This window comes from Topomyia yanbarensis, chromosome 3, assembly GCF_030247195.1.
Source record: "Topomyia yanbarensis strain Yona2022 chromosome 3, ASM3024719v1, whole genome shotgun sequence".
NCBI classification, from domain to species: Eukaryota; Metazoa; Arthropoda; class Insecta; order Diptera; family Culicidae; genus Topomyia; species Topomyia yanbarensis.
In genome coordinates this window covers 374,214,686-374,276,063 of record NC_080672.1, presented here as the reverse complement: position 1 = coordinate 374,276,063, position 61,378 = coordinate 374,214,686, and the positions used below count along the sequence as shown (strand labels likewise).

The following is a 61,378-nucleotide window of genomic DNA, read 5'->3' as shown; positions in this document are numbered from 1 at the left end:
AGTGGTAAGCGTGACCGCCACTCATTCCAGTTGGCCTGGGTTCAATTCCAGCCGAGGTCGTTGATTCTGTGGTCACGTCTTCCTTCGGAAGGGAAGTAAAGCCGTTGGTCCCCGGTCTATGAGTTTGCTGGATCGATATCTAGTCCAGATAGTGAAGTCACCTCTCTGGCACTAGCACTACCGAAATAACTGAAACGCCTGGCTTTGTATATCGAATATGCAACCGATGACGCAAATCTTTACACTAATTACTAGAACAAGATTGGAGAAAATAAAAACGAAAAGAAAGTAACCTGTCGCCTTTTACGTGAGCTAGAATATTTTTATACTCATGAAGAAATATAGGTAACAAGTTGAAAGTATTCGATACAATGAGAACAATTAATGAATTTGATGTCATTAAATTAATAAATATGAGACTAAAAGTAAGTCAATGAATATGACAATAAAACATATGGTCGGTGTCAAGTCAGACCGGACTATGTGACATTGTATTGATTTCGAGAAAAAACGAGTTTAAAGTTTGAATCGCAGCATCCTTTACATTATTATTTGAAATTAGTTTTTGCTATAATTCTTGCTTATTGTAACATATTTCAAATCAGCTAAACGTCGAATGTTGCTGAAGAAATTCTTTATCCAGTGCTATGATTATCTAATTTTTTAAGGTTTGGCGACTTTGTCCGGACTGACCCAATATCGACCATATGTTCTTCGTGCTGATATAACTGCTGCAAATTGGTAAATAACTTCTGATTCTTCTCACGAACTGCCAATTCTCAACCCCTAATATATGAATCAACACTCCTCATTTCACTCAGACAAGACCATGCGTATTCCCCACGCACATTAAATGCCCCGTGGATTAGTTTCCTAGTTGGTCAAATAAACACTAAACAAACTAAGAAATTATAAGATAATGGAAATTAGTTGCATAACCTCAGGGAAATTAGTTGCATAACCAAGATAGTTCATTTTCAAAGATAACACTGTTGATGAATCACCTTATAAAATAGGTGATAAGGGACGCGGACGAAAATAGCTGACCACCGTCTCAGTACTAAGGAAACGTTCTCAACAGTAAAATTCACAAGCGCGTAACGGTTTAATGTTTTATTTAAAATTGTGTGTTTTATTCATATATGATCTGTTGCATGGGTATAGGTGCATAATATGCTCTTTACTAATTTTCTTATATGCAAAAATTACGCAACAGATACTGGTGTATATATGTATCATTTCTTTATTTGTATGCATAGAAACAATAGCAAACAATCCTTTGATTTCTGCTTAGTTGTTCCACTATCTATATCACTGCAAAAATCTATGCTAATCACAATCAAAACATTGTTCCTTGATATTTATTTAATTAAGTCTGAATAGGTGATTCTGATAAATGTTCGGATTATTTTCCGTAACGAATACTTCATTTCAATTAGTATAGTTTATTCGATGATAGTTAATTTGAGTCCGAGATATGTAAGTGCATACAGCATACGAAAAAGAGACATCCTTGCTGTGTCCAATTTTGGATCAAAATTCAAACCGCTGATATGGTGTATTTCTCTTATGGTACACTTAGCAGTATAATATATATTTTATCCGTTGTTATTAATTTTAAGTAGTGTATTTTCATAGGAAATATAACTGTTTCGGGCTTTAACCCTTGTAATCTGCAACAAGTAAAACATGGTTCAACGAATAAAATGCAGTGTAAAACGCGGTATGACCTGGCCCTACTATATGATTGATTATATAAAGCTATGTATATAAAATATTTGGTCTCTATGAATGCCGTTGCCGTTTACGATCCGCTTTGGTTCCTGATGATGTAACCGTAAATGATGGCACTTTTACCGTTAAACGGTAGAACTTTTTGGAACCCAGTAAAATTTCTACGCTTAGGTCTCAGTGCGAAAACAACAACAAACGACAGCAGTGAGTGTATAACGATTGTGAGCATCACGTGTTAGGCAGTTTCCCAGTCCCACGTGGGCTGCGTCCAGATGTAGCCGGTGTTGGTCATGGAGCAGAAGGCGTTGTAATAGCGACCGGGTGATCTGTGTATGGTGTGGGAGAATTGAAAGTTAGATCAGTTGGATCAATGGATGGATCGCTTCGGTCAGAAGCGCCGTTACCTGCAGTAGGACCACTGGGGGCATTTACATCGAAAGAGCTGTTGAAATTCCTCTTTGCAGACCTCATTCCACCAGCACGTTCTCTGAAAGAAATATGTAAATAGTGAAGAGTGAAAAGGGACATTGGCAGTATGTGAGGATGAGGAATACATTAGCTATTTTAGTTTATAATTGTTGCGATACGTTGAATTGATTGATAAATCGGCTACAGTTTTCAAAAAGAAACCAAGGTTTCAGCTTAAATAGGTCGGTTAAATTTTAGGATTAATTTGAGCGAAATACTCGACATTACCGATTGAACCCCCTCTATCAGAGCCTGTACAGTCGTTTCCGATGAGGTATCCACAGTTTTTTACACTTCCTCATCATCTCTAGTTTTTTACATAGTCTGTAGTCCAACACACAATTTTGGTACAGTTTCATATAGATTTTGCTGAAAATGTGTCTCAAAACTGAGTTTGAAATCGAGGTCACAGTTTGGTGGGTTCATGTTTTTCGGCACAAAATCCACAGAATTAACCGCACTTCATTCCTGCTCTGTTTTTGAGTAGTGGTATGAAAAATCGGCTCCAAAACAACGGTTTTTTGATGGTGCTGTCTCGAAAACGACAAAAACTGTTTTTTGAAAGCAGTTTTGTTAATGTCACTCTTTGCCTTGAGCACGAATGATTCACGAAGTTGAGCACAAGTGCAGACGGCCTGCCAAATCAGGTATTTCGAAGCGAATTTCAACAGCTTCATTCGTTTGAAACGGTCGCCAACGACAAATCCGGGAAATATTCCTGTCTTTGCAACAGCTTCAAATCCGCTTTGATATAACGGGTTTTCAATAAAAAATGAGAATGATTTCAATGCCTTTCTGTAATTAAAGTAAAGAGCGTAAATTTTTTTCTCTCCAAGAGAATTGTTCTCTGGACTTCATAGAAAAGGGTGGAACCACTTTCGAGACGAAAACGTGCCAGTAAGTACAGTTCACCAGATCCTGGCAAAAATCCCTGAGTGTGAAGTGGAAGGCCGGTAGCGGCCGTCCGCCGAAGATAATGACGAAGAAGAGGAAGAAGGAAGCGTTCAAAAAGCTGATTACTACTTTTATTTACACTGATAATATATATTCGTAAATGTAATAAAATCGATCATGCAATGCACGAATTCATTCGTCGTTTTCTGCAACGAAGTATTTTCGTGCATTCTAAATAGTAGGTTTCGTTCATTTCATAAACAAGAATTGTCGCTTGGTGAACGAATGCTTTCGTAAATTTTACACATTTAATGTACACTGCACGAATGTTATCGTTGACATTATTTTTTGTGAATGAAACGAAATGTTTTATTTTAATAAACGTGTCTGTATATTACGAACGATTTCGTTGGTCGCACGAATTCATTTCGTTTATCTTAGAAAAGTTTTCGTATTTGTTATCCTCTTATTGTTTTCAGTCGATCTTTTGGGATCGATGTTTGACAACATCGATTTTTTTTTAATTTAAAAAAATCGATGTGGCCAAATCGATTTTATTGTGGTTCGAAGAAATGGCCGCTTGATGAACGAAAGTTTTCGTAAATTTTACTTATTTAGTTTAAATTGCACAATGTTATCGTTGATAACGACATTATTTTTCGTGTATGAAACGAAATGTTTCGTTTATTCTAATAAACGTTTATGTATATCGAATGATTTCATTGCTCTCACAAATTTATTTCGTTCATCTTAGGAAAGATTTCGTATTCATTAGCATATTATTTTTTCAATCGATATTTTTGGATCGATGTTTGACAACAACGAATTTTTTAACTAATTAAAAGGATCGATCTGGCAAAATCGATTTTATTTTAGCATACTCACCTCCATTGAGGACTAGAAAGATTGTGGTTTGAAGTAATGGCCGCTTGATGAATGAAAGTTTTCGTAAATTTTACATATTTAGTGTACATTGCAGGACGACGTTGATAACGACTTTATTTTTTGTGAATGAAACAAAATGATTCGTTTATTTCAATAAATGTTTATGTATATGATGAACGATTTCGTTGGTGGCGCGAATTCATTTAGTTTATCTTAGAAAAGTTTTCGTATTTATTAGCCTTTCAGTCTTTCAGTCGATCATTTGGGATCGATGTTTGACAAAAACGATTTTTTTATTTAAAAAAATCGATGTGGCCATATCGATTCTACTGTGGTATGAAGAAATGGCCGCTTGATGAACGAAAGTTTTAGTAAATTTTATTTATTCAGTGTACATTGCACGAATGTAATCGTTGATAGCGACATTATTTTTCGTAAATGAAACGAAATGTTTCGTTTATTTTAATAAACGTTTATGTATATTACAAACGATTTCGTTGGTCGTTTTAGGATCAATGTTTGACAGCACCGATTTTTTCATTAATTAAAGGGATCGATCTGGTAAATTCGATTCTATTTTAACCTGTTTGTCATTATTGAGGACTAGAAAGGTTTTGGTGTGAAGAAATGGACGCTTGATGAACAAAAGTTTTAGTAAATTTTACTTATCTAGTGTACATGGCACGAATGTTATCGTTGATAACGACATTATTTTTCGTGAATCAAACGAAATGAATCGTTTATTTCAATAAATGTTTGTGTTTATTACGAATGACTTCGTTGGTCACACCAATTCATTTCGTTCATATTAGAAAAGTTTTCGTATTTATGTTCCTCTTATTTTTGCATTCGATCTTTTAGGATCGATGTTTGACAACACTGATTTTTTTTAATTAAAAAACAGATCTGGCAAAATCGATTTTATTGTGGTATGAAGAAATGGCCACTTGATAAACAAAAGTTTTCATAAATTTTACTTATTTAGTGTACATTGCACGAATGTTGTCGTTGAAAACGACATTATTTTTCGTGAATGAAACGAAATGTTTTGTTTATTTTAATAAACGTTTGTGTATATTACGAACAATCTCGTTGGTCGCACGAATTCATTTCGTTCATCTAAAAGAAGTTTTCGTATTAAGTAGCATATTATTTTGGCTTTGCTCCGACAGGGAAAGCTCAAACTAGTTCATACAAAACCAACGAGCAGTTCGCGATGGCTCAACTGAATCCGTACTGCTCCGGATTCTGGAACAACTGGAAGCGAAAGAGGTTCAGGAAATCTTCCTGAAACCGACGAACACGGATACGGCTACTAAATAGTCAGACCGAGACCGTCGCTATGATCAACAATTATCTGACGCATAACAACAATAACTCCATATTGAAGCTTTTTGACGTTGACGGTTTGACGAATAATGCTCGTAAATATTATAAAGATATTCGTATATAACAGCGAACAATTCGTTTGCCGAGCTGTTTCGTAATAAGCCAACGAAAGTCGTTTCGTGGTTTTCACGAAAAATTAGTAACAAAAAATAAATGAACTACGAAAGATTCATGATATGTACGAAAAATTCGTACATTTCATGAAAATTTTCTGTACGAAACTAATGCCTAGCAATTTACGAATATATTCTATCAGTGTAGCCGCATTCAACTTCATTGGTTCTCCGAGTCCCATCTTCATCAACATGTGCTTTTAGACGTCGTAATTTTGCAGTTGCCATACACTGAAAAACATTCGATTCAAAAAATACAAAACCAATTCTTGTTATCCTAATTAGATGATTTCAACAGAAAAAATTAAAAATGCAAATGAATTTTCCTTTAATTTTACGAGATTCTCAAATAATAGTTAACCCATTATTGCCCAACCTACTATATATAGTAGGTGCTAATAATAACTCCTATTACTTAAGGAATAACGCAGAACAGGCATTATCAATGAGTTAATATTGTTCATATACTCTTACAGAATACGTTTAGAGAAGTTAGAGTGGTTAAACCGGTGTTTATGTTTTGTTTTTATTCAATTTTCCCTTAAGGGGTTGCACATTTCTGTCATGATGAAAAAATCGAATTTTTGTAAATTAGATATTCTCAAACTACATACACTGAGGAAAATTTTCTCAAAATTTCATTAAGATCGTAATACTAAAACTTGAGTTACAGCGATTCATAGACCGCTACCCATTGACCACTCGTAGGCGGTGCGTAGTGTTTGATATGCTAGACCGTTGACTCGCTGCAGCGACAGTAAAACTTGATTATCTCGGAATTGTATTTTGTTGAAAAGTTCATTCGCGGCGACCACGATATCTCAGGAATTAATTAATCGATCAATCTGAAATTTTCACTGGTTGTTTCTTATTATATCAGCTACTCTTAGTAGGAAATTAATTTCACTGGAATGACCACATCACTTTTTCCAATCGGAAAACTCATTTTGTGCTGCGTGTGAAAAATAAGTTGGGCAATAATGGGTTAATAGTTGAAAATTATTATTCATTTTGATTCAAGACGCGCATCATACGAAATGATATTAGCCTTACTGAAATACATCAAAGTAGCGACAGAAACTATGTTGTTGCTGGGCATAACGTTTATACTGGTAGGTAGTTGTCTTAGCTTGTAAATTTGATTGACATTCTGTTTCAATACATATATAAAGTATTGTCGAAAATTGTCAAAATCTTTCTATTTCGGATTGAGTTGATTATATCGTAAAATTTCAAATATTAACAAATTTTGTAATGTGCAATATGATTATGTTTTTCATCTTTTGAGATTCCAAACTAGATGTGGAATAAGTATGAAGTTTTTTTGGAGTGCTGACCGAATAGAAAAGAAATAAAAATTATACCTTTCATTCGAAATTGAAATCATCAATCTTTACCAACAATCCTTAAATACCTTTGGCCATTTCGTCTCTTTAAAGACTGCAGTTTAAAAAAAAAGATAACATTTTGAGAAATTACTTGCACCAGGAGTATTTAAACAATTTAATTCCACACCTTCATCCGTCAGTCGGTGAAACAGAACGTTTGAAATGTCCTATGTTGCATTTTACGATGAACTAGTTTCATTCAACAATGAGATCAGTTAAATTCTAGTCGTTTGTGTACTGGATTAAACGGTAGTGTACCGGTATATGCGATTGTGTCCGGATTCAAGCAAAAGTTACAAGCTGAGACAAACGGTTCAAGCTTAAACTCAAGCAATCTTTTCAAGTTTTATACCAGGTTGATACGTTCGTGTCGAGACTAAGACGGACAGTATCAAAACAGCAGCGCTGGATTATTGTTTTTAGCAAAAACTTAGTTCGCCCAAATATCAGCTAGACGAAATCAAAAAATCAACTAATTGTTTGATTGAAATTGTGAGGAATCGGTTTTCCGTGCAGGGAAAAAGTTTCTTCAATTGTCGCTCGTAATGATTCTACTTCTCCATATTTCGAGCCAAATCTTTTAATTTAGCCTGCATAGAGCTTAGTTGGTGGTGCTAGCTCGTGTAGATGAACTTCTATTGAATCACAATTGATTTTGGTTTAAAAGCTGTAATATTCGACGCCATGCTTTATGCGGCTCTTCACAGTGAAGTTTTCTGCATCAGCCAACTTTTTAATGTTACCAGTACACAATTACGCACATGATGTAGCTGTGAGGTTGAGCTATATTTTCAACTTTAGTAACTGTTTCACATTGTGCACTGTAGTTCTAATACAAGTTTTTAGAAAAGCCATTCGAAATTGGTCTGCACAGCCAGATGCAAAGATTAAACTGTTGTTCAGTGGATAGGTGGATTTTACTGAGAGCTATTGAAGAGTTTTTGCTGCGTACAAGATAAGACGGAACACTAATTTCATTCAATTTATTCATTATTTTAAGTTTAAATTTGAATTACTCTATACACTCTATTCATTTTACTCATTCATTTAAATTTCATTTGAATTAGTTTTATCATTTTGATTAATTTTATGTTCACTTCAATTTTGTTCATTTCATTCAATTATTTTTTTATTACTTTTATTACATTTAATTCGAAGTTTTTTTTTCGAGCATGATTCGAGTTGGCCTTCTCCAGTTGAGTGCGTTCGTCTTATAAATTTTGTTAGACAATGAATGAGCAATGATATAAGAAGTGTATCATTTCACGGCTAGGTGCGTTAAAATGGTCTTTTTTTTAATTTTCACTAGAAAAACAACGTTTGAATATTAGTATTAATTAGTGGAAATATCCTAAAGCAAATCAGCTTCCAAATATAATCAACCGCGTGAGAATAAATTGTTGAATCACTTCCTATCTGTTTTCAGTTGTATCTGATTAAAAGCCAATTTGGAGGTGGGGAAACCGATAGCATCTAGGGTTGCCAACCTTTCGAGGTGGACTCGGAGACTCCGCTTTTTGTGGCTGATGTCCGGGCCTCCGGAATTTGTGTCATTTTCTCCAGGCCTACTGAGACAACGGATAATTTTACCTCTTTTAATACTGAATTTAATTTAGGTTTTGCAATATTTTTACACACTGTGTACACACTTTGTTTTTTTCTGGCGAATCTCAGTTTTTTCGCATCTTTTGCTGAAATCTCAACAGCTGTGATCTCGATAAACGATTTCAGTAAAAGTGACGTAATGCTCGGAAAATATTTCACCGAAAATTAGCAAACAAATCTTACTTTACTGAGATATCAGTTTCAAAATTTGCTGACTACACGGCTGTTGGTAAATTGCCGAGCCGAATTGAGTGTGTAAGCAGGGTTTTTACCACTACTTTGGTTTAGCTATATTGTGTTCCATGCAAAGATTCCTGTGAAATAACGCAGGGTACTTCCTAGACGATGTTGTTCCTTTTAGTGTTAGACGATCATGTTTCACAGCAAGAGTGGTGGCTCTTGTGGCATTTTTGTATGCCGGTGTAGTCGCTACACTCATTCAAACTTGGGTGTAATCAGTCTATCTCTTTTTTTTGTACTACACCGGTGTCGTACCAACGAAAACGATATTAGTGATGCGAAATTATACAACTAACAATACCGTTTACAATTCATAGCTGTACGTTAACGGAACAGTGGTGAGCGCTTTGCTTTGCCATTACCCTAACAGGTTACAGTGAAAGAGAGCACACTTATATCGTGCGTAATAAAAAGCAATGAAAGTGTTACAAAATGCCATTGAGCTATTACTTCGATTCGAAATTCAGTCTTGTTGTTCATATTTCATATTTATTGTGAAGTCTATTTCCAGCCCAGTAAGAAACTCTGGGTCAAAGTCTCACCAGAGGTGGCAACCCTAATAGCATCAGAACAAGAGACGATGTGGAACGTCTCGTGCAAAGCATTTAATTTCCTTGGGGGTTCTCCTAACGCGGGGGGATCATGGTTGGTAAGTACGACACAAAGTAGCTAGGATTTATGCGATAGGCGTGTGAATGTTTTGATAAATTAAATATACGGTTCAGCACTTCAAAAACCCTTCGAGTGTGGGCTGTTTCTGCTTAGAATTGGTTCGCAGTACAATGGTTTGTCAAGGTTGTACCGCTTTTTATTACTAAGTGTATTAGAAAACCATTTTGCGATCTGCAAGAAGGAATTCCGAATCTTTTAGACAGTGAACAGAAGGTGGATTGCTTTTCTTGTTTATTTACTATCATCAACTGTACATTGTTAGAAATGCTTTGTTGGGATTTTCCATTCGAAGTGTGGCTTTGTGTGATGGTTGGTTCTACCTCTTTTCCCACTTTCATGCCATTTTTTTTAATTTGATGATCTAAGTAATAATATTGACCCAACTCGAGTTATTAAAAAACAAGTTGTGAAATGAAAAACAAATGAAAATGCAATGACAATTTTAGGGTACGTCTTTAGATATCATAATAGGTAAGCTAACTGCTAGACGGCAAATGAAAAACTGATGAAAACCAGTTCTGTATGCATTATAAAAACATCTATTTGGTCCTTGCTATGACACCAGGAAATGTGCTGTAATTTAGTCTATGGTATTTGATATATTTTCCTGTGTGAAGAGTTTCCTGTCTTACTTACCTCCGTTAGGTACCCACGGACGCTCTGGTCTGAATAGCTTCGTTTCACAATTCGGCCGTTAGCAGGCAAAATTGATATTGCACCGAACACTGCGAAGGCAACCCATATCTGGAAAGCGTGTCCGTATTGTCGTTGTAAGCATTGTCGTTGGCGTTGTATAGCAGCATAACGAGGGAGAGGAAGTCCATGACGATGCAAGCACGGGATATGCAAAAGAATGCGGAAACAATACAGAGGAAGGTTTATTTTAATTACCGTACAGCGGGGTATCTTTGATAATGCAGATAACTATGGAAATGGTATTAATAAATTTATTTATCGCACTAGTTTGAAATTGAAAACGCCGATTCAATTTCGTTGCTTAAACGTTATACTCCTACAGTTTTCTATTTTAATTGGTATATTCAATGTAGGTTTCGAACATGTGGAAAAACAAATGGATTGTTTTTGTCTGTTTGAAAAGGATTTGAAACAAAATTTTCTACTTATAAAATGGGTTTTTGAAGTCATTAAAAAAATGAACATATGTCAACTCGGTTGTCAGAAAATTCCTATTGAAAAAAACGTTAAGAAAGAGTTTTCAAAAGTGGGCCCTCCTTTGTTTGGTCAAATTGATTTGCTTCGATTTTGGTGATATTTAAAAGCAATCAGTGGTATTGTTTATATCTCTGAATCTTCTCTGAAAGGGCTTTGAAAGGGAGCGTCTGCAAGTTTTACAAAATTCTTTCAAAATTCAAGAAATTTATACTAAAATCAAATAAATGAGATTCCAGGAAACTCAGCGTAGACTAAGCATTTCAACGAAGTATTTTGGGAAAAAAATTTCAACATGGTTCAGGTGAGTCTTACTAACTTCAAGAAAATCTGACACGAATCTCTGAATAACATGGGGAGCGTGCAATTTGAATCAATTTGTTCTAATGCCTGATTCTGAATCGATCTTCAAAAATTATGTGCATGGACATTTGAGTGCTTAACTTCATAGATTTTGTGAGATACAATGTTTTGAACTGAATTGAGCCTCGTAATACTCATAGATAAACGCAGCTTAGCAAATTTGTTTCTTCATTTTTTGTGGTCAAAAACTATGGTCAACCTCTTGAATAAATTACAAAACGACAATCATTTGCAATGCTAGGCTAACACTTCGCATCGATTGCAGTTAATCGAGCCAAAGATCCTCACAATGTTGTAGTCATTCTAAGTAACCAATAAGAATTTCAACGTAGTCTAATGACTGCTTTAAACTTGCATATAGGGCAGTCTTAAAAAGTCGTTAAGCCCTTTATTCTGATATAATGCTGATATTATGTCAGAAAAGGCGAAATATTGTGCTATGGCTGTGCATAAATTGACAGCCCGTTTTTTGCACTACTTATGCTATTATATAACATCAATAAATAAGTGTCACATTTGAAAGCCTGATATCAGCACTATCCATGCTGTTGGAAAGCTTCAATTGGCTGTTACCGCTTTCCTATGTTTCGATATGACGCACAAAAAGAATTATTAGAACCACAATTGACACGTACCCTTCCTTCCCCTGACCTTTCGGTTGTGCCTGTATTCATTTGTGATACTAATATAGAGCTTGATTGCATTGTAAATGCTACAATGAAGTTTCTATACAAAATTAGTGCAATTTTTTTGCCAATATTGTGTAATGGCTTAATGCATATGGTTACTTGGTTTGTAAAATCGGTTCATCTGTTGCTTTACATACGTTTTCCTTCAACATAACTTTAAAAGGATTTCAACCAGAGGGTTGCACGCGCCTATGCTGGTTGTTATAGCAACGTACGGTGACTTTTGGCTGCCACGAGATTTGTTTACAAAAACAAGTAAGCTTGATTACTGGGGCTGTCACCATTCATTAAAGCACTCTCAATTTTTAGTATTATCAGTAGAACTGAAGTTATTGGAGGGGAAGTGTGTTTTAAACTATTTTTTTCTTATCTAAGAGAAAAAACAAAAAATAATCCATAACAAATATCAAGTAACATCGATGAGAGAGCAGTGGGATTAAGGCCAAGTTCCTTCTGGGCCGTGCAAAACTAAGAAACAACATCAACTCAGGCACAGACCGTCCGTCTCAAGCGTAATAGTTGAGAAAAAATGTACGACTCATCCAAAGGTATTAGGTAGGTGGTTCTGTCGTTATTCCGTTTAGTGCGTGAGTTTTACTGTGAACCGTAGAGTTCTAGCGGATATTAGTTCAAATGGCAAAACAAGTATTTAAAACTTATTTGTTTGAACTTGGATGTCTGCTCTATGTGATTTAGTTGTAACATATTGAAAGTTGAATAAGCAGGAAGCCAAGGAAAGAGACATTTAACAAGGTTAAGATAAATAGGGAAGAGGGTGTCAGTTGTTAACAATTTCCACTATACTCAACAAGCAAAGTGGTGTTACAACATGATTATTCAGTCTGGAGCAACAATCATCCATTCACACAAGAACAGGAATAATGATTGGCAGAATTGTTGCATGGAAATTGGTATTCGAGGGCATTACGATTACCAGCGCGCTCTGATTTACTTAATAGACGATGAATCCGCTTCAGAGCTAGGAGACCCAAAAGGAGATCAGGAAGAAAACAGAAAAGGGATCAATTTTACTGTATCACTGGCGACTTGGCACGCGTTTGTTAGGAGCATGATACATCATGACATCAGCCCGCTAAAAAAAATAACAACAAAAGACTTATCCAATGTAAACGCTTAACCCATTCATGCCCATGTTGTTTGTGGACAACAACGTTTTTAAACAGCTCTAACTTTTGATTGATTTGATCGCACAAACAAGTAAGGTTAATAAATGTGACTATTGCCTATCATTTGAGTAATATCAGTTACAAGAATCAGCTCTAGAACTGAAGTTGTTGCAATTAGAATTGGATTCCAATGGAGCAGTGCTACCAGGGATAGTTTACGTTGACGACCGAAAATGATTTTTTCATATATCCATATCAACATTTGAATAGGGCTAATAAGATTTGTAAACAAACTTTTGTTTTGCTGATTTCTCCTAATTTGTTATCATTTCAACACAGAAAACATTTGAAATTGATTCTAACAAGGATAAAGATGTTGATTCATGTGTATTTTTCATGAAATTCAACTCGGTAGCGGAATAATGAGCGAAATAAGTTTGTTTACAAAAGTCTCATTAGCCCTTTTGAAGAATTACTATTGATATCTTCGTTATGCTGCAATATTTTTGAGAACTAATAAAACTAATCAATTTAGACTACCTTTGGCTACGTTTTCTATGGAATTGGACTATTGTAAATATTTTAGGAGAATTGTATTGAGCAGTGGAAGGTAAAAATTGAGAATCTCCTAGCACTGCAAGGTAAGCACCTATCTTTATGAAAAAAGACTTTTCATGTTTCTTGATCTCACCGTTTTCTAGGAAAAATAGTTTTGAAACCCTACATGCACTAGAAAAAAGTTGGACATGAAAGGGTTAAACGCGTATATCCAACTCCGTAATACCTATGGAAGCGTTGCGGAGTCGGTGGTCTTGCTTAAGTAGGTATTACATCAACATTTCCTACCCTATCCTAAGATGTCGTGGCCGGCAATGACGATTCTCATTCTATTGGTTTACTGAACTCATTCCCGATCATTTATCACACGAGCAAGGTGAGTTATGGTGAGGAAATATGATAATCGTAAGTATGCAATATTCGAATTACATCGTACTTCGCAACGCAACGCAACGAATTCAATTATATTAAGTAGTGTAATGTAAAAATTGAGCAGCTTGCTGCACTGCGGAAAAAGCACATATCAAAACAGGTTTTTAGTGATTCATGGCCCCAACAGTTCTAAGGAAAAATCGTGTTTTGGAACCCTATAGACGGTAGAATAAGGTCGTGTAAGGGTTAAAAGCAATATTGCGGCTGATTCATTACACACGATGCAGAACTATATTGCGGATGTGTAGAAATAGAACAGCGCCAATAGTCAGTGCTGCGATGCGCAAGAGCACGAGTTCGAATCTAATGTGAATTTGCATTTTATTCGATGTGATGTGTGTTTGTATGTGACTTTTATCCACTCAAAACATTCTGATGAAATGGTTGGGTAGATAGAATGATGATTAGTAAGTTCGTTTTTAAATGCGCATTTGTTACCAATACATACATATATATCTACAACATGGGAAAAATTATTTTTTTCTGTTTTTTGCAGTTGGCCAGCGTGACATATACAAATAAAGTAAATTAATGGTCAAACCGGATTACAAATACTTTTTGGACTCACTGTATGTTGAACTCACACCACAGCCAGTAGAAGAGAACTTGCGCGCAGAGCTTAAAAAATTGATATCCCTACGTGAACTTGAAAGAAAACAAAATTCAATTCATGCCCGCTGCGATGAATGAAATTTTTGGTTCGTTTCGTCATTCGTTCTCCCGACGCAGCGCATTCAAGTTCGGACACGTTCTGTTTCAGAAGCAAAATGAATTTTGTTTCTATGGTAGCTCTGAGAGGGATTATTGAGCAAAAGTGCACCAGATATAGATTACGCAGTTCACTTATGCTCAAAAATATAGAAGATGCTAACTTATGCCTTCAAACTGTCCACATAATAACAAATGAATGCTTTGGTTGGTGAATGAATTCATATTTTCTCTGCACTCAAGCATTCGATTCTGCATGAAATTTCAGTCAGTTGGAAGGTGAATGAATGAGGGAGGCGTTGAATCTGAATGTCGGTTTCGGTAAATGCAAGCAGAAATAGGTAACTGATTTTGAAATTTGCGAAATTCGCAAACAATATAAGTAAAATGAACATTGAATCATTTAACAGAACATAAAATAAATCGGTCTTAACCCTTTTATGCCCACGTTTTTTGCTAGCGTATATAGCGTTCCAAAACTTTTTTTTCTTAAAACTGTTTTGGAACACAAAACAACAAAAAACATTCCCTAATCAAAATAGGTACTTTTCTTGCAGTGCTAGAAGCTGTTCTATTTTTACCTTTCGATGCTCAATACCTATCTCCTAGAATTTTCACAATATTCTAATTGTTTGAAAAATGTAATCGAAGGCAGTCGAAATTGATAGGTTTTACCGCGTGTATATCAAACTTTCATTTTCACCGTTAACTTAAACTGCGCCTGGCAGCACTGCTCTACAGGAATCCAATCACAATAATTGCAATAGCTTCAATTTTACGGAAAATACTTACAACTGTTGGTACTCAAATGATAAATAATAGTCAGAGTTATTAGTCTTCCTTGGTCTTGTGAGCATATCTTGCCTACATCAAAAGCTATATAAGTTTAAAACCGTTGTTGTTTATAAACAACATGGGCATGAAGGGGTTAATGCGAATGTATAAAACCCATCATCCCTGTGATACAATTAATCTGGCTCTACGGATCGTTATAAAGCTGTGCTTATAGCAGCATATACGATAATATGTCAAACGTTTTCCAAGTTTGCCCCGTGAGCGTTTTCAGGGGTAGTTTACAAAACAAATCGTATCATATCATCAGCAGAAACTTGTTGAGTTCTACAAGATGACGACACGAATGAACTCATGATGAATGAAGTTCATGTTTGACAATTGTCGGTGGTTTGTTTACTTTGTCAGTTGCGTGAGTGCCAGTGCAACGGGTGCTCATCTGTTACATTCGAGTAACTCAACGTAACGTAAACAAACTACAGAGAATAGTCAAACGAAGATCATCCGGCTCATTTTGTGGGGTTATGTCGGTTGATGTAAAACCTTATAATTTTAGCATTCAATAAACCAGCATCATTTGTTTATTTGTTTATTTGTTGTACCGTCACCAACAGACCCCTTGGCCCCAATGGTGGTTACTTAAACTAATTACATTTCAGAATACGAATAATTTTAGTTTTTATCGAATTCCTTGTCAGGTTGAAGTCAAACGCCGTCGCCACACTGTTAAACACACGCTGGAGTCCGGTAACAGCGCCCTGGCGCCCATAGTTAGTTCTCCTGAATGGGACTCGCAGAAGAGAGTTATTGCGCAGAGCTCGAACGCGAGCTTGAAGATCGAGGCGTCCGAGGATTGTAGGGCAATCCACCCTGGCAGACAGTAAGTCCGAGACGAACAGGGCTCGAGAGCAGTCCCTCCGGATGCTTAGAGTATCGAGCTGTATTAACTGACAACGGTTTTCGTAGCTCGGCAGCTGAAATCTGTTTTGCCAAGGAAGATGTCGGAGTGCAAAGCGTATGAACCGGCGTTGGACGGCCTCGATTCTGTCGACACCGTTCTGGTAGTAAGGGTTCCAAACAGCAGAACAATATTCCAGTGTTGAGCGAACCAGCGCACAATAGAGAGATTTTAAACAGTATACGTCCTTAAAGTTTTTCGCTATTCGGAAGATGAACCCAAGCTGTCTTGAAGCCTTATCCACAATGGATGATGTATGTGGTTTGAACGTTAGTGCCGAATCCATGATGACTCCGAGATCCTTGACGTTAGAGTGTCTTGGAATACTCGAGTCGAAGAGATGGTAGTTAAACTGAATCGGATGGCGTTTCCGCGTGAACGTAACGATTGAGCATTTGCTCGGGTTTAAAACCATTCTGTTTAGATCACACCACGTACTAAAGCTGTCCAATTCCCTCTGAAGAAGCTCGGCATCGGTTTTATCCCGTATTTGTTGAAAAATTTTCATGTCGTCGGCAAAAGAAAGGCGGGGTCCTTGTAATTTGATGTTGACATCATTAAAGTAGAGGAGGAATATCACTGGACCGAGATGGCTTCCTTGTGGGATGCCGGATGTAGCGAAGAATGGTGTAGATAGACAGTCCTTAATGCTGATTTGGAGCTGCCTTCCATCGAGGTAGGAACGAAACCAGCGCAGAAGTTGTCCATGAATACCGAGTTTGTCCAGCTTCGCTATTGCGATATCATGATTGATTTTGTCGAAGGCCGCAGATAGATCCATGTAAATAGCATCGGTTTGCAATCCGTCAGCGAATCCATCCATTGCATATGTTGTGAACGAGAGCAGGTTAGTCGTTGTCGATCGTTTAGGCATAAATCCGTGTTGATCGTCTGCAATGTAGTGTTTGCAGTGAAAGAAAAGAGGGTCTAAGACAACCAGCTCGAATAGTTTTGATACTGCACTTAAACACGAGATTCCTCGATAATTGTCAATGTTCGATTTGTTTCCTTTTTTGTGAACTGGAAACATGTGCGCTGCTTTCCAGCAGGAAGGGAATGTTCCAGTATTGAGTGATAGCACAAAGACTCGCCGAAGTGGTTCAAGAAGCCCGCTGATGCACTTTTTGACAAAAATCGAAGGAACGCCATCTGGACCCGGGGAACTAGATGCTTTCAGCTTGGAATTTGCTGCAAGAATGGCAGCATTATCGACACAAATTCGGTTGATGGTTCGTCCTAGAGAAGGAGTTAGATTTGAAGCGGCAGCGACTTGTTGTGGGGAAAGGTTCTCGTCGGAAAAAACGCTTGAAAATTTGTCGGAGAACAATTGGCAAATTTCCTTAGTGTCGGTGCCTAAAACTCCATTTAATGACATACAAGATGGTAACCCGGATTCTTTTCGCTGCTCGTTCACATATTTCCAAAACGACTTGGGCTTGGATTTCAGTTGACGTTCGACGTTTCGCTGATATCTAAAAAAGGCACGTCTGCTTTGCTGTTTGTATTCGTGGTTGAGTTGAAAGTAGTGGTTTCGTAATGCAAGTGTCTTATGCTTCGAGAACTTTTTAAATGCGGCTCGTTTGGCAGTTTTTAATCGTCTAAGCACTATTGATTGCCAGGGAGGGTGTTGATTTGTGCTGACTGTTCGTTTTGGCACATGACGGTCGATTAGGTAGTTAAGAATATTAGAAAACGTCATCGCTGCTTCGTTCGCGTCATCATTGTTAAGATTTTCGTCCCAATTTATATCCAACAGCGTGCTAACGATGCTGTCGTAGTCAGCGTTTTTAAAATCGTAGACGATAGAGCTTGAGACGTCTTCAAAACTCACTCCTAGGTTACCAGCGAGTACAAGATGTAGTGGGGGATGATGGCGCACATGCTGGACTAAAGGTGTCGGAGCGGCGCAGCAGTACGGAGCGTAGTCCCGGGCACTTACAAAGCAGAGGTCCAATGTACGTCCGTTCTCGTTGATGATATTATTAATTTGCCGAAGAGTTGCGCTACTGTAGTTGTCCAAGATACAACTGGCATTGTTGATAAGCACAGATTTTTCGATATCCAATCGTAGAAATCCGTTACTTGCTGGGCACCAGGTCAAGCCAGGTAAGTTAAAGTCGCCCAGTATAACAATATCATCAGATGGGGCAGCGATCGAGGTGATGAAAGAAACGGAGGAAAGATGTACATCGATCAGGCTGTAATCACGAATTCGGTCAGGTGGAAAATACACGACACACAGGAAGAGATTGCGATCGGCAAGTTTCACTGATATCCACACTTGCTCGGAGCTCTCCCACCGCTCATCGTTGATCACTCGGGCTTTTATACCATGGCGAACGGCGATGAGTACACCACCACCTGATGTCTTGCGGCTGTTGAGGGCATTGCGATCACAGCGGAAGACATCAAATGTTGAACCAAACACCTGGTGAGACAGAGTACGGTTGTTGAGCCACGTCTCGGTTAAGGCGATGACGTCATAACAGCAGCCCGTGGTCGCGAGCAAATAGCTGTCCGTTGATGAATTTAAGCCACCAACATTCTGGTAGTAAATCTCGATGTTATTGGATGACGGATCAGGTTCTGCAGAGGGCGAATCAACTGCATCGCGCTCCAGAATGCAGCGATCATCATCGGCGACAGAAATAGTTGACATCTCGTCACAAGATGTTAGAGCAAAAGGCAAATTACTGGAAGCGAAGAATACATCAGCGCTTGAAGTGTTCGGATCAGATGTATACTTGCCATTTGTGGCGGGTTGGAAGACCCTTTCACCCATCCCACACACAGGACCGGGACGACTGATGATCGCTGGCTGCAATTGCTCGACTGTGGCGGGGGGCTCGAGGGCTTCCATAGTGCCAACTGCGGTGCGTCCCAGTATGCTTTGAACCCCGATGGAGCGATGCGGAGAGCAGGAACGGGACGGTAGTAGCTTACGGCGAGTGTTGGACGATGAACTAGAAGCGTGAATCGGTTTAACCGTTGTATCGTTACAATTTGTATAATACTTGCCGAGAAAGGCGGCTTGGAAGACCCCTTCTCCACCCACACATACAGGACCGGGACGACTGCTGAACGCTGGCTGCAAGGGCTCGACTGTAGCGGGGGGATCGAGGGCTTCCATTGTACCAACTGCATTGCGTCCCAGTATGCGATCAGCGTCGACAATCCTTCACAATGGCGGTGTAGCTTGGTATAGTGGCATTGCCAATCGTTGCGGAGTCCTCTGTAGGGTTGATGGGCCGGGTTGACTTAGCGGAATACATGCGACTTCCGAAGGCGTAGGAAAATCAGTCGGTGGGCACCAAATGTTCTGGGTACGGCTATCCTCAAATTCCCTGAACAATATGCCTTGCGGCCATGTGTCAGGGTTAAGAGCTGCTTCACGGTACTTTGGGTGAACTCCAACTTTGAAAGATATGAAGTTCAGAGTACTGACGTCTATGCCTTTTTTAACAAGCGGAATGACCTTTATTTCCTCGTTGCAGTTTAGCCCTTCTTTGGACATTTTTTCGACTGTCTCCTTGCTAACGCTGGGATGAAAGCGGGAAAGATACATCCAGAGCAACGGAGTGGGAGGAGGAACCGTGAGAATGTTGCTATTATCGACTAGCTTTCGACCGCCGACAAGAATACTGCTCGGATCAGGACCATCCTCGCGACGACGTTTCTGAGGTGGTCGAGATGTACCGGAATTTGGCCGGACTGGAGTGGCTGTTGAAACCTTTCTGGCGAGGTGCGAAATTTGCTGGTTATTTTTTGATAACTCTGCCTTTAGTTCAGCACAGACGTCATCCGTTTTCCCAGCGATAGCAGCGATAACACATCCAAGCGAGGAAACGGTGTCGCGAAAGCGAGCAAACTTCATCAACTTGACACATTCATTGCACATCCAAAATAAATTTGGATTTTCGGCAAGTTTTTTCAAGAACGGCTTGTTGAGTTGTTTACCGCACTGCATATGCACCACATTTTTGCAAAATCCCATGCACTCGATAAAGCCATCGTCCGATTTGACGGTTTTCGCGCAGTGATCGCATGCACTTGTCATAATGCCGATTTTCTACCCGCCCTAGATCCGACTTTTCGTTTTCGTCTCACTGTGCGCCAAGTTATGGTGGGAAATACTTTCCTCTACTCGCGTGCAGATGGCGAAATGAGCGCGTGAATTTTTTGTGGGTAATTACACACAGGTCCGGTGATGTAAACAATCTCGATTTTCACTGGACTTTTTCACGACACAAAACAAAATTTGTAGAAAACACTTTAAAACTTCACAATACCAAGGGCGCAAACAAAATTTAAGATCGACTGATACGATAAACGACGATTAAACGGCACAAATCACGTCAAATATTAAAAAAATAACTGGAGCGATCAACACAAACAACTAATCGGTGAAAATACACTGAACCAAAAAATACTCATCTCCTTAACACCACGCAAAACCCAGTGCTAATCGAATCGTCATGCCTGCTTATATTTCTTGAAATCTGTGCGCAGCCTATGTATAAATCTGTGCAAATCTGTGTTATGGGGTTATATACAAAGTTGGAGCTCAAAAAATCGAAAAAAAAAACTATTGAATATTCTGAAAGAACATACATTCGAAAATATCTGTGCGAAATTTCAGCCAGATCGGAGCACTAGATTTTAAATTACAGCCATTTGCAGCGCGGTTCTTCTACGAATGAAGTGGGCACAAAACTTTAAGCGCAATTATCTCAGAATGAAGTTTTTTGAAATGTACCGTTGTGGTCAACGTGATATCTAAAAAACTATTCAGCTTGAGCTTGAGCTTGTGCAACCACCCCTGGCTGCCACTCCATTATCGATCTGGACTAGCTGAAGTTGCACAGGGAATCAGTAAGATAATTATGCTTGGGACTATCGAAACATCTTTCAATGTGCAACTCCTGGTAATCCTAGTGTTTATTGATCAATACCGCCGCCGACCAGGCCAGAACGTAGATCGCGGAATGAAAGGGAAGGAATGTTAGTTCGATACTTGCTTTTGCTAGAGGCCGTATATACTACTGTGCAATCCACAAGTACAACTATCGATCCATCAACTCACGGACCAGGAACCGACGACTGTACTTCCCTTCCTAAGAAAGACGTGACCACAGATTTTTTCACCTCAGAAAAATCTCCGCTGGAATTGAACCCAGGTCAACTGGAATGAGTGGCGGTCACGCTTACCACTTAACCACCGGCGCCGTCAAGTGATATCTCAAAAACTATTCATCCGATTTTCATTTTCTTTTTTAATTGTTTGTATTTACATTCTCGGTTCCTCTTTCATCAAAATTTTTTCGATTTTTCGCAAAGAATTTTTTTTTCAAATTTTGAACACTCAATTTTTTGGTCAACTTGTTATATTTTGCAAGATTTTTTTTATTGGGAAACCGATCCATTCAAGTGAATCACAATACATTTTTCTTCAATAATATTTCTAGTTTTTTGATCTCAATTTTTTTTAATTCAATTTAATATTTTTTTAATTCAACTTGTTTTTTCTATCTTCGATAGTGCTACCAGCGAACTGCCTTTCGCTTTTTCAAATAAAATTTGCATAGGACGCTTAAAAAAATCACGAACTTAGCTCTCTTTTTCGCCACAACTTTGTATATAACCCCTTACATTTTTTTCCTACGTACAAAGAGGCAGTCCTAGCAACGCCTGCTGCTTGGTTGAATTCTATGGACCAATCATGGTGCAGATAATTACTGCTTTCACAAAACCCATTATTTCCGTTAAGTTTAGTAATTGTACATTCCACGAAATCAGTTATCAAAATGTTGTGCACATTACCACATTCTGTGCAATGACAGATATTCACGTGCCACGTGACCGCATTCTAAAACCCGTACCTCCGAAATCAATAGTCTTTCTATAGGAAAAAAATATAGTAATTAATCTATATGCCATTAACTACAAACTATACAGCGTAGCACAAATCGTAAATTTGAACACATTAATCCGTATATTCTGTATATACAGGGTGTTTGGTTCATGATTAAGAATCTCTCGAGGGGTGATTGACTGTCATATTTGGAGAAAAAAATCGTTCTGTACATACCATCAAATCTCAACCGTTACAGAGTTATTGAGCTTTTTGTGAAAAAACTTATTTATCTTAAAATACCTCTAACTCGAAAAGTATACCTCGTATTTTAAATCTTTTGGTTCCATTGGAAAGGTGAATTAAATTGAAATTCGATTGAATGGTGTTCTCATATATCTCAGTTAATTAGTTTTAATTGCCTTTTGATTGTAAAGTAGTTCAAAGTTGGTGTTTTTGATGAGGTTTTTGTTAATTTTCTCAAAATAATGAATTATGATTATAACAATATCTATTATTACTTTTTTTTCGATTATAGAGGTTTTAACCTTAAGGTCATTCGCCTCTTCGGGTTAGGAAAATCTCTTATGAAAAATTTCTAACCCTATGTGCGGGGTCGGGACTCGAACACAGGTGCACTGCGTACAAGGCAATCGATTTACCAACTACGCTACGCCCACCCCCTATCTATTATTATCTTCAACATGATATTCCTATCTCTTCTCATTTCCTTGTAATTTCACTTCTAGTTTTTTCCTGTAATCGACCTGCAAGTGCTTAAAAGGTTTTAAGCTAAAAAATATGCTTTATATCGTTATTACCAGGGCTTCATTGGAAAGTTGAGAAAATTTCCTTTCGATGTATGTACTTTAGTTAAGTGTACTAAATGACTTTTTACTAGTAAAATAACTCAAAATTAGCGTTTGTAATTATTCTAATTATCAATCAACTAAATTTATCATCACTATTGTTCATTTGGTGCCCCTTAATATTCTCTACAACTTGTTATTTGACACTTTATCCTTATCACTTTTCATTTCGCTGCAATTTAATAGTTGACACAGCATGGCCTGATCGCAAATGTAGTGGATTCGAAATCGTTGTTTTTGCATATGAAACGAGGTGATAAAAATGATTTTCCTTCGAAACTAAATGAGATAATTGAATGGAGCCAAAGGAAAAATTGTAGAACTTGCTGAGATGCATTAATTCCATGATAATAATGGTGCTGTTTCTTATTTACTATTTTAAGAAAATAACGAAAATGCTAATAATAACACTAATATTAAACTAATTAACTTCTAAAAGAATACTAAATTCACTTAACTGAAAGGTATTTATACCTTATTCTATGCTAAATCTTCCTGGCTTTCGAATAAAAATAAGAACAGGTACAATCAGTGCCATACTTTTTCAATAAGAGCTAGTATAAGTGAATATGAGATAAAAATATCCAAGTTCAATAACCCAAACGCATAAAAACAAGAAAAGATAAGTGTATCATGTCAAGGAACAAATTATGCAACTCTTCAAGACTAAGAATATGAATTATTTAAATGGTGATGTTAACAATTAAGATTTTCGCAAAATGAACGAAAAATCGATCAAAATTGTTAAATTTTAAATAAATTACTGTAAAAAGGTTACTTAACCTCATTAGCTGAAAAATTTGAGGACATTTTTCAATGGAAAATTTTCTCACATATCCAATGGATCCAAAAGATTTGAAATACTAAGTATATTTTTTGAGTGAGAGCTATTTTAAGACAACTAAGTTTTTAACACAAAAAATTCAATAACTTAGTAACGGTTGAGATTTGAAGGTATGTGTAGAACGGTTTTTTTCTCCAAATATGACAATCAATCATCCCTCGAGAGGTTCTTAACCATAAACCAAACACCCTGTAGAACGATTCTCGCCGACTTTCCATACAGATCACGCTGTAAAATTCTTATATGAAAAAGCTAATATTTTGTATGGAACAATATTTGAGCCGGTCTAATGCACCGTCGATGTGTTTATCATTGACGTCACAACCCTTCGAATTAATTTGACTGACAATGTGACAATGGTAACACTAATTAAAGATAAAAATCAAAAGTTTTTGTTTCCAGAAGTAAATAATTTTCGTTTCCGGAAGTAAATAAACAAATTACTTTTAGTGCACAGTGAGCAACAGAACCGCCCAACGATGACAACTTTTAATGAACTGCAGCAAAACTTTTTGCCTACAGACTACAGCTATAGCCTACACATTCCAGCAGCCGCAGCATTTTGATCGATACACACTCACGATACGAAGGAGCTGGAGATGGTGTTTCTTCTGTACTGAAGATGTGTCGAATTTCAGATTGCCTTTGGGGTTTACCTTATTCATTTTCTCACATTCACACGGCGGGGTCGATTTTCAGGTGGCGTATTATTATTTCACAAGATCCTTCAATTGGCGAATAGCTTTCCCGCAGCGGAAGCCGGAGATTGGATACTCGGGAAAGGAAAACGCAAAGTATGCTATAGACTGAAAACTCGAGATAACTGGCGATGACTATCTAGAAGGAGCGAACAGCGAATTAAGGACAACTAACAATCCGTTACCGCACACGCACGCCGTTCCGGGGATCAGCGATAGAGTTTCTCCAATAGCCCAGAGCAACTTGTTGATAACAGTGTGTGGAAGTGGAGACGAGGACAGATGAATTGTAATATTTTAGTGGAAATAAAAAAGAGCACACGCGAGTCGGAAACGTCAAACACTTTGCGAGACGGCGATGTTGAAACTAGGAACCGGGAGGCAATGTTTTGTGTATATATCCTTGGTCAGTGGAGTAATTTTCCGAGAGAAATGCCAAACGGCAAGGATGCTTGATTTCAGAGAGTAAAATGGAAGCTTTCGGTGCTATAAAGTTTACTACTATGGATGAGCAATGTGCTATATAACATTATAGGTTATTCGAGCTTTCGTCGTATTTTAGAAGGGGGAAGATCACGCGTCTCCATTGAAACACATTTTCTACGAATGGTTCGATTAGCAATGACAAGATATTGAAAAAAATATTGTTTAAAAAGTGCTGTTCACGAGTTGAGCTATAAAAGAATCGACGAAAAAGTAATTAAATGTCACAGGTATTACAAATATGCTTTTACGATATTATTCACACAACAAGCTATGACGATGAACGGGTTAAAAAAGTTTTATGTAACAATACGCTCTACAACTTTATCGAAGGGATCTTCGCATTATATTTGCTTAAAGGAGAATAAAAAAAAGCTTTCGATAATTTTTGGTCCAAGCCCACGGTGCATCAGCATCGCTTAGAATTCAATGCTTTTTGCTGCATAATATAAATTTCTGCGCATTTCTATGATTTTTGAGAATTTTTAATGTATTATAAAAAGCTTTTTTTCAGAAATTGTAGCCTAGATCACAGATTTTTTTTTCTATGAAATTCATTTTAAGATATAGAAAATGTTTACAGTTGATAAATCCGTGACACCTAACGAATTAATTAACAACAAAAGAGAAAATACATGTAGGACGTATGCAACACAAGCACTTATAATGTCTCATCGGTGTCCATTTTCACCTATGCCGGAGTTTCATTTTTTTCGATCAATTTTAGATCAATTTGTAGTCCCTTTTTCTAATCAACAACAAGCAGAGTTTTGTTAAAAAATGCATAAGTTACTATATTGAGTATAATCTCAAATTATGATTCGAGTGAAATTAGCGAAAAGTGCAATAATGAATGATTAGATGAGTTTGATTAAATCTTTTATAAGAAGCTATGCTTTTGTTTCTATCGTGTGGACCTCTATAGTGAATTTCGTTGGAGTATACAATATAAAAATTCATTTATAGCCGTATTATAGTCATACAAGTAGTACCCTCACGGACATTGAACTTTGTCAAACCATATTCTTCCACCGTTTAAACACCAAATGCCGACTGCTAATACGTGTCATGGTCACGCATGCCCAACCGTTAACCAGCTGATCGGAATAAAAAGCTATAAAGTGTGTACCTCTTAAGCATACCCGAATCGAAAAACTATTTCCAACGTCGAACAGTACCTAGTTACACATGGATCATATATACCTGCCTGTTTACGTTTGTTTACTTATTACAATCGACTGACGCCCCTTGCATTTTTATGAAGATTTGAAGGATTCTCTCGATCCACTCGCTTCATATCCGATGGAGGTGGTTAATCGAATGCCATTAGAAGTGGGTGGTTCTACATCTTTGGTGGTTTCAATTTCGGTATAAATAATGATTGTTGTAGGTAACGCTGTTATCAGTTCCACCAATCAACTCAATCGTTTTACAATCAGTCAGCTAAAAACACGAAACCGTTCACCATGTTTGCCAAAATCGTAAGATCTAAAATAATTTTCCATATGTTTTTATTCTATCGGAATTCTTCTTCGTTCTCGTTTATTTAGATCTTCTTCGCCGTTCTCGCCGTGGCGTGCGTAAGTGCCAAGCCAGGATTGGTCGCCCCCCTAGCCTACTCGGCACCGGTGGTAGCTGCTGCTCCAGCCGTCGTAACGGCCCAAAGCTCTCAGTTCTTCACCCGTAACTACAACGGAATCGCACCTCTGGCCTATACCGCCGCTTACACTGCCGCTGCTCCGGTTGCATATGCCGCCGCCCCTGCCTTCGCTGCTTACGCTGCTGCTCCGGTGCTGCTCTAGATAATTGTTTGCAATACGACATTTCGCTGTGATACTTGATTAGGAAAACGGGAATAGGAATGTGTTTTTAAAGTAGCTTTTGATAAATAGTACAATTCTATAGCAGAATCGGAACGTTTAAATTTAAATAAAAACGATGACAACTCACTTACTCCAAACTCTTTGGAATAATACTTTATCGAAAGTCGTCACAAAGAGAAGTTTCTACATTTTGGGTATGACCTGCTTTGAATATCTTTTTGCTTCAATTAAGCGGTTATACCACTGTAGAACACGAAAAAATAAGCTTTAAACTATAGTTTTTGCGGTTCCTTATAACAATATCAAGCGACGTACGTAGAAATTTTTTTCGATATTTTTATTTTTAGCGAAATCCGATCTTTTTAGTAAAAAGAAACGCTTCAAATGTCATAAAAATCGACACAAAATTGTCTTTTTAAAAAAAATTTCAAAGCGTTGAAGTATCATTTGTTTTAGTTTCGTTTCCGGCCAGCTCAAAACATGTGGTTTCGAGAAAAACGCTGCTAAAGTTTTCCGTGCGATCGGGATATACATAAGAGGCGTTGCAGCTGAATTAAAAATTAGAACATTTAGCAATTATTGTCGCCTGCGGTATTTTATTATATTATTTTCAAGACCCTAAAGCACATTTTGGACCAAGAAAAAAAAATCCGGTTTTTTTAAAATGCTACAGTGCTGTAATTCATTAAAAAAGTTTATTTGCGTCTCACTTGTTGTAACGAGATCTTTATAGGGTAGAAAAATGCTCAACTTCCATCCCCAGGGCCCCTGAATTATATGAAAAGTAAAAATGACTGATAACCGAATCATTTCATGAAATCAACGTACTAAGTTAGTTTGGTATTTTTAATATGCTGCAAAACAACAATATACACAAAAGTTTCAAAAGTGCCATTTCGATGAAAGTTCGCACTATTTTTCTGTAAGCATTTCATCTACTTAGAAAGAGTTGGATTTGGTGGAACTATTTCGAGTAGCTTAATAGAATATTGGAGTTCCTATCTTAGGCTTGAAACGAGCTTGAAACTATGTGTGCGTGTAAAATTGTCCATTTCTTCACAGAAGCTCATCACCGGACAAAACGACCCACTAAGTTCTGGATGGGTTGCCCCATTATTAGCACAACTGCAAAATAACTATTTATGAAATTTTGTATTTTAAATAACAGTAATACTAATTTTTTCAAAGTAAATCGTGGTTTCATATAATGTGTGACCGACTTTCAGCATGATAAAAATTTCAATATTGACGAATTTCGCGCTAACTCGAACAAACGTTGGCAGCACCCTCTCCGATTTTAATGAAACTTTCTGTACATAAGAAGTTTGTCAAAAAGCCACTTTGCATACTTTGTTTTTATCAAAAATGATCTAGACTGTCTTTTGAAGAGTCAAACTTTTTTCCCATTTTTTTTTCATATGGATATAGTCTAAAAATTACAAGTATTATAGGAGTGATTTTCACATAATTAGCCAAATGTTTTAATAAAAATATTGAAAAAATTCTTCATCGACTTCTACACTGAAAAAAATCGGTTTTAAAAATTTAAAGTGGATTTACAAAAAAAACCACTTTTGATTTAGATGAAATTTTGTTCCAAGATAGGTTCCGTCAAAAATTCAAGTTGGCCACTTTTAAAGAAAAAAAGTTATTTGAAAAAAACAACTTTTCCTTCTTCAAACTGAATTTTTTTCAGTGTATTTTATCGAAAACTGAACCAATGAAAATCATAATCATCTCAGAATCCAATTTCCCAACTGCTAGTTGCCTGATACATGCAAAAACGAATTTGGTATATCATCTCGGACTGGACTGAAACGAAGCCGAAGGGATTCGTTTAACGAAGATCTGGAACTAGAATACTTAGCGCACGACCAGACAACATGTTTAATATCGCGATAACCGCCACCAAGACTTCAATACGCCGGAGATGGGCCTTCTACGTCTAATAATTGTACATAACCCGAGATATCACCCGAATAAAGTCATGACCCTCGTCCATTCTCTTGGACCAAGCTTTGTTGATACCTTTGGGATTCCTAAACTTCCATCGCTCCACGAAATTTGCTAATTTTCGAGCGTCCTCTGAGAAGAAATATTTAAAAACTTCTAATGCCAAAATGTCCACCTTCTCATTATCATTCTACATTCCCGGCATGGAGCACTGCGAAAAAATTCAAACTAAGATAATCTGCTATGATTTCTCAGATAAAGTACTCAAAAACTCCCATGTTTTCCCCAGGAAAGACAAAGAGTGCTTTCCATGCTCCATCAAACGGAGAGCCTCCTGTAACTGTAACGATGTGGGCATGGTCGTTGATGGGTTAATATAAAACCATCAATTTTGTAGGGAGAATGTTGGCAGCACAGTCTCTTTTATGATTGCGCTCACCACTACTGTCATAATAATTAGCATAAAAACGATGTATAGCTGTCATCATATGGCGAACGTTCCGTGTATCGCAATCACAGGATGAATCGAATACACAACGTAGGCCCTGGCCACCAGACGAAACATTGTTTCTCTGATGATCTGTCCGTTAATCCGTCGACGGATCGGTGCCAATAATCGAGTTTTTCAGCGTTCATCAGGTTTTGTCGTGACTAACGACTTACCTTTCAATATAGGGGCCCCTTTTCAAAATTTCGGAAGAAAAATGATGTAAGATTTTGAACGCTTATATCTTTTGTTGTACTGAATGGATTTAATCAATTTCTTCGGCATTTTGTCGAAAATATTTGTACCAATGTTGTATTAAATTTTGGAATATGTAGGATATTCATTATCAACGGAAAAATAGTGTTTTGAAAAATCTTTCGAAAACGACTCGGAAAAGTGAAAATTTTCAGCCCATCCCGCACAGAGCCGTCAAAATGGTGCAGCAAATGAACAATAAAATAATGAAAAGTTTATATAAAGGTCCACTACATGTTTGTTCCTATGATTATTCGTATTGGGTTGCTTGACGAGAGCAGTTGGTGGGGGAAAGCCGGGATATTATTTTGGTTAAGCCATTAGAAGCCGGGCGGAAAAGAAAGGCTCATGCACGGCACGAGAACGAGTGAGAAAGCGATAGTAGTGCATATTAGCGAAAGCGTTACGTACATTTTGAACCTTATTAACTTTTCTTCTACAAAACGGATTGCCAATCTTGTTTCATAAATCGGAAGGCAAACGTTCAATGCTTGCTACCGATACGTTCTTTGCTATATAAAATTTGTTTAAATAGTTCAAAAACTACTTTAAATTGAAATCAACATTAATGATAAAACCTATAAATAGGGGTGTCGCAGCTTTTCTCAAAGCCAGACGTGTGTAAGACGCAGTGCATAACAGACGTGCGTGGTCGTGAGAAGCTGCATCGGACGACCAATCAAATCAGCTACCATCGGAGAGAAGAAGAAAAACGTTGGTGGAGGTGGTGGCGGTGAGAAGTCCAAAAAGCCAAAGGCTAAGAAACGCAGTCACTGAAAAGGCGGTAGTAACTGCCACTAAAAATGCCACCAAAACATCGAAGGCTGCAAAGCGTACTCATTCGGCGTGAGCTGCGAAAGGGGAAAGATCGTATGGATGTACGCAGTAAAAACAATCGTCTGCAAGGTTTGAATTGTTTTAAAAGATTCCCGTCTTGTATCAACATAGTTATCCACAAACCGTCCTTATTAGGACGAAGGCAAAATGGAAAAAGAATTTAATTAGAAAGTTTCTTTTATTAACTAGTATTAAGTTTGCGCTTGGTAATTCTGTACTTTTACCAGTGAATCAGAAAATGTTTTTCTAATCTACAAACCCGAAGGTTTTTGCAAATCCTTCCAAGAAAATCAGTGAATGTGGCAACTCTACCACTAAGCGAAAGCTACACCAAAACGAATGATGAAAATATTTTCATTTATCGAACAAAAGGACGTCCTTCCATCTGCATTGTAAAGTCAATAAATAGGAACACCATGATGAAAACCGTGCTCATTCGGTGTGAGCTGCGAAAGGGGAAAGATCGTATGTTTGTTTTAAAAGATTCCCGTCTTGTATCAACATAGACAAACCGTCCTTATCAGGACGAAGGCAAAATGGAAAAAGAATTTAATTAGAAAGTTTCTTTTATTAACTAGTATTAAGTTTGCGCTTGGTAATTCTGTACTTTTACCAGTGAATCATAAGAAAATGTTTTTCCAATCTACAAACCCGAAGGTTTTTGCAAATTCTTCCAAGAAAATCAGTGAATGTGGCAACTCTGCCACTAAGCGAAAACTAGACCAAAACGAATGATGAAAATATTTTCATTTATCGAACAAAAGGACGGCCTTCCATCTGCATTGTAAAGTCAATAAATAGGAACAGCTTGATGAAAAGTGTGCTCATTCGGTGTGAGCTGCGAAAGGGGAAAGATCGTACGGATGTACGCAGTTAAAACAATCGTCGGCAAGGTTTGAATTGTTTTAAAAGATTCCCGTCTTGAATCAACATAGTTATCCACAAACCGTCCTTATTAGGACGAATGCAAAATGGAAAAAGAATTTAATTAGAAAGTTTCTTTTATTAACTAGTATTAAGTTTGCGCTTGGTAATTCTGTACTTTTACCAGTGAATCAGAAAATGTTTTTCTAATCTACAAACCCGAAGGTTTTTGCAAATCCTTCCAAAAAAATCAGTGAATGTGGCAACTCTACCACTAAGCGAAAGCTACACCAAAACGAATGATGAAAATATTTTCATTTATCGAACAAAAGGACGTCCTTCCATCTGCATTGTAAAGTCAATAAATAGGAACACCATGATGAAAACCGTGCTCATTCGGTGTGAGCTGCGAAAGGGGAAAGATCGTACGGATGTACGCAGTAAAAACAATCGTCGGCAAGGTTTGAATTGTTTTAAAAGATTCCCGTCTTGAATCAACATAGTTATCCACAAACCGTCCTTATTAGGACAAAGGCAAAATGGAAAAAGATGGGTTGGTAATGTATATGACATAACAGGGGTGTCGTGACCACACTTCGAAGTTATTTCAAATCTTGCAAAGCATAAATTGACATAATTTCAATGATTGTTCCTTTATGAATGAAATGACAAATTTTCAGGTCAACGCGGCAATAACTTTGCAATTTATAGAACAATTTTATATTTTTAGTTATCATATATTAACTGTCATCTCTTCCAAACAACTTAACCCTCTGCTGCCAACCACGTGGTTTTGCAGGGTTAAGGAGAATCATTGTAAAATGTCCAATACATGATTTTATGTTGTTACCTCCACTAAAACCACTTCAGAACACTCCCACCTGTCATACATGTACATTGTCTGCATGTTGAAATCATTATATGAAATTATTGACCTGTATTCAACGCGGAGAACTCGGTAATAAAATTGTTTTGCTGAATATACTAACGAACGGGATCCCCAGGAAAATTTCGCTGAGCCCGGTGAATCGAACTTAATGCGCAAAATTTAGCCTTTTTGAAGGAGATACAAGCAGAATTTTAAGAATATGAGCATCGCGGTTATGTCCCGGACATTACCCGCCCCTAGTTTTTCGCTAAGCGTGTTCATTTCTGTACGGAAAAGATTCCGATGGTTGTTTCGAGAGATTTTAACATTGATATTTCAAAGCAAGAAAATTGTTCATTTCATGAATGAATGTCTCAACGAGCTTAGAATCCAGCGCATCCCCTATCAACGCAGACGCCAACAACAAAGGTTCTTTTCAGAACCACCATAATTATTATAAAGAATAACTTGAAACATTCCCACATATTTCATTGAGTATCATTCGATTTGAATTACAAGTCAAACGAGTAGTCACGACACTCCGGTTATGTCCTAGACATTACCCACCCATCTTTTTTATTTGCATTTGTAGTGTCGCGTATATTGGGAAAAAAGCGGGGCGATCCGACGTTCAGAAGTGCCTTTCGCGTATAATTCGTAGTGCAAATGCATAGTGTAAAACATGGGGGAAAATGTAGGGACTACCGAGACCAGGAACCACTTACTTCGGTTTTGTAACAGCACCCTTCAAGGGACACTCTCAGGCCTTTACGAGGAAGCTTAGGAGAGAAAACTGATTTTCCTCTTTCGGAAATTTATGGGCACATTAGAAGATGTTTTCACAATGGGATGGTCAGACTCTCGCTCTTTAGTGTATAAGGAAACGTAGAAATTAGTCGTTGTCGATAGCGTATCGGAGCATTCCCTACACGAATGTTTTATTTTGTCCCACAGCATTTTCCACTGCGTGCCTTGTTTCTACAATAAGTCGCTATAGGCAACAATTGTTTGCAACAATGGAAGTTCATGTCTCGCGGCATAAAACGGCGAACAGGTAGACCAGCCCTGCCCAAAAGATCAAAGTTTGGAAGAGCAGATTCGGCGAAAGTTTCAAAATAAGACTGATGGAAAATAAGTTGTATTCTAATATTCCTTGATTTTTTTCCTGAACGCAATTGCTTGCGAACTAGAATTTTCTGGAATGATTATGACTTTCATTGGTTTAGTTTTCGATAAAAATAAACTAAAAAAATAAATTCAGTTTGGGCAAAGATAAGTTTTTTTTCAAATAATTTTTTTTCCTTAAAAGTTCCCAACTTGAATTTTTGACGGTAGGTAGGGAACATAATTACCTATCTTGGAACAAAATTTCATCAAAATCAAAGATGGGTTTTTTTGTAAAGTGACTTTAAATGTTTAAAATCGATTTTTTCCAGTGTAGGAGTCGATAAAGAATTTTTCGAATATTTTTTTTTCAAAAATGTATCAAATTTTGTAAGAATCACTCCTACAACATTTTTTTGTAGGATTTGTCATTTTCGGACTATAGCCATTTGAAAAAAATTGGTTAAAAAAGTTTGACCCTTTCAAAAGACAGTCTAGATCATTCTTGAAAAAAAAACAAAGTATGCAAAGTGGCTTTTTGTGATAAAGTTCGCACGTACAGAAAGTTTTATTAAAATCTGAGAGGATGCTGCCAACTCTGAATACGATTTAGCGCGAGATTCGTCTAATTCGTTCGGGCCATATAACCACATTGTTGTGGGGCATTCTCATCGATTGCTGTTGGGCATTATATACTTTTGTTGTAGGGCATATTACACTGTAAACAGGAGCATTTTGCTCTGGGTGAAAGAAGAAACCAGAATTTGAGCATTCTTGAAAATTGTGTAATAGTACTTGTATTAGGATATTCTTAATAGAAAATAAAGCAGGAACAGGAACTAATTTCTTACTAATGTAGCAAAAATTTAGAGTAGTTGATGCGGAGATCATAGTGTCCATCATTGAAATATAATTAATATACATCGTTTTTTAAAACACGAATAGTAAGATATAAGTGCCTCTCTTGTTTATGAGCTAAATCCATGCGTATGCAGACCCGTAGCCAGGACTTTGTTTCACGTTTACAAGGTGTAGAAGACCCTAAATCGAAATGAGTAGAGAAATATTCATAGAATGAAGAGAATGTCGGCGTCGGCGGTAAAACATGATGATGAGTTATGTTCTATCAATGACCATGCGGTAGACTTGGGTGCAACGCCCAACTCCTACTTAGCAGAAAGCAAAAGTCTCTTCACATTTCCTTTCGATCATGTCCATATGAGCCTGCCTAGTCCAAGTTTTCCGCTCTAAGTTTATAACTGATTCGCTCTAGAATACCTATCCGTCTTTCAATTTCATTGCTTTCGTTTCTTTTAGTCTCAAATTTGCCGAAAATAGCCAACAAATTTGCAAAAACGGAGATTTTGAACCCACTGCGTTTGTGCCTTGTTGTGTTTACTATTAAATTGCAGCGAATGAAAAAGATAGGCATAAAGTGTCAGAGAAAAATAATTAGAAAAATTGCACTAATTTTGAACTACACTGCAAGTGAAATCTCAGCTTTCCGTTGGCGCCTTCAGAATAGGGATAAAAACCATATGTTTAAGCGGAAAACTGTGTAACAAATGAACCATTTTTCAAAAATTAATATGTAAGTTCACTTTAAAGACAAAACAATGTGTAAGCTCACTTCAAAGTGAAAATTTGTGCTGATTTGATGTATTTACCCGTTGGATTAAGCATTGCGTTCAGTCGTGAGGTATATGAATATACAGATCATCAAGTGATCCACCTAGTAGTAATAAAATAGATGTCTGATATAATTCATAACTCGTAGCATTAGCGAGAGCATCTGTATTTATGTATCCCAAAATTCTACTGAAAATTTGACTTCTTTTGCAAGATTTATGTTGTACTGATTATTGCGTAAAAACTTCAAGTTGAATTATTTACAATGAGGATGTAAGGAATAAAAAATATCACCCAAAATAATATCACATCACTACACACAAAATAATGTTGCGGTTCAAATTACTATTTGAGAGGGTTAAATTAATTACAATGTGCCCACAATTTTCAGCTGATAATATTATGCTTTTACTGCAACGATGTAAATAGCCATTTTTACCATATCAAAATATATGCGTGTTCTGAATTTTTTACCATGTGTGTAATACTTTTTTTTCCTGTATGGTATTCCTTTTTAGTATAAAAGTAGTTAAATTGATAGCTGCAGTATTCCCGTCACAACGTCCATTCATAGTAAATTTGACCCCGCTTGCTATGATATTTACTAAAAGTTTGTGGATCTAATGTTCTAAGCTCAAAATTCCTAAACGAAAAATGTAGTAATTCGTCATTTGAACACTTGGTTCCTATTCTGGCTGTACTATTATTGTCAGAATAGCAACCAAGTGTTAAATGATAAATTTCTACATTTTTCGTTTAGAAATTAGCTTAGAACACTAGAACACTAGATCCTAATTTTAACAACTAGAGTATCTATTCTACATGATAAAAACACTGATTTGTGCTCAATGATTTCAAATTTATACCTCTTATGCTTTTCAATTTTAATAAACTTGCTTGTATTTATATTGTGTACATATAACCGACAATCATCTGAGCTGTTTCCTGTGCGAAACATCGGGACTCTGGTATTTTACAAATGTTGAAAAACAATTTTCTTTCGTCAGTCCGACGAATAAGTTCGTATATTAATTGTGCAGGAAGTTGGCAGAGGGTTATGTTTCAAGACTCCAATGTTATTGGGACTTTAATTAAAAACGTCGGCGGATCATACTGACATGTGTTCGAAGCACTTGTCGACCTAAACGCTTTGAGACTGCAAGACAGACTTCTACTGCAGTGCAAATTTGTGACCGATCCATTTCACCACCGAAAAAACATCGTCCAATACTAGACTTGGAAACCGTTCTCTGTAGTACAGATTATGTACTATATTGTAGGATAATAATGACAGAATCCATCTGGAAATCAGATACTGCAATTGCGGATCATGGACCTGTTCTGCAATAAAGGAAATAAATGGACCAAAATAATTCCTCTTAAAACCATTATTAAAATCATTCAAGTACCTTCAATATTATCCACGAAAAGGTAAGGGTGTCGTCTCTAATATTGTTCGATACTTTTGCGGGAAACCTTTTTTTTAATTAAATGAACTTCGAAAAGAACCCCGCGAGACGCAGAACGAAAATAATGTGATATTATCAAAACGGCGCAAACTCGGCGTCCCATACTACCGAAAATTACCACCTTTGTAGTATATTTTAAAGGAAAATGTAGTCAGTTGAAATTTATCGGTACACCACATTTGTGTTAACCATAGACATAGTAAATTTTAAAATGTAAGAGAAAAATGTACATGGTTTCAGAAAAACGCGTAGTAAACTCAACAGCCAATATATTAATTTTAACCCAAAGAAATAGTTGGTTTAACTGGATAAAACTGTTAGCGTTACCATTAGATTTTTAATGGGATTATAGTATTTTTTTACTATAATGCTATTAAAATGACTTTAATTTTTGTTATTGTGAACATTTTGAACTATAGTAATTTTGAACAGATATTTATTGTGATATTTACAAGGATATTATTTTGTGTGTAGCCATTATTTACCATTTCTCAAACGTCCACCTCCTCTCTTCCTCCGTGTTGGTGGCAACTGTCACGTCTTACATCTATTCTGCTGTTTCTCTTTCCATTTCCAAGTTGTGTCATAAGATTAATCTGAAATATTTGGTAATCCCGAGGGTCTGCCCCAAAGGGAAAAAGAGCGTGTCCGGATAAGAATAAGAAGAGTGGCAGATTAGACAAACGCAAAACATAATCTGCATAAGGTGTATGCATGTGTGTACAATAATATTTTTGGTGGCAAACGCTTTGAGAGGCTGAAAGCACTAGTTTCTATATTCAAAACAATGTTTTAATTAATTTCGTTTTTATTACCCTCTTTTTTGGGAAGTGAATCAGTATTTACGCAATGTCGATCTTGCCAATCGTAAAACCAAAACTCTCGCTTTACGTATGCCTATACCTTATCTGGTACCATCTTGGGTTTTCACGTCATTTGCAGTGTGACAAGACCAAAATTTGACAAGACCATAATTTGATGTTGGAACGGTCTATCCCTGAGAATGATCATAGGAAGGGTAATCCCTCGGGTAATCCCCAAGCTAATTCGATGGTTGTGATGTAATTGTGTAGGTTTGGGAAGACAAAACTATTTTTGCCAGCTGTTTCCCTATAAACACTATTATAGTGTTGAGCAGAACCCCTAGCGCAAACAAACTTAATATGTAACCCGTCAGAGTAACGATTTAGCACTGAGTGGAAACATGTAATAAACTCGGATCAACTAAAAACTCAATACCAGTTTGTGAGAGTGTCAAATCGTTCATTTGAAACTAATTTTGTGCAAATCGGTTTAGTCATCTTTGTGAAAATTGAGTGACATTTTTTCACGCACACATACATACACACAGATATTTTGCTATCTCTACGAACTGAATCGAATGGTATATGACGCCCGGTCTTCCTGGCCTCGGTTGAAAAGTTGATTTCTGGAGTGATTACGTAGGTTTTCTTTATAAGAGAAAGGCAAAACGCAAATCATTTCCGCCACAAGTCCGACTTGTGATTTCCCATTAAGGATTTCGTCAAAATGAACATGAAACTATTAGTTTATTTTCGTTTGAAGCATTTGTTTCAATTTGCCATTTTTTGTTGAAGCTAACTCAAGGATTTCATTTAATAGTCTTCATACAGTACCATTTTATTCAAATTTGAATTTCAACCCATTGCACAAAGCAAAGCCTTGGAACTACAATCACTTTGCGGAAATTTTACCTTAGAACCTTAACTTTGGAGCTGATTCTTATTATACGAGATATTGCGTGGCTAGTGCTGCGATCCTACTGATACTGAAAATACTTCCTTTCTTTCTGTTAGGGGAAACTTTGCCACTGTATCCACTATTAAGGTTATCTTTTGTGGCTGACCCTGTTTGTTTTACATGTCACAAATTGCCCGAATCCATTTTAAAGGGCGAACACGAAATTATTGCGACACATTCAACAGGGCATAACTTTTTTACCATTGGGTAAAAATCAACCAAATTTTGCACACTTTCTCATTGATGTGTATTGTTTACATGCTGTCAAACTCGAAGTCGTGTTTTTCGATTCAACGAAAATGGAGGTGAACCAACGCGAGTCGAGAGAACAAATTCTTTCCAAACACCTGGAAGTTCCTGACCTGTCGCACTGGCAGTTGGGAAAAATGTTGAACATTCACCATTCAACCGTCTCCAGAGTGTTTAAGCGGTTCCAGGAGCGGTTGACGTTGAACCACGGCAAAGGAGCTGGAAGAAAACCGGGACCGGAGAACAAAAATTGGAGGAAAAGGTGAAGCGGATGATTAAAGCAAATCCCAACGTCTCAAGCCGTGATTTGGCTAAAAAGATCGGCATGTCGCAGAGCTACGTCCAGAATGAAAAGAAGAGAGCTGGACTACATACATACAAGGTACAGAACTTCCCAAATCGCGATGAGCGGCAACTATCGACGGCTAAAACTCGGGCGCGGAAGCTCTTCGAGAAGATGCTGACAAAATATGGCTGCTGTGTGATGGTCGACGAAACGTATATAAAAGCCGATTTTAAGCAAATTCCGGGGTTGGAGTTTTTCACCGGCAAGAGCAAGTTCAATGTGGACGACAAATTTAAGAAGAAGAAAACGCCTCCAAATATCTCATTTGGCAGGCCATCTGCTCTTGCGGACTGAGGAGTGAGCCTTTCGTGACAAAGGGCACAGTAAATGGCGAGATCTACAAATCTGAGTGCCTCGAGAAGCGCCTTTTGCCGTTCTTGCTGCAGCACGACGAAGCTCCGCTATTTTGGCCAGATTTGGCATCATGACACTATTCTAAAAGTGTCGTGGAGTGGTATGAGGCCAATTCTGTCCATTTTGTTCCAAAGGACATGAATCCGCCAAACTGTCCGGAGCTGGGCCCGGTGGAGCAGTACTGGGCAATGATGAAGCGGGAACTTCGGAAGAGCAAGAAGACAGTCAAAGACGAGAAGGACATGTTAAGAAAATGAAAAAAAAAAAACTGAGAAACTGGTACCGGATGACACTGTAAAGACTTTGATGGAGGGCATCAAGCGAAAATACGTTCAATTTTACACTCAAGGCTCCATCGATTAACTTTTCTTTTGATTTTTGAAGTAAATATTTGTATAAAACTACCCTAAAATTTTGGTTTGATTTTAAACATTATAAGAATTGGCATGACATTTTCGGTGTCGCTATAATTTCGTGTTCGCTCTTTAGTTGGCAGCGAGTTGCTGTTTAAAAAAAACCTGGTCGAAAATATGACGACTGGCTTACGAGACCAACGTCACACGCTAAAGATAACATACATACAGTCAAGGCCCGATTTTATCAGCGTCCGATTTTATCAGCCCCTGATTTTATATACCCCTAATTATATCACCTTTTCGACCCGACTAACTTCGTATGAAAAATGATAGTTCGTAGTTCGATGGGCTCTAGCAGACGAACCAACTTGAATTCGAGTAAATCCTTTCTTGAGCATACTTTTCTTATATTGGAGATCCGAAATATGCAAAAATAAAAATTTAATTTTTTTATGAATTTTGCACTGTTGGACCCCCTTAAGAGAAATTTAAACAAAATAATCAGAAAGGGTTATGAGGCTATATCTAGGAATTAAATAATAATACTTTAAAAGCTTCGGTTTCTTAAAAAAAAGAAAAATATATGTCCCGATTTTATCAAGGTCCCTGTTTTATCAGCCTAAAATTCACCAAAGGGCTGATAAAAACTGGTTTTCACTGTACACTTGTATAACTAGGGTATTGAGCTCTGACCGTTAGTGTCGTGCGAGTGCTAAACAATGTTGATGTATATTGAATTCTAAGTATCGATGTTTTCGTGGATATTGTGATTGTTTCTTATATTGGGTAAGTACCCGCGATTGGAAAAAGAAATAATCTACTATTTACTACGTTAATTTTTTCTTAGTAAACGCCACTTTCTAACAAATTCTCAACAGCACGTGTAGAGAGAAAACAAAAGAAAACACACCTTTCATGGTGGGATTATGTTTTCAACAGCCACGAGCCCTCATCCGCTAACTAGAATCATAGATCAGAGCCCAAAGTCCAACATTCGTGGAAATTTAATTCCATGTGCACGTGTTTTCCCTATGGAATACCTTTGAACACGTGGCGAGGCTAAACATTTCTATGCTTTCCCGCGCATCGTTGGAAGAGTTCATTTTGTTCATCCCACCGAGAGTTCGACATGTTTGGACTAACATACTAAATTGGGGAAATCTGCCCTTTTCATTTTACTGCATTTTCCATAATATTAGTATGTATTTCAAGGGAAGCTGGAGATATAGATATGGCATTTATTCGGAGACATGCGCATAAAAGTTCACGTTTTCAACGAGAAAATCTCAACTCACATCTTATGAGAGGAGTAAAGCCGAAAGCTGCATCCCGACAAGCCGTTGCAACTATGGCAAAAGACCGGTCATTGCACTTTTAAGAGTAAATAATGTGCCTTCCGGTAAATGCTCCATTTTGGAGTATTCGGATCTGCGTCATCGATTCGATATAGTGCACCGTATAGAGTGCGTTTTGTGTGATGGAGATGCAACCAACGGTGTATAATAGGAACATATATGCAAATCAGTTTTTATAACATATATATATATGACGCGATGGGCATTGAGTTTTTTGATCTTAGAAGAATTATGGTCCGTTTTCTTGTTTTCCGACCGAAATGAATAATCGATCAGTGGGGCCAGCACTATGATTACCCAATGTGTGTTAGAATTTGTATGCAAAGTTTGAAAAAAATCGATTCAGTAGTTTTGGAATGGCAGGTAACACCGCAAATCATGTTTTTTCCAGAGACGTTCGACAAAAAAATTCGTCACCGAGTCGTTTGTCGATATTTTTGCATAGAAAAATTACAGCATATTATTGAAATGCTATACTATAATGTACAAAAGTTTTGATTAAGTCGCTTCCCGCAAAGTTCTAAAAAAATCGCAAAAAAAGTGTTTTTGTTTCACGCTAAAACCCCCTTAACTGATTTAACTTTTCCGCGCATAAAAATAAATGAAATATTTATTATTTTCGAATCTATCATACCATATTTTAGTAACCTGGACAGATGTGAAAATAAATGAATAATTGATTTAATGGATTCAAGTTTAAATGAATCACAGAATGATATTCGGGTGCTACGATTGTTAATTACGTAATAACGACTCACTCTGCAGCATGCTAGTTGACACAGCGCATTACATCTCTTTCCGACTCGTCGCGTACTGTGCGTTTCGATGTATGGTGCGCTGCTTGACTCTCGAAATGACTCCATATTTTAGCAAATTGACGAATTTCACGCCATTTAGAACAAATGTTGGCAGCACCCTCTCAGATGTTAATGAAACTTTCTGTACATGAAGACTTTGTCACAATAAGCCACTTTTCATATTTTGTTTTTCCAAAAATGATCTAGACTGTCTTTTGAAAAGGGCCAAACTTTTTTTACCAATTTTTTTCAAATGGCTATAGTCTAAAAATGACAAATCCTACAAAAAATGTTGTAGGAGTGGTTTTCACAAAATTGTCAAATTTTCGAATAAAAATATTGAAAAAATTCTTCATCGACTCCTACACTGAATAAAATCGATTTTGAAAATTTAAAGTCGATTTATAAAAAAACCCATTTTTGATTTGGATGAAATTTTGTTCCAAGATAGATAATTATGAAAGTCATGATCATCTCAGAATCCATTTTCCCAGCTGCTAGTCGCCTAATACATGCAAAAAGTATGAGTAACGAATTTGGTATATATTCATAACAAACTTGAATGAAGACTGGAGGACTGGAAGATTGGAAGATCGTAAGACTGGAAGATTGGAAGACTAAAAGACTGGAAGACTGGAAGACTGTAAGACTGGAAGACAAGAAAACTGGAAGATTGGAAGACAAGAAGACTGGAAGACTTGAAGACTGCATTTCATTTATTCCTCTCAAAACTGATAAATTTTATGAATCAATTGACAAACTTTTCTAAAATTTATTTTATGTCTGATGGAGCAGCAGCACAATACAAAAATAAAAAAAACTTTGCAAGCTTGTGTAGATTCCAGTCAAAGCATGAGTTAAGGTTGGAGAGAGAATGGACCAAAATCGAAAACGAAAAAAGCAGTTTTTTTCCACACCGAGTGCTAAATCTTCATAAAAATCAATCAGCTTATGTAAAATATTGTTACAGTACTGCTGATTGATTTTTATGCAGATCTAACACTCGGTGTGGAAAAAACTGCTTTTTTCGCTTTTGATTTTTGCCGATTCTCTCTCCAACCTTAAGCGCAGAATGGCAGCTTGTTACAGCATCCCCTGAAAAAGGACCCTATGATGCTATTGCTGGCACTCTCAAGCGAATGGCAAAAAGAGCCAGTCCTGCTCGCGACTATGGAAATATAACAATACCCCAAGAGTTATATACCTGGACAGTTGAACAAACTGATAAAAATATCACAAAATTAATTTTCTGCTACATATTCACTGAACAGCACAACAAAATGTCAGAACTCTAAGAGCTGTATAATAACGCCAAAACAATACCTGGAACTCAAAAATTCCACAGTTTTGTGCCTATTTCTGGGGGCAAAGTAGAGACGAAAAGATATTCTAATTCAGAAGATGAACCAAAAATATTTTCCTTGCATAGAAATGATACAAAATAGCATGCATGAAGATAGTTTTAAGACAAATGTAAAATATAAAAATAAATAAATAATTATGTAAAATTCAACACAGAATGTTGTGGTGGTTATTTCTTTCTCTAATTCTTCCTCAGCACTAAACAAGAAAATAAAAAAGTAATAATGGAATATTTGTTTAACAACATAAACTCTTTTAAATGGGATTCTTGATTAAGGGGTTACATACCTTTTAGTGATAAAAATGTCAAGAAAGTTTGAATTTGAGTAAAGAAATGTAAAGTAAAGAATGATTTCATTTCATCAAACTTATAATATTTTGGTAGTACATTTTTTAGTAAAATAAACAAGCATAAGTTTATAAAAATAAATTGATAATTGGCGGAGTTATGGCTTTTTTCCCCGAAACCCTTTTTGATTTAAGAGGTTTGCGGTGATCACGATTGGAGACCAATAGATCATCTAAAAACCCAAAACTCAAAACTTTTTATTAGTATATGAGTATTCCTCGTACCTTAACGATTAGTTGAATAACTAATATTTTTTCCTGCATTCGAGAATGTTTTTAGTAAAAAAACGCTGTTTTAAGCTCTAAAAATTGTAATAAAAAATTCTTATCCATGAAACAAAAATTTATGAATAAAAAAGGAATTAATTACGATCAATTGAAAAAAATTAACAAAATTGATTGAGTAGTTTTTCGGTAATCGTGATCACGGGAAAACCATTTTTAGTAAAACATTTCTAGAAAATCGAGTTTAAAATTTCAAATTACCACTGCTCTTGGTAGACGAAGCGCGCTTGGAAGCGCTGTAACTTTCGATCTATTTCTTGGATCTTTATATAAATTTGGGAAACCATTCGCAAGGAGTTGTACTTTCAGAGAAATTAACAAAAAAAATCAATTTCATGAAAATATGCTTAGTTGCTAAATTAGACAATGTCTTCTCACAAACTGAGTTTTATTGGATGAGATGATTATGACTTTTATTGGTTTAGTTTTCGATAAAAAATACACGGAAGAAAAAAATTCAGTTTAGACAAGGAAAAGTTTTTTTCAAATAACTTTTTTCCTCAAAAGTGCCCAACTTGACCAGTTTCAATTCACCTTTTGTTTATGTTTATTACCTTCACCAACAGGCCCCTTGGCCCCAATGGTGGTTGCTTAAACTAATTACATTTTAAAATTGATAACATTTTCGCTTTTATCGCATTCCGCGTCCGGTTGAAGTCAAAGGCCGTCGCCACACTGTTAAAAATTCGTTGGAGTCTGGTAACAGCGCTCTGGCAACCATAGTTGGTTCTCCTGAACGGAACTCGCAGAAGGGAGTTATTACGTAGAGCTCGAACGCGGGCTTGAAGATCCAGACGTCCGAGGATTGTAGGGCAATCCACTCTGGCAGAGAGTAAGTCCGAGACGAACAGGGCTCGAGATCAGTCCCTCCGAATGCTGAGTGTATCGAGGTGTATTAGCTGGCAACGGTTTTCATAGCTCGGCAGCTGAAATCTGTTTCGCCATGGGAGATGACGAAGGGCGAAGCGTATGAACCTGCGTTGGACAGCCTCGATTCTGTCAATCCCGTTCTGGTAGTACGGATTCCAAACAGCTGAACAATATTCTAACGTTGAGCGGACCAACGCGCAGTAAAGCGATTTAAGACAATATACGGTTTGAATGTTAATGCCGAATCCATGATGACTCCGAGATCTTTGATGTGAGAGTGTCTTGGAATGCTCGAGCCGAAGAAATGGTAGTTAAACTGAGTCGGTTGGCGTTTCCGTGTGAACGTAACGATTGAGCATTTGCTCAGGTTTAAAACCATTCTGTTTAGATCACACTACGTACTAAAGCTGTCCAGTTCCCTCTGAAGAAGCTCGGCATCGGTTTTATCCCGTATTTATTGAAAATTTTTCATGTAGTCGGCGGTGCAATTGTGCCTTTCTCATTCATGAACACAAAAATTTTAGCGTTGTTTATATTCATTAAAAGCTTTCAAATGTATATATTACATTTTTATTATACACGACATGACAACTATATACCAGAAAAGAAATCATTATTCGAGTTCTAAAAAAGGTACAAAATCGGCAAAGTCCCAAAAAGTCAAAAAAAAAGTTTAATCAAAAAACCCGTTTTAATCCACCTAGTGGTGCAATTGTGCCTTTCTTATTTCCCTAAACTATGAATCTATGGCTGGTTATGTTCGTTTCAATTATGGAAATATCTAATACATTCTTCGCCAGCCACGAACCTGATGAGCTACGTGTCAACAGTGAAACACTTGAAGTAAAAAAAAATCATGCTTTATTAGCCTAATCAGCATTAGTTCAATGTTGTCTTCCTGCTAACAAATTTTGTCATGCGAGGGTGGGTGTGTGAGGAGGTTGAAAAACCTACGAACGAACCACTCCCCAGCTTAATTCGGGATGCCTTGTACTATAGCGGTGGTAAAAATATGATGTGGTTGAGAGGTGCAGGAGTATGAGGATTGGGGTGGGGTGGTGGTCTGAGGGGGGTGCAATGAGGGGTGATCTAAGGGGAATTTAAATTGGTGGTGATCAGTGAGGGGGAGGGGGGTGTAACCCTCCCCTGTTAAAACCCAGAAACCTTATGTCAATTTTTAGAGTGACTGCATATCCTTTCTATATGAGTAAGGCAAAAATGTTTTTCGAGATAACATAAAATTTCGACGTGTCATGCATTTGAAAGATGTTTGGTATCAAAAATACGAATTCGATTTCTGAAATTTCATGGGCTCTCCCTTGAAAAAAAAATTCGAGTTCCGGCTTATATGGGTATTTCATATGTGACCGGACGGTTTAGTCTATATTTCCGGAACCATATAAGCGATCCATACGAAATTTTATAGACATCTGTGGGGATAATATAGCTATCATTTGAGCTAAGTTTGTGAAAATAAGCCCAACCATTTCCGGGAAACTGTGTGAGTTAGTTAATTTTGAAAAATGGTTGCTCTCCCCGGGCACTTCCGGAACCGTTTATGGTATGTCAATGTAGTCAACGAAGGTTCGGTTGGCTGTCAGTGACCTAGAACCACAAATTTAAGTTGTTTGAGAGACATTTTTCTCAGAGATGGCTGGACCGATTTGCCCAAACTTAGTCTCAAATGAAAGGTGCAGCCTTCCCATCCTGCTATTGAATTTTGGATCGATCGGAATTCTGGTTCCGAAATTACGGGTTTAAGAGTGCGGCCACACAGAAATTTCTCATATAAACTATAGGAAAAATTAAAAATAGAATTTTTATTTTTGATGCTAAATGTCTTCAAGGTGTCGTCGAGATTTGATGCAAACTCGAAAAAAAATTTGACGACAATTCACTTTTTTGGATTTTGGCACATTTTTGCCTTTCTCATATAGAAAGGTTATGCAATCACTCTGAAAAACGTCAACCTAATCCCGGACAAATTTTTTTTTGACTCGCATAAGGTTTCTGGATTTTAACAGGGGCGTAGTTGATGGTTAAAGGAGAGGGGTTACACCCCCCCCCTCTACTGTTCACTCCCCTCCCTTAAAAATCTTCTTAAATCACCCCTCAGACCACCACCCCATCCAGCCCTCAACCCCATCATCTTTAAACCACCACTATATCACAAAGCATACCAATTTAAGCTGGGGAGTCGTTCGTTCATGGGACTTTCGCCTCCTCACATACCCACCCCCGCATAACAAAATGAGTTAGCAAGCAGATAACATTGATCTAATGCTGATTAGGCTAATAAAGTACGATATTTTTTTGTTTCAAGTGTTTCACCGTCGACACGTAGCTCATCAAGTTCGTGGCTGGCAAGCCATTGTGTATAAGTGCAAAGTGTACTAAGAATGTAATGGACATTTCCACAATTATGTTGAACATAAAAAGCCTCCGTGCCATAGTTTAGAGAAATGAGAAATGCACAATTGCACCGCTAGGTGGATTAAAACAGGTTTTTTGCATTCATCGCAGTTATCGGAATTTGCTTTATGACCGCACGCCACAACCCATAACTCCAGAACCAGAAGTCGGATCGGAATGAAATTTAATAGCTATTTACGGGTGCGCAACATCTTTCATTTGAGACTAAGTTTGGTTGAATTGGTCTAGCCATCTCCGAAAAACCGATGTGACTGTTATTCTGAATTTAGATACTTCCGATGATGATGGACAATGTTGCCAGAGACTTTGAATGGCTGTTAGTGACCTAATACTACAAATCGAAGTAGTTGTGGTTACATTTTGGAAAAATTTTTACCTTTATACATTCATTGCAGAATTTATTAAAATCGACATTTTCTGCGTGATCGTACTCATCACCCTGTAATTCCGGAACCGGAAGTCGGATCCATTAGAAATTCAATAGCAGCCTATGGGAACGTTGTATCTTTCATTTGAGACTTAGTTTGTCAAAATGGCTTCCGCCATCTTTGAGAAAAATGAGTGACATTTTTGGTTACATACACACACATACACACACATACATACATACATACACACACAGACATTTGCCGAACTCGACGAACTGAAACGAATGGTATATGTCAATCGGCCCTCCGGGCCTCCGTTAATGAGTCGATTTTCAGAGCAATTGCAATACCTTTCTATTAAGAAAGACAAAAGGAAAATTTCAGAGAATACTCTGCAATTTTTTCCTCAACAACAGCTATGCTTTGGGCCTCAAAAGCACAGAACCCCCTTGCATTAAAGGGAAAGAGTTGTATTAAATAATGTTACTGGAGACACTTGCCCCTTGTTCATAATCTCAAAAGTAGGAAAAAGCGTCGTTTTCGGGTACATAACCTCAAATATCTCTAAATTCTGACCTGAGAGGTCAATTCTGACTTCGTATTCGGGTTCTACGAAGTACATTACTTTGGAAAAGACTGGAACTTTCCCACAATTGACAAGGTCCCGATATTTAATAATTTTTAATAAACAGAACAAAAAGGAACTGTCGTAAAATTTTCAGATTAAACGGAATCCAAAAATGACATTCTTAGAATAATTTTCACTTTCAACTATAAGTAGGATAAAACACACAGATTTCATTTTTCAATTGCAAACAAGTATATTTCAACAACTTAATTTCCTAAGTCCTTCTCTCAACAATCAATCACACTAGCCATCGGAAGCGTTTATTCTGGGGAAAACAATGAAAATATCACATAATTATTGGTTATTGGAGGCTTTGGTAGCTGGCGGAGCTCCATAGGTTGTCGCTACTCGAGCTGACTGAGCCGCATTGCGAGCAGGGGCGGCTGTTAATCTAGCGGCAAACGCATCGGCAACCGCCGGCTGCTGTACCTCGCTGTCGACCGGTGCTGCATTGTTAGGCAGGGGACGGTCCGCATTAGGGAGCAGGGCATCATCGATAGGTGTTCTGGTCACGGCTGGGAAGGGTGCCACGGCTGGGAAGGGAGCTACAGCTGGGAAGGGAGCCACCGGTGTTCTGGCGACGACTGGTGCTGGAGCGAAAGGTACTGCGGCCGATGGAGCTGCGTAGGAAATTGCCGGAGATGCGTAGGTAATGGCTGGAGCAGCGTAGGGCACAGCCGGGGTTGCATAAGAAACGGCTGGAGCTGCGTAGGAAATAGCTGGAGCTGCGTAGGACACAGCCGGTGTTGCATAAGGCACAACTGGGGCTGCATAGGAAATAGCCGGAGCTGCAGCCTTTGCAATAACAGGGGTAGCGCCAACCGGAGCAGCATTGTATGCAAATGGTGGCAGAACTGGTGTGACCACAGGTGCTGCTCGAAAAACTGGTCCCACTACCGGTTCAGCTACTGGGGCAGCATATGTGATCGGAGGTGATGCAGTTAGGATATTTGGAGCATAGCTGCGTCCAACTACTTGGCTGTAACCGGTTCTAAGCACTCCTTGCTGATAGACGGGGGCTAGCAGGGGAGCACTGTATGCCAGAGGAGCTGCCAAGTGTCCTGGTTCAGGCTTGGCGCTCACGGCAGCCAGACAAACCGCGATAATCTGTAGAATAAAGAATTGAAGGATGTAGTGAAAACAAACGTAGGTGACACCAATAACCTTACCAGTTGGACGAACATTCTAGCTTGGAGTGTAAGGCACTTATTTGCAAATAGTCGAACGTTTAAAAATGATACCATATTGTACGGATCGATCCGTTTTTATTTGTGTCCTCCCACCTCTAAGTTCACCAAATGATGCGACACAGCATAATAACGAGTCTAGTTTTTGGTTTGTAAATTTGACGGGTTCGTTACTTTCGCTAGTACGTGAACGTGCCGAAGGACAGGGGATTCACCAACGAGCGGGTGCTCAGATTAAGCACTGGCGATCGATTTAAATCGAGCACATTTAATTCACCTTGTTTCAAACAGGCACAACGAATATGCCGGGTGTGGCATACATAATGTCGGTCTTTGCTGTGCTAAATAATGCAAGCAACAAATATCAGCTATATATGAGGAGCCACGTTAAAACTTCTTCTTTCGAAAAAGCAGCTAGGGCTGTTGAAAGATTCGTTACATTATTTTGACCACAAATTTGGTTTAGTGCTTGAGAAATGAGATCTATGGAAGCTCGTAAACACGAAAATACAAAGAAATGAAATTGATAGCCTAAAATCATTATGAACATATTTTTACATTTTGTAAATTATTATGCCAACGAAATGAAGAAACTGGACGGTTTTCTCACGTTTCAAATTTACGTGGTACGTATATCCCACATAAAAATCTGTTTGAATGTAACAAGATAACAGAAAAACTATAACACAAGAAAATAAAAGTAAATTATTCAAGACAAAACTATAGGAAATGAGAAATTTGTGTTACATACTTTGTTGCGGATGGTTCACGTAATCAACCAACTACAAGCATTTTCCTGGAACAGTTATCATCAAGACATCCCTTCGAGCACATAAACATCTCTCTGTTCGTAACACATCCTTTTGTAAGATATACCGGCCTAAAGTTCGCCACCACAGACAGATTCTTGGAAAGAGGTGAAAGAAAATTGATTCACCACAAACACACATACACGCTATCAAGATAAAAATAGATTTCTATGTTTTATTTTAAGCTTTCTTCTATTGTGGGGAGGTAATCTCATAACGGATGTCGCCCTCGCTATCTCTTTACGATCGGTTATAAATATTTTAGCCATCATATCCAACTTACAGTTTCCTAAGCGTCGTGAGTGGAAACGTGACTCGCCGCCTACGAAGCATTTTCATAAGTTTCCTCGCCACTGACATAAACGACCTAATCATCTACACCGCGGCCGGCTCACAAAATATGGATTTGCGTACATTACGGTTACCGTTACGGTTACTTTCGATGCTGGCATATATCCCGATCTGAAGATCGAATTAAAAAACTGTCAAGCCTATACATCCCCTATCTGGTATTGTTTTTAATTTTACCTTGTTCTAACGAGTCTAACACATCTTTATAATCTACCGTTTCATTATGTAAAAATTTTGTTATTTCCATCTGATCGGGATTGTGATACTGTGCTATTTTTGGATAATGAAACGAATGCAAAGTTTTTCGGTCGCGTCATGAAAAATGCATTGTCTTTAGGATTAGGCAATCTGCGAAATGGAACGCAATCTGGCATTCTACGAAATGGAACGGGGCGAAAGGATAAGAGGTACAATAACCTTTATGCACAGAAAGCAACGGTCGAGTGATTGCCGAGTCACCTTTTAACTTTGGTAATAATTCGGCAACCATGAAAAGGTTGGTTCAGTAAGCTTGTGTTGTGACATTCGTTTCTCAAGCCTGATTTCCCATCCCTTTTCGGCTGTTCGGGAAGTTGCCCTTCAATGTCAGCTTCTTTCTCCGAACAGCCTAGATATGCCGTGTAGTGTCGGTAGTGGTTGTTTCAACCGGCTAAGAATTACACTACGGACTACCTGTTCCGGTGGTAAAAACCCACCAAATAAGGGACCCCAATGTCATAGTTGTCATGCGACCCGTGCTACAGTACAATTGTTGAGGGGGTTTAAAATATTCTCAATGGCGAACGGAGCCTGGGAAGAGTTGGACGAACTCCACGGAAATATTACATATAACGTGCTTCATAGATTCGTATATACTTTTTACATGCACAAAAAGGCAAGAGGGGCCGAACAGACCCGACATCAACTGTGCATTCTGTGATGCAAATAATATTCTTGGAACGCATGTTTCCATGCAAAAATAATTTTTGATGAATACATTTCAGTTTTTACAGACATTTCCTGAGTTTTGACGACCATAGCTTCTAGCAAAATCGGGCACCAGCGGCTGCTCGTTCAGTGGGCCATAAGCGCGACTTCCGGAGGGTTAACTTCACCCCCAGCTAATCCTTAAGGTGAGTATTCGTCGGGGACTCGTATTTTTATGAAAATTTGACTTTATTAGTATATAGTACAGCAGGTAACAACAAGCGAGAGCTTTAATTGTGAATCCTTTAAAACATTCGGAAACAACCCACTAGTCCTTCATTTTTCGCTTATATCTGGTTTTTTCCACAGGTTATTCTACATTATTCAATAAATTTAAATAGATGAATCATTCAAGCACTCGAAAAGCTTGCATTTCTAAATAAAATTGATCAATTTACTTTGAATTTTTTATGATTTCACTGTAAGAGGGGATAGAAATTTAGCGGGCCTTAGAGGCGCTAGGATTTAGGTTTGCCTTCACAAGGGTTAACGTACAAAAAAACACTATTCTCTAAATATTTAAAAAAAGTGACAACTATAGAACCTAGTTTCGAATGAAAAAACGGGCGATCCGGTTGTACTGGAATAAATCCGTTTCTCGAAAAGAAAAAAAGGCCACATGCTTTTCGAAACATACGTGGAACACATGTTATGCAAAAAAAAAACAGGGATACCATGCATCGTATTATTAACTTTTTATATGTAACGCAACATAGGGGAGACTGAGGAGACTTGATCCCCGGGGAGACTTGATCCCATCATTGTAGCTCAAAGGCGGATCAGAATACATTAATCGAATATACTAGAAAGTTGCGCAGTTTTATCTAAACTTAAGTTTTTTTAACACAAAAAAATAAATTGGACATGTGTTACTGAATTTTTACCGATTCAAAGAAAAAAATCTCAGAAGAACTGAAGAAGATTTATTTTCTAAATTTTCAAACTTTTATACAATTGATAAAGTCACCCACTACATACTATACTTTTACATACAGAATTACAGGAGAATGTCAATTATATGAATACGTTATGATTGAGCTGATTTTTTTGTTCAACTATTTTTGTACTAAAGTTTGCTGAAATAGATGCTATGGGTTCACTTGATCCCTTCAAATTTGTGGAGATTTGATCCCCTTCGCCACACCACACCACTGAAAATAACCAAATTCACACCAGAACAATTGAAGTCATTGTTGCCATAAAATAACAAAAAATACTGTCAAAAATGAACGCTTCTTCGTACAGAAACTTAACTGTAATTGTTTACTACAGTATACGTAGCAACCATGCATCCCAAATTTGACGTTCCTCAACCATAATAACGACAGCTTTCCAATAATTGCAGAGATTTGAAGAATTCGTAAAAAAATCTTGTGAGAGATGCGCAATATGTAATTACAAAAATAGTAATATGTAATCACAACAATTTAATCAATACCACAATACATTTATAACATTGAATGGGGTTAGGTACCTATTTTTGTCCTATTAGGGAGGGTATCACATTATTTCATTATTAATTTTATTATTTCAGCTTCTTTGCTTTGTTATTAGGAGTCATTTTTTATTTCGATTATAGAGGTTTTAGCCTTAAGGTCATTCGCTTCTTCTTAAGAGCCAATAAAATTGCCTTGAGAATGGTAAAAATCTTCTGTTTGAGCGCAGCAAAAACTCTAATCGAGTACCCCAATTATCGCAACACCATTTGAGCCAATGCGTTGAGCAAAGATGGCAGACGCTGCTCTAACCAAAGGCTTCAGATGGGTAGGATGATAATAGAAAAAGGGTAAAAATAGGCTTATTACCCTACGTGCTCTTTTAAACACGTTTTCAAAAAATAATCAAGTGTCCCCAAATTAGGGATCGAGTCTTCACTAATCAAAGAATTTTCCAGTTTTTTGTTGTTTTCCAAAAATGCTCATAGCTCATGTCCAGTATAATATTTCCATGTAATTTTTTTATGATTATCAGTCAACCCTAGAAACAATATAAAACTACAAAAAATACATAGTTTTTGTATCATTCCACGGAGTAGGATTGAAAAATACAAAAGGGGATCAAGTCTCCTCAGTCTCCCCTACGCGCTACACTTTTTTCTGTTGACGAGTACAATTTAAGGCTTTTTAATGACAACTCCAGGGGTTACAAATCACGAAACATGAAATTCATGAAAGTTTTGTCGAAAGAGTCGTTTCGTCGATTTCACCGATTGGATCGTTTCGCTGAATTTTGTTATATGTGAATGAGTTTTTCTATAAAAGATTTGAATGGTGAGAATCATATCATTTAATATTTAAATTTGATCCCATTCAAAGATCTGAAACGATCAAATATGCAATCAATATTCAAGTCACGTAAATGAGTGGATCGCAGATTTACCTACAACGAGTTACCCCGTCCGAGGGTGGATCGGCGGCCATCTCGTCCAGTAGATCCTCGGTGGCTTTACGCCGCTTATTTTCCTTCCGATTGTGTGTCCAAACCAAGCCTAATTTCCCATGCATTTTAGCACGGGTTTCGCCGTATTCACGTTAGCAATAATCCCGATCAGAATGAAATAACAAGATTATAACAAAACACAATTTGTGTAATATATTGTGTTATAAATTAGGTCTCGTTAGTAGTTAAAATAACAGAAATTTATAACAAGTAACAATGCGAGATACAGTTTAGAAATATTTCTGTTATGTATTTCTGATCGGGATATTACATTAATACTCTTTTAAAGATATCACGGTGTGTTTGCTATTACAAATTTATTAAAAAAAATCCGCATCTCTAGAACTTCAGCATGTGAAAGAATGAATTTTCCCTTTAATGTGCAACTAAAAGTAAAATATTCAATCGGGACTCCAGAACAAACTTTTATTTTAAAGTTTTTTGCCTTTTTTCCTATAGGAATGCAATCACTCTGAAAACCGACGTTTTAACCGAGGCCCGACTCAGTTCATCGAGTTCAGCAAATGTCTGAATGTGTGTTTTCTTTTTATAGTAAGGCTTAAAAGGTATCGAAAGCCTGGCCTGTAGTGTATTGGCACTGTGTGGGACTCACAACTCACGTTCGTGCGTAACCACTAAAAACAATCCTTACTTTTTATGCACTTCTTCCCCTCGGAACTACGTTATCGTATTACTTCGTGGGGGCGATCACTGTGCTGTGTATGTAAGATGTGCAAATTTTCTATACAAATAAAATACCTAAGCAAATAGCCCTTTCAGGTGGGTAGAGTGGCAATCGTGTGCGCCGACGCAAACCGCTGAACGGTGGTTGATGGAGTTGGCGGTCCGTATAGCCCCGTTTGCTTATTTCGTACAAAAGTTGTGCGCATCTTGAAAACATCTATTTTCTCCCAAATAAACCTCAAATTTAGATATTGGAAAACAGTAAAAACCCTTCGTCCGCATTTAATGTTAAATATCTCTTCTGATCATAGTCCGATTTTGATAATTATTATTTAAAAGGTGTTTACTTCCAGCGGATATATAGATCGTTTTACTATGTTATCCTATTTGACTGTTAATCTAAAAAAATGGAAAAAGCATACAAACATCCATATCTTGGAAACTAAACATTAATAGCGTTCTGTCTGAGTTTTTGGCCTTTCATTGGAAACTGGTTTGGATAAGTTCGGATCAGCGATTGCTGGAAACATGAATGAGAGTTACACACGGACATGGTCCCTGAAAAAAATATGGAAAGTTTGGGCGAATTCTATTCATTTATTTTGTAAGAAATGTAAAAACATACACGGAAAAAAATCCGTTCATAAATTCATGAACTGAATGATTTACGAAAACCGCGACCAAATTCCTGAAATTATACACAATAACCCTCGTATTCATGCAACTATTTGTGTTTTCTAAAAACCAGTTCGCCCTGAATATATACATGGCGTTACATTAGAATGTTTGGTTGGGTTACTATTGTTGTTCCCTGGACATGTTTAGTTTTTGTTGTGATTTTTTGGGAATTTGATGATTTGGAAATACACAGTCGACAGTTAAACGTTGTTCATGATTTCAAATGCTTATTCGCGATTCTTGTGATTTTTCATGATGTTAGCGGAATTAAAGTTAATGATTTCAAGATCTTAGTCTCGATGCTCGTAATTTCTATTCACGTTATCGCGATATTTTAATCATTTTTCATGTTCATGATTTCAGGATCTCAGTCACGATTTTAGATATTTTTGTTACTAGTTATGTGATTTGTGTTCATGATTTCAGGATCTTAGTCACGATTTTCGTAATTTCTGTTCAGGTTATCATGATATCTTATTTTAGAGCCTACTTTCAAAGAGTAATGTAACTAATGTTCATGATATCAGCAGTTTTATCACGGTATTCGTAAATTCTCTTCATCTTATAGTGATCTATTATTTTTTGGTTACTAACGGTTTTTTTACTCGGAATAACGTGACAATATGAACTGTATTTATAAAATAAGACTCATTCGCGATATCTGGTTCTGTGAACTATATCACGCACACTATTTGGGGTTCTCAGTTCAGTTTTCGTTTTCTGTCCGGACATCACAATGAATCTTATCAAATGAATATCGATGTTTGAGGCCCTAATATTGCATGGAACAAAAAATGATTACACGAATAATGCTCCAAATTTTGTGTTCACACAAAAATTTTGTTACCATGTTGAAATTGCATAAAATTGTAAATGATTAGGGATATCTTCTAAATATCAAAAGCACGCAAATAGATACTAGATAGATCGAAAATCATGCACCAGGAATCATGAACCAATTCACGAATACATGAATAATATATTATGATTTCGTGAACTTTTTCACGAAACCGAATGATAAGTTGTGACTATTGTACTAGGTATCATGAACCAGAACACGGATATTGGATCGCAACCAATATATTAGAAATCATGAACCAGTTCACGAATACATTAATAATATTTCATGATTTCGTGAACTATTTCACGAGCACGGATATTGGATCGAAAACGAATGGTAAGTTGGGACTGTTATACTAGATATCATGAACCGGTTTATGAATAAATGAATAATATTTCATGACTTCGTGAACTATTTCACATGCACGGATATTGGATCGTGACTAATATATTAGGGATCATGAATTAGTTCACGAGGGTTGAATGGACGCATGAATAAAATTTCGAATTTCGTGAAGTAGTTCACGAATAAATAGCCAAAATATTTTGATTTCGTGAACTAATGTTCTTATATATATGAAGAAATCACGAGTCAACCTTTGGTTTTATGAATAATGTTCATGAAGTTGTGAACTAGTTCTCGTACTGAGAATCCAGATAGAAATAACTTGGCGGAAACCATGACTGAAGTTTACAAAACAAAAACAAATATTTCCACTAATGAAAGCTTTTTGCGGGCGTTACTGGAGGGAAATTGAACATAATTATAAAAGCCATGATTTTTATTCATGATCCTGGTTTTGTAACGTAAAAACGTGATTATTCCAGAATTCATGTAACTTTATTTACGATTTTGGGAACGATTTTTTTCGTGTAATAGATGGTGCACTCAAATTACTCCAACACCTCACTGAACTAACCCCGACCATTTCATCATTTTATAAATAAGTTTGCAAAAATCGACTATTGAACCAGCCGTATTATGCGTATTACACCTTTACGCACACATCACATCGTCGTTGAAAGTTCAATAGCTTCCTTTGACACAGTTGGATCGATACTTAAACACTAAGTAGTCTTCGACAAAGTTGTAGGCATTAAATTATCGATTGTCTGATGTGAACAGTTAGCTGCCAAAATGCTAGTAAGAGAATATTGGACAAACGTAAACTGAGATCAAAATAAGATTTCAATTTGATGTATTTTTTACGTTTGATTTGATGTTATGCTGGTATCCTATTTTATTCACGAATTATTTGTATGAAAGACTCTGGAACATACAATCTTCGAAGAACGTCAAATAACTAAAGTTTTTATTAAGTCAACGGGGATAGACTCAAGCATTTGTTGTCATAATTTTCGGTTTAAAATTAGGTTGAAATCATATAATATCAAGAATTTTTCTTTGGACGGATACATCTTTAGTTGTATGATGATTTTTGTCGTTTTTAAAATTTATTTTGCTCAAGATTGCCAATTGCTTTGAAGATGAGCACCATATGGAAAAAAGAATTACCACACCCATTTCCGCAACATAATAAAATTTCGTTTGCTATTTTTAGATACGTTGAAAAAATTTATCTTAAAATTTCAGAAATGTTCTACTTGTACATAAGCAGAAAAATATTGCAAATACAACGACAAAAGCATTCGTGTAAAGCTCCAGAGATTATTCCCAAGTGGACGAAATGCACGTTCTCCACAAAATTTTCAATTGCAAAGTACACTTCCCTCTATGTATAACCAACCTTCCACATGTACCTATCAAGGTTCAGCGACTCCTATCTGGGTCATTCCCAGATTGCCGCAGGCAGCGGAAGCTGCAGTAAACACGCGGTGCACATTTTAGCGCATTTCGATCGGTATGCTGTCTACCATTGCATTGGGACGAGCCCTTCCTTCCACTATTTGTGCGACCCGAATCTTGATGTTATATGCTCGCGCAGAAGCCTTTCTCCTGCTTGTGGCTGTGTGGGTTAGTGTTGTGCATTGCCCAGCATAACCGGCATGCTACACTGCTACCCTGGCATAGATTAGTAGCCGGTTCATCCCGGCTCCCGCACGGACATCGATGACGCAATGGGCAGAAGATAGTTTTTCCTGCTTTCACTCACCGTTCGATCGGGGAAGAGTTTGGACGAATCAGGGTTCTAGGAGGGAAGGAAGTTTAGGGAAGAGTAATTACGTAACGCTGCGTCATAGTTATGGCGCAGCCCAACGAGAATTTCTATATTTGGCATTACATCCAGGCGAACTCCGATACTGTTCAGATGGAGCATCCTTGGTGTATGTAGTAGATTTCACATGTTTTTGCACATGTTTTCATTCATGAGCTGCTGGAGAAGGACGTTATTACATTGGTGTTGGCATTGATAATTTGAGTGCATCATACAAGCTTGTCCTAACTAACCTTCGATGAAAATCATTTGAATTTAATTGAGCAGTACTCCATAACACTGCATAGATGGGGTCGCCTGAAGGTGGGATGAAAAATATAATGCATTGTTGGAAGAATACCAGTCAACCGATGGAAATCCTTCAGCAAATAATTAATCATTTGAATGATAATTCATGATTGTCATAAACCAACAGGGAAAACATCCATCGTTTCGAATAATAAATCTTTAGTAACTATTCAAAACTTTAAATGAAAACACAAACATAATCACAAACACAAACACAAACACAAACACAAACACATACACAAACACAAACACAAACACAAACACAAACACAAAAACAAACACAAACACAAACACAAACACAAACACAAAAACAAACACAAACACAAACACAAACACAAACACAAACACAACCACAAACACAAACACAAACACAAACACAAACACAAACACAAACACAAACACAAACACAAACACAAACACAAACACAAACACAAACACAAACACAAACACAAACACAAACACAAACACAAACACAAACACAAACACAAACACAAACACAAACACAAACACAAACACAACCACAAACACAAACACAAACACAAACACAAACACAAACACAAACACAAACACAAACACAAACACAAACACAAACACAAACACAAACACAAACACAAACACAAACACAAACACAAACACAAACACAAACACAAACACAAACACAAACACAAACACAAACACAAACACAAACACAAACACAAACACAAACACAAACACAAACACAAACACAAACACAAACACAAACACAAACACAAACACAAACACAAACACAAACACAAACACAAACACAAACACAAACACAAACACAAACACAAACACAAACACAAACACAAACACAAACACAAACACAAACACAAACACAAACACAAACACAAACACAAACACAAACACAAACACAAACACAAACACAAACACAAACACAAACACAAACACAAACACAAACACAAACACAAACACAAACACAAACACAAACACAAACACAAACACAAACACAAACACAAACACAAACACAAACACAAACACAAACACAAACACAAACACAAACACAAACACAAACACAAACACAAACACAAACACAAACACAAACACAAACACAAACACAAACACAAACACAAACACAAACACAAACACAAACACAAACACAAACACAAACACAAACACAAACACAAACACAAACACAAACACAAACACAAACACAAACACAAACACAAACACAAACACAAACACAAACACAAACACAAACACAAACACAAACACAAACACAAACACAAACACAAACACAAACACAAACACAAACACAAACACAAACACAAACACAAACACAAACACAAACACAAACACAAACACAAACACAAACACAAACACAAACACAAACACAAACACAAACACAAACACAAACACAAACACAAACACAAACACAAACACAAACACAAACACAAACACAAACACAAACACAAACACAAACACAAACACAAACACAAACACAAACACAAACACAAACACAAACACAAACACAAACACAAACACAAACACAAACACAAACACAAACACAAACACAAACACAAACACAAACACAAACACAAACACAAACACAAACACAAACACAAACACAAACACAAACACAAACACTAACACAAACACAAACACAAACACAAACACAAACACAAACACAAACACAAACACAAACACAAACACAAACACAAACACAAACACAAACACAAACACAAACACAAACACAAACACAAACACAAACACAAACACAAACACAAACACAAACACAAACACAAACACAAACACAAACACAAACACAAACACAAACACAAACACAAACACAAACACAAACACAAACACAAACACAAACACTAAACAAACACAAACACGTGCGACGAATTTCGCGTCAACTCGAACAAATGTTGGCAGCACCCTCTCAAATTTTAATGAAACTTGTTGCACATGAGAACTTTGTCACAAAAACGCCACTCTGCATACTTTGTTTTTCCAAAAATGATCTAGACTGTCTTTTGAAAAGGGTCAAACTTTTTTTACCACTTTTTTCAAATGGCTGTAGTTTAAAAATGACTAATCCTACAAAAGAATGGACATTTCTTCAATTAAAAGTTGAAAAAAGTAAAATTTTAAAGTTCTTTTATCTATACTCGCCGCGAGTTGTTGAAAAGTGGAAACACACATGTTCCTATCAACGTTTACCCTGCCACTGTGCGTCATGCGAAGGTGGCAGAGGGATAGTGCCTGTTAACTATATTCCGATTGAAGGATGGATGCCAAATTCAATACGAGCTGCTAAGTTCATTGCGGTTCGCCAGGAATTGATTGCTGGAAGCGCGAAAAGAGATGAATTCGAAAAGGACCTTTCACCTACACCGAAGATTATCGTGGTTTTTCTGAGAACTAGCCGGCGAATGAAGACGCGGTGCTCCAGCTAAAAACGGGAGAAACGAGGCATCAAAACAGCTGGTTTACTATGAGCTAGAGTTGGTATAAGGATGATTCCGCAACAAACTGTAAGTTTTTTATGGGTAGGATGATTTGCCACCGAAATAACCAGTAAGTACATCTATGACTGTATTCAATATATTCAATATGGTACACAGTCCCAAGTCGTTTGCCACGATTCTGGAAAGTTCCGGAAGATTTTGCTAATGTTAATAGTTATGGTTTCTTATCGTTTATTTATTTCGTGTTTGTGGTTTTGTTTGAGTTTGTTGGTTTGAACCAAATTGAAATAGCATCGACTTCTCAGATTTTTAGTATCGTTTTGGCCGGCACAGATATATGTGTTCTCTGTCAACGCATAACGAACGCCACGTGGGGTTTCTGTTTCCATTATCCTCTACTGTCCATTAGGGCTAGGAGTCCTGTATGGATTTTTGTCGAAGGTGAGTTGTCTGTTGGTTCGTATTTTTATGCGTTTATTGTTTATGTTTGGTTCTAATTAAACGATTTTGCCAATTTTCTCTATCGTTTCAGCGAGCGAGTAAGGGCGCTATAACCCTGGCTCATTAGCCAGGGCAAGGCTAAATACTTCTGTCCCATCCCAGGAACCAAGGACCAAAGGAGTGACATTAACCTTCTTAGCAAAGTCACTCCCAACGATTTATCAAACCCCCATCAAATTGAAACGGTTGTGTACGGTTGTCCACGTTTCTTCCTTATTCAAAGTTCAAAATGATCCGTTGATTAAATTATTCATTGAATGAATAATTTGATTGC

The 61,378-nt window shown here is 37.3% G+C and overlaps 3 protein-coding genes across 3 annotated transcripts; 1 reads left to right on the top strand and 2 right to left on the bottom strand.

The window, feature by feature from the left end:
• Positions 1 to 1,107: 1,107 nt before the first annotated feature.
• Positions 1,108 to 24,810, bottom strand: LOC131689654 (uncharacterized). The gene is made up of 5 exons (XM_058974895.1): positions 24,644 to 24,810; positions 24,406 to 24,582; positions 10,025 to 10,132; positions 2,139 to 2,221; positions 1,108 to 2,060 (listed from the first exon to the last, which is right to left on the bottom strand). The coding sequence occupies exons 2-5, from the start codon at positions 24,412 to 24,414 to the stop codon at positions 1,970 to 1,972; spliced, it is 291 nt and encodes a 96-aa protein (XP_058830878.1). The 5' UTR covers positions 24,415 to 24,582; positions 24,644 to 24,810; the 3' UTR covers positions 1,108 to 1,969.
• Positions 24,811 to 26,272: 1,462 nt separating this feature from the next.
• On the top strand, positions 26,273 to 26,840 carry LOC131692772 (cuticle protein 16.5-like). The gene is made up of 2 exons (XM_058980040.1): positions 26,273 to 26,411; positions 26,481 to 26,840. The coding sequence occupies exons 1-2, from the start codon at positions 26,397 to 26,399 to the stop codon at positions 26,730 to 26,732; spliced, it is 267 nt and encodes an 88-aa protein (XP_058836023.1). The 5' UTR covers positions 26,273 to 26,396; the 3' UTR covers positions 26,733 to 26,840.
• Positions 26,841 to 48,025: 21,185 nt separating this feature from the next.
• Positions 48,026 to 53,548, bottom strand: LOC131688245 (cuticle protein 16.5-like). The gene is made up of 2 exons (XM_058972434.1): positions 53,438 to 53,548; positions 48,026 to 48,838 (listed from the first exon to the last, which is right to left on the bottom strand). Exons 1-2 carry the CDS (start codon positions 53,546 to 53,548, stop codon positions 48,026 to 48,028), a joined length of 924 nt encoding a protein of 307 aa, XP_058828417.1.
• Positions 53,549 to 61,378: the final 7,830 nt, after the last annotated feature.

Excerpts from the sequence above, each read along its gene's own strand:
- LOC131689654 (XM_058974895.1), bottom strand. Across the intron at positions 2,222-10,024 it reads TCCGTGGGTACCTAACGGAG|AGAACGTGCTGGTGGAATGA; the intron begins GTAAGTAAGACA and ends TATTTCTTTCAG. Across the intron at positions 2,061-2,138 it reads CCCCAGTGGTCCTACTGCAG|ATCACCCGGTCGCTATTACA; the intron begins GTAACGGCGCTT and ends CACCATACACAG.
- LOC131688245 (XM_058972434.1), bottom strand. The coding sequence starts at position 53,548 with ATGCATGGGAAATTAGGCTTGGTTTGGACACACAATCGGAAGGAAAAT. Across the intron at positions 48,839-53,437 it reads CCGATCCACCCTCGGACGGG|ATTATCGCGGTTTGTCTGGC; the intron begins GTAACTCGTTGT and ends TTTATTCTACAG.